We start from the raw sequence: 72,089 nt of genomic DNA, 5'->3' as shown, positions 1-72,089 counted from the left end.
CAAAAATAAATAAGATAGTTTTAATTCGATCCGAAATGTTATCTAATGTATTAGGAACATTACTTAAAGGAATTATACATGATTATGATTGATGGAAAAATTCCGATGACTACTGGTCTCGAATCTGCATCCTTCCCATTCAAAGACTCTGATCTAGATCTAGATCTGACCAGATATAAACGGTGGTCGGCCAGATGTAATGAGATCTGATCATATCTCAATATTAGATCTGTTTAGATATAAATAGATCTGTCAAGATATAATTTCATCTGATCAGAAATAATTATATCTGGTCAGATCTAAATCATTTTCCCCGGAAAACAAAATATCAATTAAAAGACTTGAAGACTCAGTTAAAAAATATAAAAAATTTATCAAATGAGTAGTTTCGTAATTTAAAAATAATATCTCATGATTCGTTAAGAATAATGACAAAGTTACTAATAAACGGTTACCAAATACAAGACAGAGTTATCAATTTTCTAATTACCCCAGTGTCATTAATTTAATGATGCAATTCAATACTATCAATACTATCATTTTTCAATGTTACTTTTTTTACTTCTCACAGAAAAAAATGAAAATTTTCAATAATTCGGAAAAATATTGTTTTCTTCCCGATCTTCGAAAATTGAGTTTTCGTCAAATGCCAACCTCTAAAATTTAAAACCGTAAGATGAACGGAAAAGTGATAGAGTTCACCTATCATAGGAAATTGCCTGCCGGGTTAGGATTTGGCAATCTTCTATGGTGTTTTTCCATATTATATAGCCTTCGAAATTATATAGTAACTGTTGTCTTATTCTATGCTAAATAAAGATTAGATTTCAATAATAAAAATATTAATTTTAGAGGTCCTAGAAAGCTATTTTGACTACTTTTAGAATGATGCCTGTGTGTGTGTCTGTGTATGTAAACTCGCCATAACTTTTTAACTAATTAACTGATTGGAATGTTCTTACGACTCTAGAAAGTGGCTACTGGCTGTTAACTATTCTAAAAATTTAGGATTGATCGATAAATTAGACTCTAAGATATGGAAGAAATACGAAAAGAAAGAATTTTTTTTTTTAGTTTTTTTTTTAATTTCTCAGAAATTACTTAATTGATTAATTGTAAGACCTAATAAGCTCCAAAACTCGAAACAATGAATCGATAGCCGTATCATCAATCTCAATTGGTTAATTCGTTCCAGAAATATCGTGGAGAAAGAAATGATAAAATTTTATTTTTTTTATTTTTTTCAAATATCTTCGAAAGGAACAGATCAATTTTCAATTTTCATCGGCTCTAGGATTCAACAAAACCTGTCGACTACCACCTCAACCATCTTAATTGACTTATACGTTCACGAGATCTCTGATACCCCGTCGGGCGTTTCTGAGCCCACAACGACCAAAGCCTCTTCATTTCCTGAGATAGTAGTAGTGTTTGGCCCAGGAGAGGTACGGACTCCTGGTGGCTGTGGTTAGATTTTCCTTTACACCTCCGGTTAGTGTTCATTTTAGACGTCACTCGATTATATTTTTCGGCTAAGAGTGTGGTCAGGGTCGGAAGATCGGGATGACCTCGTAACGCGTGTATGCCCAAAAGGTTTAGGCAATGGCCTTCCGTAAAATGGAAGTGGACTTCAGTCCCGTCACCTAAATTAAATCAACGTTCAAGAAACGCTATTCTTTAATTATTTTTGAAGTGACTTATCTGATCAATTCCTAAATCTAGTTGGCTTTAGAATACAAGAAAACGCTTCGATTGCTTCATTAAACCTCAAACCCGGTTGATTAGTTCAAAAGATATCAGCGTCGAAAAGTTAGAATAAATAAAACATTTTATGATATTAGGCGATAGATATCTGGATAACAACCAACTCAGAGTTCACCCCCTAGAATAATTTTCCTATTGGTCGGACGCCTTCTTATCCGGACATGCTTCAGTTTAGACGCCTCAATTTTAATTGTTTGACATTTATTTTTAACACCATAATATATGTTGATTTGAAACTTTTTCATCATAAACTGAAAAAGCACGAGGTGACAACTCTAGGATCTCATATTCTTTACCATTGTGAAGGGGTTTTTCATTTCGTCAACAAAAAAGATAGGCATTCAATTATTATTCAAGTAGCAAATGAATTTATTTGATAAAAAGATCTTTGTAATTCAGTTTACAAGTCATCATATCAGTGATAAATCAACATGATTTTAATTATTGATTTTTCGAATTGAAAAGAAAACTGTCAAAGTTTTATTGCTGATAGAAATCGTCAGTGGTTGGGTTTTATCTAATTCAAATCGTGATGGCAAATTAAAATCTTGATTATGTTGAGAATACATATAATAATCCAACGATTTCGTAATTGCAAAAGGATAACTAGTCATTTCATATACTCCATCATTGTAAGTTACAGAAACTGGTTTTTTTAAATCTGGCTCATAGTTTCGTGGAACTGTAATATTGATATTTAAATCCGAGATAACGTTACTGTCAATCTTGCCATCGTATCCGACGGGTTCAAAGCTCACTAATATCAGACGATTATCATTCAACTCTATATAGTTTCTTCCTTCAAAATGAACCACTCTTGATTGTTCAAGTCTTGATATCCCAACGTCCTCATAATCAAGAACTTCCTTTTTCCAATAAGTAGGAAAATGGGGGAGATCCATACGTTTTAAAGTAGAAAGTGGACTTTCTACTATTATATGCGAGCTACACTCCAGAATAGAGCTTAATGCTGCCTAATGATATAAAAAATGCTTCAATAAAAATCATAAAGAAATGAAATTAGTAACTTACCAAAAACGAAATTATTTTTCCTTGCATAGCGCTGATGAAATATAAAAACTAAAACTAAAATAGAAGAACAAAGTATTAAGTTAAGGATTTAATTGCTCAAATTAAAAAAAAAAAAAAATTATGAGAAATTTATCAAATCGGGAATGAAATATTCTAAAAATAATGTTGACGTTCATCGCAATACAATAACAAAGTCATTAAAAAGTAATTACGAAATCTAATGCAACATTATCAATTTATTCCGAACCGCAATATTGTTAAACAAATGACACAATTTGAAAATATTTTTTTTTAATTAATATATATGCATAATTATAAATTTTAAATCGTTTAGTTCGTTTACTTTGTTTATGAAACTATGAATAACAAATTCATGTCAGAATTAATCAATGCAACGGGCCCAGAACACACTTCCTTCTAAAGGGCTGTTTTTTCGCTTATATCAGGAATCCCTACTCTCCGTCAAGATGATAGACGTAGTCTAAAAATATAATCAAAGACAAATTGAGCCCGATAATGCTTTAAGAAATACATCCTATTACATCCTTCTACATCAGGAGAAGAAGATCTAGCGAAGTAGACTTGAAAAGGTTCTAGTTCTCTGTCCTGAAAAACAGGTTACTTTCAGAAAAATAGTATGATGTGACTTTGCCTTGACGGTCCATAAAGAGATCTTTTTTTTGACAAAGGATTAAATAATAAGTTAGCAATTAATTACCTTATCATGACATCAGCATAGAAACTTCAAGTTTCAGTGTCTCTACAGCCAGTTAAACTCATTTCAAGCTGATGCAAACAACTACTAGTGAATCCGTAATTTATAAATACGTGCATACGGCAGGCCGAAACCTGCGTGTTTCTTTCCTCAGGAAGAAACATAATTGTTTCTGCTCAGTGTTAGTTATATTTAATGTTCATTTGCCGTCTTCTTACTCTCATTTGTTTGTTCGTCACTTCAGTTTACTCATTTTATTTTTTTGATGACAGTTTCTATTAACTAAATAAAATTACCAAAAAGATCGCTTAGGTCTTGGGCCTAATGTAGGCTTAATACGGTACTAATTCTCTGTCCTGAGGAACAGGTCACTTCTAGAAAAATACTAAAATGCGTCTTCACCTGGTGACCCCATAAATGACTCTCATTATTGATAATGAGTTAGATAATGAGCTTGCAATTAATTATCTTTTCTATTCTGGCAACTTTTTCATTGATCTCGTCATAGAAAAGATAGGAATTTGTATAAAAAGCAGACTTTAGTTTCACTTATGTATGAATTTATTTCTTTTTTTTATTACAGTTTTTAGTCTTCTTACTGCTACACACAAGATCAACCAAGTCGAACAAACCAAAGAGCGTTTGAACCACGATAAGCATGATTAACGCTTGTCACTTGACGGACGGTAAACAAATATCTAAATGTTCTATTTGAAACATAACCTGTCACTGGTGCCATTCTATCCAGTTCCAAAATTATTGGATCGTGGGAACCTTCACCAGCAATATTAGAATACTTCATGTTTATGTATCCACCAGACTTGTCACTGAGTGAGAATGTAAACATAGTAACACTATTTTCCATAAAATACGATACTGATGATAAATCAACGTCCCAATTATATGGAACTCTGACGTCAACATCTAAGCACGCGTTAGGATTGAAATCAGCTGCTGAAACTGGTGCTACTTTCCACGTACATGGCGTATCTATAGTTTTAACCAAATCCCTGTAATCAGTTTGCGATGTCAAGTTGTAGCTATCAGTAGTTTCCACTTTCCAAACTTTTGGAAAACTTTTGGTTTTATCATCATTCGAATCTTGATTGTTTTTTATAGAAGGTCCTAGAGTCTCAGGAGTTTCAGTGTTAAATAAGTTATCTCTCGGCACAATCTCATATAAATTGCTGCATGCAACCAATGCAACTACGAGCTAATAAAAAAAAAATATTGTTTACTCAAAAAATGATCAACTAAATGTTGAATACTTACAACGGATAAAATTAATTTTGAAGCCATTGCTGGAGTCGCGTTTACTTCTGACTCGATTACATCAAAATTCATGACGACATCTCAGGTCAATTCAAAAAATCCTGAGATGTAATTCGTCAGCGACTCATTAAATTAATTATTAAGTCTAATTGAAGTCCATTAATTGCTCAGAACTTGATAATAGATTATAGATAAAGTATGTTATTAGTTATGAATCTAGGGGGTCTTCCAAGAAAGATAGGAAATACCACCTACTCTCACGATGAAGCAATATTTCAGTCAATGAATAGATTTAGTACTAAGAGACAACCCATTAAACCAGCTTAATAAAACCCAAGTGCTAAAGTAAAAGATTCGGTTACACCGGCTCATGATCATGCAGATATTGGAAGAACGCCAAAAAATACATTAAGTTCATTAGTTCGCTACTTTGAGTATACTGTTGATTATATTATGTCAGAAAAGAATGCTGCTTCTGCCGATTTATGGTAGCAATAGTAGGAGGACAGGATCTGAAGATAATTGTGTGATACCATACCAGGTCTCCTCGCAAAGGTTTCACTGGCATGTGACGTTCTTTATTTCGATGTTCCTGAATCTTATTCCGTAGGAGCAGGCAGAAAGTTAGTCTAAGATGTAAGAGATTTCAGATACCATAGAAACAAATTTTTAAACAACTGTGGACGTCCCTTACCCTACCTACTTTGTAGCTGGTTGAGCGTGAAAATCAGCTCTCTCTCTCTCTCTCTCTCTCTCTTTGCTGAATAGAGTGCGACTCATCTTTACGATCTTGGAAGGTTGACAAGCAAAAATTCAAAACAGACCAGCTTAGTAAATTTCATTTAATTATCATATCATTATAGTTTAGTAGACAAATTATTTCGAACATACATTAGTATACATTTTTTTAATAAAAAAATGTTACGAATTGAAAAAAAACTGCTAGGATTTTCGTAGCGACAAAACATTTGATTTGTTTCGTTGGATCACCTTCCCAAAAGAGTGGCAAATTTGTTTTTTTATTGGGAGAATAAATAAAATATCTAAATGGACCCTGCACTTTCTAATGTTTCATAATCACTAGGAACAAAAAATTGATTGGATATATCTGGTTCAAAACCTAGTGGGATTTTAATTGTGATATTTAAATTCTGGTCAACGTTATCTTTAGTCTCGCCATCGTATCCAACAGATATCACAATTATTAAAACTCGACGTTTGTCATATATCTATATTGTTATCTTTACATAAGTTGGTCAAAGTAAATACTCCGTTATTTTTTATTCTGAATAATTTATTCAAACACTTTATACAATATGAAAATCGATAGACAAAATTATTCATTAAAGTTATTAGGATGAATATGAGCAAACGAATGTTATTGATATCAATTATCCTATAGAACTTCATAAGCTCGAAACAAAAATCCTACTTTTCCATCCTGAACATAAGCTATGACCGGTAAGGTCGTATCTGCTGCCAAATAGGTTCGGGCTCTCGGAATTGGATGTGAGCCATCAGTAGAAAATTTATAAGAATATCCTTGGCTGGTCGGATGAATTGAAAACACGACTGAAAAGTCGTTATTTTGTTTCTGATGTAGCACTGGTTTCGATCTATCAACCTGCCCAATTGCTGGAATACGAATCTCGACATTCAAAATCACCTGACGGAAATCATACAAAAAAGGCATCATTACGAGAGGTTCAACAATCTAAGCATTTTGGTGTCGTAAGCTATTTTGTATTTCTGCATTGTCATGTACCACGCTTAGATCAACATTATCAACTGACCGCATTCTCCATAAAAGTAGATAGTACGAGCCAGAAAATTGAAAAAAATACCCATGTCCAGTATATAATACCTGAAGTCCGTAATTAGGATCGACGATTCCAATTGACGGTCTTTCATTTTGATCAGATTCAGAGCCAGTCGAGGAATCTTGAAAGCTGTTTATTGAATTTTTTAATCCAGCTATCAATCTTAGATCAAATGTAAAGCCAGGAAGAGAACTTTCATAGTTGTTGTTATCATTCTCAGATCTCGTTAATGGGCCTTTGATAATTTCATTGCTAGTATTTGAATTTTCAGATCCATTGTCATTTCTGAGCTATAATCCTTGTGGATTTAGGTTCTGGTTATTGACTTGATTAGTTTCAAATCTTGAACTAATGGCCAAAGCCGCTACAAGCTAGCAAATAAAATTTTGTTTACATATTTTCCATGCTTATAAAGTTGAAATAAAAATGAATTACTCCACTGTTATCGAATAATAAATGACTTTTAAATTCTAATTTCTGCGATACCGATTGCATATAATCATCGATGGGTTTGACGAAAAAAAATAACACTTACCAGAAGCAAAAGCTTTAACGTCATCTTGATGCGTTACAATCAACACTTAGACTGACGGCAAGAGCTATCATCAGCCCTTTTTATAACAATTATATAATAAAAATAAGAAAAAAAATACAAAGGAACCAATAAACGGAAAGTTTCCACCAATAAAAAAGATAATGAAACTTATCGGTCGTTCAACTAACGACTCGTTTGTCTCAATTTTGTCCTTGGCTCTTATTAAATTTCCAGCCGTCCAATATGTTGTTATTATGTTATTTTTAAGGTAGTTCTCATTACTTAGACAGTTATTGTATAAATAATTATTGTCATTTCATATTTTTCACCATAACAACCATTTAACAATAAATATTTATAAAATGTCGCCCAACTTTAAACAATTAATTTTCTTGAATTTCGTAATGAAAAAGAATATTTTTCAACTTAATTTGAAGACTTATTATTATTACCAATTTGGCTGGACACAAGACCAGGGAAACAGGAGCTTATGAATATCAATACATGTGAATGAGTAAAATAAATTGTTTCATAATTATTACGCAGCTAATGACTATTATTATCTTTGTCCTTGAGTCTTTAGAGCCACTAACAGTCGTTTCGAAAAGTTTATATCGTAATACTACTGATTACTAAATATAGAGGAATTGAAATCGAAGATACTAAGATACTTAACTGATACTGACATAAGAACCCGGATGACTCACCGAGTAATGAAATACTATCACACAGTAAGTGAGTAACTAAGACAGACCATCGAAAGTTCACTATTTGAAAACTGATAAGGATTTGTATCAATTGCTTCATATTTTGCATCAAACTTCCATGCGTCAATTATCACTATGTGCAAAGTGCATTGGATGAAAAAAAATGACTTGTAGATTGTCGGATCGAGTAGAGAACAAAATATCCAAACCTATGAGGAAAATCTCGTGACTTATCAACGATCTTGAAAATGAAAATTTCGTAGATATTGATAACACTTCGACTCCTGATGTAAGCGTGATTAGTATCAATAAACTGAAGATGGAATGGACAGGGTAGTGACTTCAAGAACTAATATTTGCATATTGATCAACAAATTAAATAGTACATTTAACAACCTAGCATTGAATTAAAAACTTTGATTCCAAACTCAACTGATACTGGGTCATAAAACATTGTTTGGATATGGACAATCAGATCATTAGAGATATAAATTTCAAGTGGTTTTTTCCCTAATAGCATTGTCTTGAGCACGTTTCATATGGAAGATTTAAACAAGAAGAAAATGTATAACATAGGTATACTTACTAAAGATTTCATCAAATCTTGCTTAAGATTCTTCTCAAAGACTTACGAAAATCCGTAGAAACAGTAGGCAGCAATTCTTGAGCAGTATACGTAGTCAATAACGTCAGGTCGATATTGCTGCAGAATTGCTTAAGATATCGGTTTTCTTTGTTTCCAATTTACTCCAAGCTCAAACGCTGTATCTATAGGAAAGCCAGTGGTCCCTATTTGAATATCAAATGCTCAAAATCGATAATATGACTCCATGAAATTATATCGAAAATTAAGTAAGTGTCACTGAATTGACTATACCGATGTTGAATAGACGGCCCTCGAAGTAACAAAAAAGATTTCCATGTCCGGTGATATAGAGTAATTCTTCAGCAAGTTTGAGCTATTGTCTTAAGAAAATATTACGATAAATTTACATAACGTATCTTACGGAAGTATTTTGCCTCAGACTCATCCAAGACAAATGATGCAGACTCGCAAAAGACTAAATATACAGACTTACGTAGAACTACCTTTAGAATGCTACTAGGAAAGCTCTTAACAGTTCACCTCTTAGTATTGCAGAATGTAATCAACTGGAACAAGTCCTGTTTCTTTGACACAAAGAAATCCAAATCTGTTGCTCAAACATCTAATTCTCTCTCTACATTATCCAGGAAATCTTTTCCGGAACTAATGGTTAATCCTGAATGGAATCCATTATTAGAAAAATTTACTCAAGAGCCGTGATTCAGATGTCTTGACACAGACCCTCATTCCAATTGAAAGTCAAATTTATAGCAAGGAAAGGAATTTTAAGAACAGTAGTTAGGATTTCAAGGTTGATTTTCTATTTATTTTTGTAAGTTTTATTCAACGCATTATTAGTTACGTACCAGTCTCATTTCAAATGAAATACATAATTTTATTTGACAATAACTAAAATAGATCCTTTCGACTCACAGAATAGTAAGTAGTATAATTTTAAAAAACAGCAGGGCGGACGTGAAATTTTAATCAAGCCGATTTTTTAAGAGGTTTCTTAAAACATGTTCAACAAACAAATTTTAATATAAGACTCCTTGAACCACTTCGATTTATGGATTATGGTACCTTATCTTAGAGAAATCATACTCTGCTGCTCGAATATAGAATTATCATGCTATGTTGTCAAGCAAATAGTATTTGAACTGTTCGCTAGTGCTGCAATTGAATCATCATTGGAAGACGGAAAACTTTAAGAATTATAATTTAGAAGTCCAAATGCAAATCCCAGCTTGAATTAAGTACCAAGTATGAAGTGAGAACAGGAATCACAAGAGCAATAATTAGAATTTCAAGGTAAATTTTTATTTCCATTTTATTTAATGAATTTTATACGTGATTTATTTTCAGGTCAGTTACAATTTTAATTTAATACATAACATTATTGAGAAAGAATGAAATAGATGTCTTCGACCGAAAAAGTATTGAAGACCATGATTTTAAGAATAAACACGACGGACGGAAAATCTTATTATCAGTTTTCCATTGTGAATATAACTAGTCACTCTCTTACGTGGGTCCGGTTTAATATATATTGGAGCATCCCGAGTATTGGAATTGTAAGTTAGTACTGTATCATCAATTGTCGGACGAGCCAACTCATAAAATGAGTACATGACCGCATTTTCGCCATTTACTGTGGGATGTAATATTGATTTACTGTTATCTACAGCAGCTCCTGCGAACACCAGATGAACGTTTTGTGGGCGAAAGTCATCATTAGAATCAAAACCGGTTTCAAGTGGTCGTAATTTCCAACGATTTCTACCACGATAACGATCGAATAATTCTGCATTTTTTTCTACCGCATTCGGGTCATAGTCTTCTAATGTTTCAACTTCCCAAAATATCGGAAAATTTTGGGTAGAACTCACATCAGAGCCGAAATGTGCCGAAGAGAAGTCAACGCCGTCAGATGTGGTCCAGGGGTTTGTCGATGAATACCATCCATATCTAGTGTTAGGAAGAGAACTTCTGGAGCCATGACGACCACTGCCCCATGTATTTGATCCTCTCCACGAAGTAGGTCTTGAATTAGAGGAACTACCTTGAGAGCCATCATAAGGATTTGGAGGACGAGCAACTGGTCCCTGATTTGAACCGAAACCATCATTAGAATTTCCGGGTTGGAGTGTTGGTTCAGAATCATAACTAGGTTTTGAAGCAGGAAAAGAACTTTGAGAGCCGTAGCCTGAATTCTCTGGTTCAGTCAGTTGTCCCCCATTGAATCCAGAACCAGGAGATGGAGCTTGAAAGTTGTTAGGCGGATTTCTGGATCTAGTAGGACCGGTGGGATAATTTGGTCCAAAAGTAGGAACATTATCTTGAGAGCCATGATGAGAATTCTGTCCGCTTATCGGTTCCTGATTAGAACTAAACCCCGGAGAAGACCCTCGAGAGCCATAATTAGATTTCTCAGGGCTACCTGGTAGTCCGTGATTCAATCCGAAACCAGGAGCAGCTTGAGAGCCATCCTGAGGATATCTAGGTTCAGGTGTTGATTCCTCAGGATAATTAGCTCTAGAGGTGGGAGCATTATCTTGAAAGCCGGAATGAGGATTCTGTCCGTTTATCGGTCCTTGGTTGTATCGATAGCCCGGAATGGAACCTTGAGAGCCATAATTAGATTTCTCAGGGCTACCTGGTAATCCCTGATTCAATCCGAAACCAGAAGCAGCTTGAGAGCCATCCTGAGGATGTCGAAGCCCACGGCTCGATTCTCCGGGGAAATTAGATTCAGAGGTGGGAGTATAATCTTGAAAGCCGGAATGAGGATTCTGTCCGTTTATCGGTCCTTGGTTGTATCGATAGCCCGGAATGGAACCTTGAGAGCCATAATTAGATTTCTCAGGGCGAGTTGGTAATCCCTGATTCAATCCGAAACCAGAAGCGGCTTGGGAGCCATCCTGAGGATATCTAGGTTCAGGTATTGATTCTGCAGGATAATTAGCTCCAGAGGTGGGAGCATTATCTATAGAGCCCAAATTAGGAATCTGTCCGTTGATTGGTCCTTGATTATATCGATTCCCCGAAACAGAACCTTGAGAGCCATAATTATGATATCCTGGTTGAGCTACTGGTCCCAAGCTTGGGTCAGAACCTCGGGAGCCGTAACCTGAATTACTTGGTTCCAATGTTGGTCCTTGATTAGATCGATAATTTGGAATGGAATTTCGGGATCCATGATTAGAATTGAATGGTCCATGATCGTTCGTAGGGGTTATCTCTTGATGTTGGAATGTTGAGGAAATTCCTTCTGAATTTGGGTAGTAATTACCAAAATTATTAGCAGATCCATCTTGTGGAAAATTTTGTGAATTATAATTTTGTTGTTGAATCCGCAATGGTTCAGATTTTGAACTTGTCGCCAATGTTCCTAGGAACTACAAATAGAAAGAGACTTTAAAATATAATAGAGAAGGTTGCCTTGAAGCTTGCAATTTTTTTATAGAAAATAAATTTAAGTTGTTTATTTTAAATAATTAATAACAATAATCCTCTAGAATGAAAACATTATTTTCATAATCTCAATCATAGGTAATAATTTAATATTTGGTATTTTGTACTCACCAGCAACAGCAACTTTAATTTCATCTTGACGCTCCACAGTCAATATTCTAACTAATTATGGACGCTATCATAGGCTTTTTATACTAGTTTATACTGAATAACACAAAGGAATCGATAGAGTGGGAATTTCCAACTATTGAAAAAATTGATAAAACTTATTATTTCGTTATTTCAATTAATGACTTGTTTGTCACAAATTTGTCCTTGATTTTTACAAAATCTAATGCAACGTAAAAGATATTTCTCCATTATTTTTCAATTGCTTTGAAATATCAACACAGACATTTCGTAATTCTTTGCTAGTATCGATAAATTCACAACAAAAGAAATTCAACACAAATTTTTTCTGCTATCTAAATTAGTTTCTGACTTGATATTATTTCTGCTAGATCAACAGTTGATGACTGTAAAACCCTAAATACTTATATGATGTCACTAACTTGAGATACTAATAATTCTGTTTGAAAAATTAAAATAATAAAATGTGTATCAATAAAAATAAATATCAAATTATAAAAAAGTTTTTGTGTTGTTCGTAGTATTATGTGAATTTGTACATTATAAATGCAGTATTAACTTTTCCACTGCGCTATTGGTAAAAAATTATTCATCTTTTTTCAGACATGAAAACTCTCACTACCAATGCAGATAATATGAAATTATAGTGCATCGCTCGAGTAAAAGACGAATTCAGACAAAGGTTAATTCGACTGCTCTCGTCACGTTTAATTACTTTCCACACACTATATCATTCTATTATACCTGTGTCAAAAACTCCAGTTTCTGCTGTAATTCGCGGGAAAAAAATCGTACATTGCTACTACAAACAATATACGTAAATCCTGGATAAGGACCTTGAGAGCCATAGTTAGAATTTTCAGGTGTAATCGGTAGTGCCTGATTAAATCCTAGTCTAGGAGAAGAAGCTTGAGAGCCATCATGAGAATTTCGAGAACCAGAAAGTGATTCTCCGGGACATGTATATCTAACGATTGGAGCATTGCCTTGTGAACTATGATAAGGACTTTGTCTGCTCATCGGTCCGTGATTAGACGTTAAACCTCAAACGGAACCTTGAGCGCCATAAGAATTCCCAGGTCTAGTCGGTGGTCCCTGGTTAAATGCAAATCCAGGAGACGGAGCTTGAGAGCCATCATGAGAACTTTAAGACTCAGGCAACGATTCTCTGGGATAATTAGATCTAAAGGTGGGAGCATTGCCTTGAGAGTCGAAATAAGGATTCTGTACGTTTATTGTTCCTTGGTTAGGTCGATAGCCTGGAAAGGAACCTTGAGAGCCATAGTTATGATTCCCTGGCTGATGTACTGGTCCAAAGCTTGGCACTGAACCTTGGGAGCTGTAATCTAAATATCTGAGATCTGATGTTGGTCCTTGATCAGATCGATAATTGGGAAAGTTTTTGAATCCATAATCAGAACTAACTGGTCTGCTACTGCTTGTAGGAATTATATCGTGATCATTGAATTTTGAAGAAATTCCATCTGAAGTTGGGTAATAATTACCTAAACTATTAGCAGAACCATCTTACCAAGGATTTCGTGAATCGAAATTTGGTTTTTCAATCCACCATGGTTCAGATTCTGACCTTATCACTAAGGCTCCTACAAGCTATGAGGAGAAAACGACTTTAAATTATAGTATATAGGACGCGTAGTAATTTAAAGGTTTTTTTAGAAGTGAAATTGCCTTATTGATTAAAAATAATTGATAACTACACTAACGAAAAAATTAAAAATACAGAAAAATTTTAGAATTGTTTCAGTGGTTTTGGCAGGGCTGTAATTATGTGAAAAAAAAAATCATATCGAGATTAAAAAAAAAAAAATTATATAGCATGATATCTCTAGTTTCGGTGCATTCTCATCAAAATTATTATAGAGCTATGGCTATTGCGTCAACTTGAGAAATACGGTGAGACGAAAAATTTCCGAATGACTTTTTTTTTCCAACGAGCAAATTTATTTAGCTTGAATTCGGGTTTTTTTTTTAATCTCGTAGGATGATTTTTCACAAAGATGGTAGCCTACAATCGAAAAAGATTCCTTCTGGGTTCGATCATCGATGTCTCAGCTACTATTTATCGCACAGTAAATTGGAGGGTGACGTTATAAACTAAAATAAATCCCCTACAAGATCCTTTCATCAATTTTTGGATTTTTTGTTTTTTGTAATTTTCAACATCCATCAGGAGTGAGCACAAAAGATTGGCTCTTGTTTGTTTTTTAGTAAATAAACCGCTACTTTGTAAATATCGATGAAAGGTTTAATGTTGCCAGATATGTTTTAGTTTAATGTACCCCCAAGAATCCTGTAAATTTTTAAATTGATCTACTGAACCGTTTTTTGGGGGTGATCTATCAAAGTTTTGTTAAACAATTGAAGAAACAAATATTGATTCTTTAATTGTGTAAGCATCATCAAAATTAAAATTTTTTTTAAGTTTCCGCTAAGAAAATTTAAAATTTCCACTATTTCGGAAAGTTATTGATTTCCGTCCGATTTTTGAGAATCGAATTTCTAACAGATTTTGACGTTTTAAGGTTCTAGCTAACTATCCTGACTAATTTCAAGATGGTGTCCGAGTGTATGTATGTATAAATGTATGTACGTACGTATGTACATATTCTGTAACTTTTTGAACGGATAAACCGATTTTGATCGTCAAGGTGGCATTCAACATGGCTTGTTAATATCTAAAAGCTGTGGAAAGTTGTGCTTGATCAATAGGGTGCGTTCAGAGATATTTTAAAAATTTTTGAAAACCAGTTTTTTTTTTATAACTTGTAATGCGATTGATAAATTGATTTCAAAATCTAATCAGCTCTAAAGCTTTATAAGCCGCATCAAATGTCACGTAAACCATCAAAGTCAGTTTATTCGTTCGAGAGAAACCGTTGTCGAAAGATGAAAAAAAAAAAATTCTTTTTAGCCCGGGCAAAAATAACGATGAATAAACACAAAGGAATCGATCAACTGGGAATTTCCAACTACAAAAAATCTGATAAAACTTATCATTCATCAAATTAACGACTTGTTTGTCACATAATTGTCCTTGATTCTTATGAAGTTTAAAGCCTACCAATATAGTTGTTATCAGTTTCTTGATTACTCCAAACTATCGATACAGCTATTTCGTCATTTTTTGCTAGCACAAAATAGATCCACAAGAGTAAAATTTTTACATGAAAAAATAATTATTCATTAATTGTCTGTCGTAACTAGGAAAATATTTTCGTATGCATGACTGATAACAACGATAGAAATGTCGTGATACTAAAGTCTTCAAAATCACGGAATTAGGAATAAAAATGCAGACTAAGTATGTTCAAAATAAAAATGAATTGATTCCTCCTCCTATCACCGGCAATGAAAATATTCGGTAACATCGAAATTAAAGTCCACGCCAGGGTGTGGAGAACGGTTTTAAATTTTGGGTACTGTCAGCCCTCATTTTCGGTCTAGGCAATCAAGTCTGCCTTCGTCTAAAAGGAAATCGTGAATTTCTTATAGCAATGAACGAATCAGACAAATTTACGCAGGCGTCGTGCTTGTGACCCGTGGATAGCAATTTTTTAAGTTTTAGGTGCAGATATTGTGAGAAATAGAATATACAGCTCACAGGATGGTAGGACACTCTTATCCCTGTGTTCGGAATCCATACCCGGGAAAAAATGTTTTTATAAAATTTTATAAAATAATATAAAATTTTATACAATTTTATAAAATTTTGTAAGATTTTATAAGATTTTACAGCAAAATTTTATAAAAATTCATACAATTTTATAAAATTTTATAATATTTTATACAATTTTATAAAATCTTCAAAAATTTTATAAAATCTTCTAAAATTTTATAAAGTAAGATCTGAGTAAGGAACGTAATAAATAAATGTAATTTTATAAAATTGTATGACATTTTATAAAATTGTATAAAATATAACAAAATTTTATAAAGTTTTACACAATTGTATAAAATTATATAAAATTTTATATAATTTTATAAGACTGTACAGCGAAATTTTATACAATTTCATATAATTTTATATAATTTTATCAAATTTCATAGAATTTTATAAAATTTTATAAAATTTTATATGGTAAGATCTTAAAAGGGAAGTCATAATTAGATAAAATTTTATATAATTGTACGAAATTTTATAAGATTTTATGAAATTGTATAAACTTTTATACGATTTCATAAAATTATATAAATTTTTATACAATCTTATAAAATTTTATAAAGTAAGATCTTAGTGAGGGAAATAATAATTAAATGGAATTTGATATAATTGTATGAAATTTTATAAAGTTTTATACGATTTCATAAAATTATATAAAATTTTATACAATCTTATACAATTTTATATAGTTTTATAAAGTAAGTCCTTAGAAGAGAAGTAATATTTAGATGAAATTTTATAAAATATGATAAAGTTGTATACGATTTCATAAAATTATATAAAATTTTATACAATCTTATCCAATTTTATATAATTTTATGAAGTAAGTCCTTAGAAGAGAAGTAATATTTAGATGAAATTTTATAAAATTTTATAAAGTTGTATACGATTTCATAAAATTATATGCGATCTTATAAAATCTTATACAAATTTATACAATTTTATAAAGTAAGATCTCAAAAGGGGAGTAATAATTAGATAAAATTTTATATAATTGTATGAAATTTTATAAAATTATATAATATTTCATAAAACTTTAGAGAACTTGATGCCACTATCGCATCTAGTGTAGGGTAGCATTTTGTATAATTTGATAAAATGGCACACAATTTTATAACGTTTATTACAAATTATTATAAAAATTGTTAGAAATTCAAAGTAAATAAATAAAATTTTCAATGGCCATAAAAAAAAAAAAATTCCATTTTTGCGGGCAAAATATGGTGATAAACAAATATGAAAATTATATTATAAAAAATATAATTGATTACCTAAATATATGCAGGGTACCCCTAGAAAAATGTAAAAAAAAAAAAAATTCTGAATATTGAATAAGTTTGATTTTATTAAAATTTTTTGTAAGTTATTTACATTAAGAAAAATTATATTTTACACAATTATTGGATGCAAAGGAAGATAAAAAAGTTTTTAATAGTTTTTATCATAATACAAAAGTCTTTAACATTTTTCGACCGGCACTAGATTCTTGAAAAAGTTTAACGAAAAAAATTCGAAATAATGCTCAATTATATTTACAAAAGTAATTTTGGGATGGTTATAATAGATTTAAAAAAAAAAAATTTTTTTTTATAAAATTTTAGGAGTACCTCGTTTCGCCTACCCCCGCCACCCCTTTCTCTTACATATTTATATATATATTACATAATGTGATAATTTTGAATTTAATGTTTTTAAACTTTTATTTTGTCAACTAGCAATTCAAATTAAATCGTCGTTACTCAAGAAAAAGTTCAAAGGTTTCGTCATTAATTCACAAATAAAAATCATGAAAAATCAATAAATTTAATTAATTTTAAAATTTTATGTCCATTAAACAGTCGATAGTTGAATTATTCAAATCTTTTTTTTATATATAATTATAAATTAAACTATGAAATATGGCTGATAAGTATTCATGAGTAATCATAAATACAGCCATGAATATTTCTTAGCTACAAGTGACCAATAGACGAGCGGAGCAGACTACGATTCTTCAATAACAAAAGTTAAGCAGCATCGAGGTTGGCCATTAATTGGATGGGTGACCCGTCCCGGAAAAAAAAATCATTTTATAAAACTTTATAAAATTTTATAAAATTTTACAAAATTTTATAAAACTTTATACTGGAAATGGCCTGGTAAAATTTTATGAAATTTTACAAAGTTTTATAAAATTTTATAAATTTTTATAAAACTTCATAAAATTTGATAAAACTTTATAAAATTTGATAAAATTTTACCAGGCCATTTTCAGTATAAAATTTTATAAAATTTTATAAAATGTTAGTACTAAAATTTTGTAAAATTTTATAAAATTTTACAAAATTTTATAAAAACATTTTTTCCCGGGTACCTTTAGTTTCGGTAAGCAATCCCACCCGAGTTGAATATCTACTTTCCTATCTGACATTAACATGCCATAAACTACGTCATCAACCAAATTAAAGAGAAACTAAAACTGATGAAGGTAACCCTACGAAAAATAAATTTTCTGTATAAAATTACTCCAAGTACAGGATTAAGACTCTTTACAAGGAAAAAAAATTCTTCGGTCCAAAAAAAAAAATCGGTCTATCGGTTGTCCCTGCGGGGCAGCCTTCTAACTTTCCGCCGTTGTCGAGCTCTTTAAGGTTAAAAAAATTGTTATGAATACATTTCGGAGCTCTTTAAGCTCGAAAATATTTTTGGATGCCGTTGTTCTCGAAAAAAAACCGTTTTTTACCAGCTTTTCTTTAACAATATCTCTCAAACAAATTGACTGATTGAGACAGCTGCGGTGGCAATCGACGCGTTTTATTGAGTTCTAGAACTGATTAGATTTTGAAATTGATTTATCTAGTCGTTTTTGAGAAATTTCAAAAAAAATGATAAAAAATTTTTTTTTTTTAATTGTTTCGTTAACGGTTTCTCTTGAACGAAAGAACCGCATTCGACGCGACTTATAAAGTTTTAGAGCCGATTTGATTTTGGAATCAATCAACTGATCACATTAAAATTTACCCAAATAAACATTTTCGAAAAAATTTTATTTTTAGAATATCTCCAAACGCACCCTACCGATCAAGTTCAATGATTGGCAGCTTCTAGATGTTAACAAGCTGCGTTGAATGACACCTCGGCGATCAAAATCGGTTTATCCGTTAAAAAGATACAGGTATTTACACACGTACGTACATACATACATTCATACACTCGGACATCATCTATAAATTAGTCAGAATAGTTTCCTAGAACCCCAAAACGTCAAGATTTGATAGAAATTCGATTTTCGAAAATTGGACCGAAATCGATAACTTCCCTAATTTTTCAAGATTTCAATGTTCTTATCGTGAAGTTAAAAATTAGAAAAACACCGTTTTTAACATTTTTCTTGGATACTATATATATCAACGCTCGGGGTTGCGTCAAAATTTATATAAATACTCATTTTGATCACTTACATCGATTTCTACTTGGATACAGTGATTTCATTGAACATAATCGTGAATAAAAATTTCAAAAACGCTTGATTATTAATTATTTTCGAATCTTGAACGTTTACTACGCTTTTTGTCTTTTCTTAATGTATGTATGCGGCTATTTCTATCTCTTTCTGCAACTTATATAGCACGAATGTGGATAATAAAATTATGAAATTTGAAAAATACTTACATTTAGCGCATTAGACGTTGTGATGGGGTGTAACATTTATAATACTGGACCAAATGATCTAATTAAAGTTGCAATCGAAAGTGATCCATTTACTTATATGATGTATTTAAGGTCAATTTATTTCGAAGCTCAATAGATTTTTTCTAATTCTCGCGCTTTTACATCGTTCAGTGCATACGTGGCGCGAAATACGACTGCAACCCTCGATAAAAAACCAGTTCTCTGTTTTCAACTCGAAGAAATTAGAATTTGCCGCTCAAATATCAACTCATCTTTATACATTGTGCGGCAAATAGTTTTTTGAACTAGTAGCTAGCCTTGAAATCGATTTGTACTTGGAAAAAATAACTTCAAGAATTGTAACATAAATGTCTCGATGCAGATCCTAGTTCCGTTTAATGGTTAGACTCAGAAAGAGGTAAGGAATCTTAAGATTAATGATATTGTGATTTAGAGGAAAATTTTTATTTGTTAAATTTTATTTATGTTTTTGTATTATGGTATACAGAAATAATGGTAAGAAATCTGTAATTTGTTTTGCAATGATTGTTTTAAAATCCGGATACATTTTAAATCGAATAGATAGTGTGATCTCACAATAAATATAATGGATCGCTTCAGCATAAAAAATTACTGACTCGTGAAATTTAAAAATACACAGGAACCGCGTTGAATATCATTCTCATTCTTCCATTATGAAAATCTTTCGCAATCGGCCAATTTGTATCTACTTTAATATATACCATAGGTTCTGAACTATGGGAATTAAAAGTCATCCAAACATTATCAATTGATGGAGGTGACCTCTCGAGGAATGATTTAATTTCCACAGTGGAGTCATTTGTCGTAAATGTTTTAGCTACTTTTGAGTTATCATCCAGAAGCGTTGGTTTTAATAAAACAACTTTTGGTAAATTACGCAGATCGAGAGAACTTACGTTTTTACCAAAAGGTTGTAATCTATAATGACTTGTATCACTCAAATATTCACTTAACTTTTCATCAATGTTATTTGTCAATGCTTCTATTTCTTTGACTGTCATAATTGTTTCTATTTGCCATACCTTTGGAAGAAATCCAACACGAGTCATTAAGGGATCATAATTTGGAGCTCTTGGATCAATGATTGAATCTGGATTACAATCACAAATTGGCGTAGTGCTTGTTGGAGTTTTTGTTGTGTTATTTCCTGAAATTCTCCACGAATGAACCTCATCCGTTAATAAAATGACGAACTAAGGAATCGTTTAGATTTAATTAACAAAAGACATGATGATAATACAATAATCACCAAAATTGATGGATATTAAATAAAGTGTAAATTTTTAAGTGATTTTCGGAAATAAATGGTCATACAGTATAATAAAAAAAATTAAACTGTAGCTTTAATCAAATTGATCATCTTACCTTTAAGTTTTTTTAAGTACTCTAATGCCATTTATCTACTTCCCTCAAGGACGTTCTTGCTTGACTCATGAGTCAAATGAGGGTTAACTGTCTCTAATTTAATTCCGAGGCTATCAAATTCTTGAAAACATCTCAATAATTTTTAAATGATTTATCAATTTTGTTGACCTATCAAAAATATTTATATAACAGTTATTGCAAAAAATGTAAATTTCTTAATTAGACGTCCACGGTACATTACTTTGACTCAGATTATTTTTTGTAATAATAAATCCGGCAATATCGTAATTTTCAAATCTCAAAATATATGTGTATGTACACGGATTTTTTACCAACGGGGACCTACCGAAAGTGAAGTCCAAGAACACTTGCAATTGGCAACGTGTAGCGACAAAATTTTTAGTTAGACGCCAAGATAATTCAACGAGGAACCACCTCGACGATTGATAACCTTGATTAGACTGGCAGCTCTGCATTCAGTAGAGGGGCGGTGGGTTAACTGACGATACTCACCTGACAACAAAACTTACACAAAAACACGGCAAATGATAAAATGAAATAAATGCCGCATTGAAAAAAAAAAATAACAATGAATTAAATTCATTCAGAACATATCAAATCGTACTTGACAATGATAACAACATAACATTTCGTTGAGCGACAAAATAACATTAACAATTGGTTGCAGTTTAATCTCACGATTGATTGCTATAAAAAAACTAACACTTGATCGTAATATAGAAAAATAAAACGATTGATCGACATAATAGTATTGATCATTGATCGGATTGATACAATTTTTGAATGATGAAATTTACGAGACTCTACATGCTCTGGATTCATGGTCGACGAGAAAAACGCTTACTAATTTAATCGTGCCGCATATTTGCCTCCATTATCGTCCCGAACCAGAATTGTTTAACGTTGATTAGATCTTAACAATTATTGGACGTCTTCAGTATACAATAAAACAGTGTACAATTGTAAGTGTAACAAACACGTGATTCGAGGCTTTCTAATTTACTTCCCAAGATGTATATACTATTTTTTTTTCGTAATTTTTAATTATCTTTGAGTCTATTCGATTAAATGACCTGAAATATTTGATAAAGTTGACAGCCAACAAACTCTTTCGATTGCCACAAAAACGATTTAAATCGGTTAATTAGGATTACTTCGAAACCCTCCATGATAAATTTTTCAAGTCTACATTTAAAAACTAGACACTTGAAGCTTCAACTCGCTGTGTATTGTTTGTACTGTACGATTATTTTTCTCCGATTTATAGCATGTTGAAAATCACTTAAAAATTCCGAATGTTTTTGATATTCTTTAGCTTGTAGGACTAGTTTGATTTTAGTTATAAGTACTTACAGAAATAACGACTAAGAACGACTGCATTGTGATAATCACTTATTGAAACTAATCAATAAGAACTCACAAACGACTTAATCAATACTATAACCACCGATGAAATCATCAGCTTTTTATACTAGTTAACAGTAGACAAACACAAATGAAGTAATAAACTGAGAAATTTCAAACGATTAAAGACTTCGATAAGATTTATGATTCGTTACATTACAACTTTTTATCACACTGTTGTCCTTGAATTATATAATTTCTAAAGTCAACCTGACATTTGTTGCTCAACCACATTTGAATTGATTTTAAATATTCATAAAATCAATTTATGTCCCAGCAATTGTCGCTTTTAGTCATTGAATATGGTATGTTAGCGACTCAGTCGTCTTATGTGCAAAAAGATCCGCACGACCGACGCGCCCACTGGCGTATTTGGTCGTATATACAACAGCTGACAAAAGTGTTGTTTATGATCTGAATCTGAGAGATCTTCTGTTGACATTTTATTTATTAAGCTAATAAAATGACTCCAAATAAAACAATCAATGATAAGTGTTGCATTTGCTCAAAAATAGTAAAGAAAGTTCCGGGAACTCCTAAAACTTTATTAACAGAACAAGACATTGATGAGTTTTCTGCAGTATTTGATGGTGAATTTTTTACTGGTGATTTTTTTTGTGGTAAATGTCGTGTAGAGATGTATAAAAAAAGAAAAGTTGAACCGGTGGTTTTTGATGCTGAAGATGGATCTGAATCTATCGTTAGTGGAATGTTAGAACGAATGGAGTCTAGTCTGTCACACATGACATTGTCTCAGTCAAGTTCAGATGATCCTTCTTTTAGAGTCAACATTACTCCTACCGATTGTACAGAGTACGTTGAGATTCGTATGAAAAGAACTATTTCAACTCATCGATACTGTTGTCTTTGCGGTAATACAAGTGATTTAATTATTATTCCTCAAAAAGCCCGAATGCAGTCATTCATTAAGCGACGAGTCTTCATACCAGATGGAAATCGATGCTGTCAAAATCATTTAATAAACAAACGATTCTATGATGAATCTCTAAGTTTGATCAGAGTTTATTCTAACTGGACTTTAATTTCATCTGTAGAATTAAGTAATATGATGGAAAATTTTTCTGTTGAATGCGATTCAACATTACTGAATAAAATGGAGGATTATCGTTTATCAGATGAGAAGCTTCTTGTTTTGACTGGTTTAAAATGGGAAAATGTGATTGAGTTGCAGAATTGGTTAGTTTCAATGAGAAATACTGATGCTCGAAGTGTAACTCAAGCAATAATAGTGTTTTTGATTAAGCTTCGCACAGGTGATTCAAATAAGTTAATATCTACAATCTTGGATATTAACGAAGAGCAGTTAGTGTCAAAGTATTGTGAGCAAGTCATCCAATCTTTCGAAAAAGACATTTTACCTTTGCGTTTTGGTTTAAATGCAGTATCTAGGGCTGATCTTATTGAGAATCATACATCTTCAGTTGCTAAGAAACTTCACAATGATTTGAATGATAAACTCATTTTAATTTGTGATGGGACTTAGGCTCGTCATGAGAAAAGTTCTAATAATGAGTACCAAAGAAAGTCATATTCTGGTCAAAAGAAAGTACCACTATGTAAGCCATTCACGATTTGCACAACTGATGGATACATAGTTGATATGTTGGGACCGTATTATGCTAACCAAAATGATGCTACTATAATGCGGGATATCATAGATAATCCTGATGGTATATGTCATTTATTAGAACCTGGCGATGCATTTGTGGTAGATCGAGGATTCCGTGATGTGAAAGGATACTTGGAAGAAAAAAATTATAAAGTATTAATGCCAGCACTCAAAGGAAAACAAAATCAGTTAACAACAGCTGAGTCTAACGCTTCAAGAAATGTAACAAAAATTCGTTGGGCTGTAGAAGCAGTTCATGGGATGTTAAAACAAAAATATCATTTACTCGATCAAAGAATTGACAACAAAATGCTTCCTAGGGTTGGAAGTTTTTTTAAGATTGCCTTATTTTTGCATAATACGTATAGTAAGCGTCTTACTTCCGACTCAGAGTTTTTGGATAAAGTCATCGAAACAATGCAATCGCAAAATAATGTAGTAAATACGATAGCTGAAGACGTTCAAAAAAATGGCTGGCAGCGAAAAAAATTGCCGTTTCAAACAATTTCATCTGAAACTCTTGAAGACTTTCCAGAAATGACAGAAAATGATCTGCGTATTTTTTTCACTGGTCCCTATCAATTGAAACAGGCTGTTTCCTATTTAGCAGAAATGCTTGATGAAACAGGTAATCTCACTATTCAATATGTGAAACAACAGTCAAATATAATCAAAATTCAAGTTCAATCCAGACACATTAATAGAAAGGTTTACAGATGTTTTATTGAGTATAAAAAAAATGCTATTGGTCAAAAAAGCATATTGAGGCATAGTTGTGAGTGTGCAAATGGTTTGAGAACAATTGGATGTTGCTCTCATGTTGCTGCTGTTGTTTACTATTTATCACACGGGAGATATTTAACAAAGATTTTAAGGCTTGCTGCAATACTTAGCAAATTATTTGATAGAGACAGTATTTCACCTGTGATTGAAGAGGATAGTGATGAAGACTGATAAAATATGATTATACATTTTTTTCCTCAAGTATATCTTTCATTTGTTGTTATGTATTTATAATTTACAAACTAAAATCTATTTCCTGTTTTATATGTGTATAATGTTTATAATATGTTAGTTGATATTATATGACAGGACAAAATTTAACTGCTGATGCAGAGATTATTCTTGCAAATAACATTCAAGAACATACACAAACTAGAAAAATAATGATTCACACTTTAAACATGTAAATAAAGTAAATATTTGCTTAAAAAGTGGTTTTTATTTTTTTTTTTCTATATAGCGTACCTTTTTTGAAAATTTTAAAAGCACTTAAGTCTATAGGAAATTGGATGAGGAATCCAAAAAAAATTATTTCATAATTGTACCAGAACCGTAACATCGTGAAAAGTCGAAATTAAAACTAAAAAGTCATTTTTTTCGAGGTTGTTGTCGACCGATCAAGCTCCCAATTTTTTTCCGAGGAGCTACTATCGACCCCCAAAACATATCCCGAGTATAAGTCAATCGATAAAATAGTCTCTGAGAATATTCATTTTATCTGATTTTTACATATTTGGCTTTTTCTCGAAGACCGATTGGTTTCAAAAGCTGAAACTCTCAGGATCTTAATATCTCATTAGTACCTAAAAATCCCCGCAGTATCAAGCCGATACCTTTCGGGGGCAAATTCACCATGCTAATAACCGTAGGGCCTTTCCGAATGACTTTTTTTTCCAACGAGCAAATTTATTTAGCTTGAATTCGAGTTTTTTTTTAATCTCGTAGGATGATTTTTCACAAAGATGGTAGCCTACAAACGAAAAAGATTCCTTCTGGGTTCGATCATCGATGTCTCAGCTAGTATTTATCGCACAGTAAATTGGAGGGTGACGTTATAAACTAAAATAAATCCCCTACAAGATCCTTTCATCAATTTTTGGAATTTTTTTCTTTGTAATTTTCAACATCCGTCAGGAGTGAGCACAAAAGATTGGCTCTTGTTGGTTTTTTAGTAAATAAACCGCTACTTTGTAAATATCGATGGAAGGTTTAATGTTGCCAGATATGTTTTAGTTTAATGTACCCCCAAAAATCCTGTAAATTTGTTAATTGATCTACTAAACCGTTTTTTAGGGGTGATCTATCAAAGTTTTGTTAAACAATTGAAGAAACAAATATTGATTCTTTAATTGTGTAATCATCATCAAAATGAAAATTTTTTTTAAGTTTCCGGTAAGAAAATTGAAAATTTCCACTATTTCGGGAAGTTATAGGTTTCCGTCCGATTTTTTAGAATCGAATTTCTAACAGATCTTGACGTTTTAAAGTTCTAGCTAACTATCCTGACTAATTTCAAGATGGTGTTCGAGTGTATGTATGTATGAACGTATGTACGTATGTACATATTCTGTAACTTGTTGAACGGATAAACCGATTTTGATCGTCAAGGTGGCATTTAACATGGCTTGTTAATATCTAAAAGCTGTGAAAAGTTGTGCTTGATCAATAGGGTGCGTTCAGAGGTATTTTGAAAATTTTTTTAAAATGTTTTTTTTTTGGGATAACTCGTAATGCGATCGATGAATTGATTTCAAAATCTAATCAGCTTTAAAGCTTTATAAGCCGCATCAAATGGCACGTCAACCATCAAAGTCGGTTTATTCGTTCAAGAGAAACCGTTGTCGAAAGATTAAAAGAACAAATTTTTTGTAGCCCGGGCAAAAATAACGATGAATCGTAAAAAACACAAAGGAATCGATCAACTAGGAATTTCCAACTACAAATAATCTGATAAAACTTATCATTCATTAAATTAACGACTTGTTTGTCACATAATTGTCCTTGATTCTTATAAAGTCTAAAGCCTACCAATATAGTTGTTATCAGTTTCTTGATTACTCCAAACTATCGATACAGCTATTTCGTCATTTTTTGCTAGCATAAAATAGATCCACAAGAGTAAAATTTTTACATGGAAAAATAATCATTCATTAATTGTCTGTCGTAACTAGGAAAATATTTTCGTATGCATGATTGATAACAACGATAGAAATGTCGTGATACTAAAGTCTTCAAAATTACGGAATTAGAAATAAATATGCAGACTAAGTATGTACAAAATAAAAATGAATTGATTCCTCCTCCTATCACCGGCAATGAAAATATTCGGTAACATCGAAATTAAAGTTCACGCCAGGGTGTGGAGAACGGTTTTAAATTTTGGGTACTGTCAGCCCTTATTTTCGGTCTAGGCAATCAAGTCTGCCTTCGTCTAAAAGGAAATCGTGAATTTCTTATAGCAATGAACGAATCAGACAAATTTACGCAGGCGTCATGCTTGTGACCAGTGGATAGCAATTTTTTAAGTTTTAGGTGCAAATATTGTGAGAAATAGAATATACAGCTCAGAGGACGGTAGGACACTCTTATCCCTGTGTTCGGAATCCATAGCTTTAGTTCCGGTAAGCAATCCCACCCGAGTTGAATGTCTACTTTTCTATCTGACATTAACATGCCATAAACTACGTCATCAACCAAATTAAAGAGTAACTAAAACTGATAAAGGTAACCCTACGAAAAATAAAATCTCTGTATAAAATTACTGCAAGTACAGGATTAAGACTCATTACAAGGAAAAAAAATTCTTTGTTCCAAAAAAAAAAAAAAATCGGTCTATCGGTTGTCCCTGCGGGGCAGTCTCATAACTTTCCGCTGTTGTCGAGCTCTTCAAGGTTAAAAAAATTGTTATGAATACATTTCGGAGCTCTTTAAGCTCGAAAATATTTTTGGATGCCATTGTTCTCGAAAAAAAACCGTTTTTTACCAGCTTTTCTTCAACAATATCTCTCAAACAAATTGACTGATTGAGACAGCTGCGGTGGCAATCGACGCGTTTTATTGAGTTCTAGAACTGATTAGATTTTGAAATTGATTTATCTAGTCGTTTTTGAGAAATTTAAAAAAAAATGAAAAAAATTTTTTTTTTATTAATTGTTTCGTTAACGGTTTCTCTTGAACGAAAGAACCGCATTCGACGCGGCTTATGAAGTTTTAGAGCCGATTTGATTTTGGAATCAATCAACCGATCACATTAAAATTTACCCAAATGAACATTTTCGAAAAAATTTTATTTTTAGAATATCTCCAAACGCACCCTACCGATCAAGTTCAATGATTGGCAGCTTCTAGATGTTAACAAGCTGCATTGAATGACACCTCGACGATCAAAATCGGTTTATCCGTTAAAAAGATACAGGTATTTACACACGTACGTACATACATACATTCATACACTCGAACATCATCTTGAAATTAGTCAGAATAGCTTCCTAGAACAACAAAACGTCAAGATTTGATAGAAATTCGATATTCGAAAATTGGACCGAAATCGATAACTTCCCTAATTTTTCAAGATTTCAATGTTCTTAGCGTAAAGTTAAAAATTAGAAAAACACCGTTTTTAACATTTTTCTTGGATACTATATATATCAACGCTCGGGGTTGCGTCAAAATTTATATAAATACTCATTTTGATCACTTACATTGATTTCTACTTAGATGCATTGATTTCATTGAACATGATCGTGAATGAAAATTTCAAAAACGCTTGATCATTGATTATTTTCGAATCTTAAACGTTTACTACGCTTTTTGTCTCTTATTAATGTATGTATGCGGTTATTTCTATCTCTTTCTGCAATTTATATAGCACAAATGTGGATAATAAAATTATGAAATTCGAAAAATACTTACATTTAGCGCATTAGACGTTGTGATGGGGTGTAACATATATAATACTGGACCAAATGATCTAATTTAAATTTCAATCGAAAGTGATCCATTTACTTATATGATGTATTTAAGGTCAATTTAATTCGAAACAATAGATTTTTTATAATTCTCCTGTTCTTACATCGTTCAGTGCATACGTGGCGCGAAATTTGACTGCATCCCTCGATAAAAAACCAGTTCTCTGTTTTTAACTCGAAGAAATTAGAATTTGCCGCTCAAATATCAACTTATCTTTATACATTGTGCGGCAAATAGTTTTTTGAACTAGTAGCTAGCCTTGAAATCGATTTGTACTTCGAAAAAATAACTTCAAGAATTGTAACATAAATGTCTCGATGCAGATCCTAGTTCCGTTTAATGGTTAGACTCAGAAAGAGGTAAGGAATCTTAAGATTAATGATATTGTGATTTAGAGGAAAATTTTTATTTGTTAAATTTTATTTATGTTTTTGTATTATGGTATACAGAAATAATGGTAAGAAATCTGTAATTTGTTTTGCAATGATTGTTTTAAAATCCGGATACATTTCAAATCGAATAGATAGTGTGATCTTACAATAAATATAATGGATCGCTTCAGCATAAAAAAATACCGACTCGTGAAATTTTAAAAATACACAGGAACAACGTTGAGTATCATTCTTCTTCTTCCATTATGAAAATCTTGCGCAATCGGCCAATTTGTATCTACTTTAATATATACCACAGGTTCTGAACTATGGGAATTAAAAGTTAGATAAACATTATCAATTGATGGAGGAGACCTCTCGAGGTATGAAAAAATTTCCACAGTGGAGTAATTTGTCCCAAATGTTTTTAAGTTAACGCGCAGAAGGCTTGGTTTTAATAAAACAACTTTTGGTAAATTACGCAGATCGAGAGAACTAATGTTTTTACCAAAAGGTTGTAATATCCAATGACTTGAATCACTCAAATATTCAGTTATCTTTTCATCAATTTTATTTGTCAATGCGTCTATTTCTTTGATTGTCATAATTGTTTCTATTTGCCATACTTTTGGAAGAAATCCAACACGAGTCATTGAGGGATCATAATTTGGAGCTCTTGGATCAATGATTGAATCTGGATTACAATCACAAATTGGCGTAGTGCTTGTTGGAGTTTCTTTTGTGTTATTTCCTGAAATTCTCCACGAATGAACTTCATCCGTTAATAAAATGACGAACTAAGGAATCGTTTAGATTTAATTAACAAAAGACATGATAATAATACAATAATCACCAAAATTGATGGATATTAAATAAAGTGTAAATTTTTAAGTGATTTTCGGAAATAAATGGTCATACAGTATAATAAAAAAAATTAAACTGTAGCTTTAATCAAATTGATCATCTTACCTTTAAGTTTTTTTAAGTACTCTAATGCCATTTATCTACTTCCCTCAAGGACGTTCTTGCTTGACTCATGAGTCAAATGAGGGTTAACTGTCTCTAATTTAATTCCGAGGCTATCAAATTCTTGAAAATATCTCAATAATTTTTAAATGATTTATCAATTTTGTTGACCTATCAAAAATATTTATATAACAGTTATTGCAAAAAATGTAAATTTCTTAATTAGACGTCCACGGTACATTACTTTGACTCAGATTATTTTTTGTAATAATAAATCCGGCAATATCGTAATTTTCAAATCTCAAAATATATGTGTATGTACACGGATTTTTTACCAACGGGGACCTACCGAAAGTGAAGTCCAAGAACACTTGCAATTGGCAACGTGTAGCGACAAAATTTTTAGTTAGACGCCAAGATAATTCAACGAGGAACCACCTCGACGATTGATAACCTTGATTAGACTGGCAGCTCTGCATTCAGTAGAGGGGCGGTGGGTTAACTGACGATACTCACCTGACAACAAAACTTACACAAAAACACGGCAAATGATAAAATGAAATAAATGCCGCATTGAAAAAAAAAAATAACAATGAATTAAATTCATTCAGAACATATCAAATCGTACTTGACAATGATAACAACATAACATTTCGTTGAGCGACAAAATAACATTAACAATTGGTTGCAGTTTAATCTCACGATTGATTGCTATAAAAAAACTAACACTTGATCGTAATATAGAAAAATAAAATGATTGATCGACATAATAGTATTGATCATTGATCGGATTGATACAATTTTTGAATGATGAAATTTACGAGACTCTACATGCTCTGGATTCATGGTCGACGAGAAAAACGCTTACTAATTTAATCGTGCCGCATATTTGCCTCCATTATCGTCCCGAACCAGAATTGTTTAACGTTGATTAGATCTTAACAATTATTGGACGTCTTCAGTATACAATAAAACAGTGTACAATTGTAAGTGTAACAAACACGTGATTCGAGGCTTTCTAATTTACTTCCCAAGATGTATATACTATTTTTTTTTCGTAATTTTTAATTATCTTTGAGTTTATTCGATTAAATGACCTGAAATATTTGATAAAGTTGACAGCCAACAAACTCTTTCGATTGCCACAAAAACGATTTAAATCGGTTAATTAGGATTACTTCGAAACCCTCCATGATAAATTTTTCAAGTCTACATTTAAAAACTAGGAACTTGAAGCTTCAACTCGCTGTGTATTGTTTGTACTGTACGATTATTTTTCTCCGATTTATAGCATGTTGAAAATCACTTAAAAATTCCGAATGTTTTTAATATTCCTTCGCTTGTAGGACTAGTTTGATTTTAGTTATAAGTACTTACAGAAATAACGACTAAGAACGACTGCATTGTGATAATCACTTATTGAAACTAATCAATAAGAACTCACAAACGACTTAATCAATACTATAACCACCGATGAAATCATCAGCTTTTTATACTAGTTAACAGTAGACAAACACAAATGAAGTAATAAACTGAGAAATTTCAAACGATTAAAGACTTCGATAAGATTTATGATTCGTTACATTACAACTTTTTATCACACTGTTGTCCTTGAATTATATAATTTCTAAAGTCAACCTGACATTTGTTGCTCAACCACATTTGAATTGATTTTAAATATTCATAAAATCAATTTATGTCCCAGCAATTGTCGCTTTTAGTCATTGAATATGGTATGTTAGCGACTCAGTCGTCTTATGTGCAAAAAGATCCGCACGACCGACGCGCCCACTGGCGTATTTGGTCGTATATACAACAGCTGACAAAAGTGTTGTTTATGATCTGAATCTGAGAGATCTTCTGTTGACATTTTATTTATTAAGCTAATAAAATGACTCCAAATAAAACAATCAATGATAAGTGTTGCATTTGCTCAAAAATAGTAAAGAAAGTTCCGGGAACTCCTAAAACTTTATTAACAGAACAAGACATTGATGAGTTTTCTGCAGTATTTGATGGTGAATTTTTTACTGGTGATTTTTTTTGTGGTAAATGTCGTGTAGAGATGTATAAAAAAAGAAAAGTTGAACCGGTGGTTTTTGATGCTGAAGATGGATCTGAATCTATCGTTAGTGGAATGTTAGAACGAATGGAGTCTAGTCTGTCACACATGACATTGTCTCAGTCAAGTTCAGATGATCCTTCTTTTAGAGTCAACATTACTCCTACCGATTGTACAGAGTACGTTGAGATTCGTATGAAAAGAACTATTTCAACTCATCGATACTGTTGTCTTTGCGGTAATACAAGTGATTTAATTATTATTCCTCAAAAAGCCCGAATGCAGTCATTCATTAAGCGACGAGTCTTCATACCAGATGGAAATCGATGCTGTCAAAATCATTTAATAAACAAACGATTCTATGATGAATCTCTAAGTTTGATCAGAGTTTATTCTAACTGGACTTTAATTTCATCTGTAGAATTAAGTAATATGATGGAAAATTTTTCTGTTGAATGCGATTCAACATTACTGAATAAAATGGAGGATTATCGTTTATCAGATGAGAAGCTTCTTGTTTTGACTGGTTTAAAATGGGAAAATGTGATTGAGTTGCAGAATTGGTTAGTTTCAATGAGAAATACTGATGCTCGAAGTGTAACTCAAGCAATAATAGTGTTTTTGATTAAGCTTCGCACAGGTGATTCAAATAAGTTAATATCTACAATCTTGGATATTAACGAAGAGCAGTTAGTGTCAAAGTATTGTGAGCAAGTCATCCAATCTTTCGAAAAAGACATTTTACCTTTGCGTTTTGGTTTAAATGCAGTATCTAGGGCTGATCTTATTGAGAATCATACATCTTCAGTTGCTAAGAAACTTCACAATGATTTGAATGATAAACTCATTTTAATTTGTGATGGGACTTATGCTCGTCATGAGAAAAGTTCTAATAATGAGTACCAAAGAAAGTCATATTCTGGTCAAAAGAAAGTACCACTATGTAAGCCATTCACGATTTGCACAACTGATGGATACATAGTTGATATGTTAGGACCGTATTATGCTAACCAAAATGATGCTACTATAATGCGGGATATCATAGATAATCCTGATGGTATATGTCATTTATTAGAACCTGGCGATGCATTTGTGGTAGATCGAGGATTCCGTGATGTGAAAGGATACTTGGAAGAAAAAAATTATAAAGTATTAATGCCAGCACTCAAAGGAAAACAAAATCAGTTAACAACAGCTGAGTCTAACGCTTCAAGAAATGTAACAAAAATTCGTTGGGCTGTAGAAGCAGTTCATGGGATGTTAAAACAAAAATATCATTTACTCGATCAAAGAATTGACAACAAAATGCTTCCTAGGGTTGGAAGTTTTTTTAAGATTGCCTTATTTTTGCATAATACGTATAGTAAGCGTCTTACTTCCGACTCAGAGTTTTTGGATAAAGTCATCGAAACAATGCAATCGCAAAATAATGTAGTAAATACGATAGCTGAAGACGTTCAAAAAAATGGCTGGCAGCGAAAAAAATTGCCGTTTCAAACAATTTCATCTGAAACTCTTGAAGACTTTCCAGAAATGACAGAAAATGATCTGCGTATTTTTTTCACTGGTCCCTATCAATTGAAACAGGCTGTTTCCTATTTAGCAGAAATGCTTGATGAAACAGGTAATCTCACTATTCAATATGTAACGGGTATAATTGGGTTTTAATTATAAAATAGTCGAAGAGTAATTAATTAATTAGTATCACAGAAAGACGTCAAATCAGTTTTGTATGTCACCAGAAAGTCAGAAGTTAGACGAAACAGAAAATATATATTGAAAGAAAATTAGTGAGTAAAAATATGAACGATTTAATCAATCAAAAGAAGTAATGGTTAATCTCTTAAATTAGACTGTATAAATTATCCAACTACCCCTTTTTGCTTGGTTTAGCTCGCCGGAGTCCAGGGTTCAAAAGGGGTTTTTAATTTATAGACAGTGCTAATTAATCAAGTCAACAAAACTTTACTTTAACTAAACAAAAGAAACTCTTTTTTTTAAAAGAAAGAAAACACAGATTTAGAAAAGAAATAAGAAACTAGGATTTATTATTTAATAATTACAATGGCTTCCAGCCCTTTTCTACTACCTCTTACAATAATTAATATTAATAATTAAACGCGGTTTCAATATTATAAAATTACGGCTTGTTGTTTATTCAACAATTTACACGGTTTATTGCTAATTAAACAATCTATACACGGTTTACACGGTTACACGGTCACACACATACTCAAAAGATTTGCGGTCTACCACGCGGTACTACCCCTCCCCGGGTGCTTCAGGGGAGTCTGGTCGACTACCCCGTCGGCCCTACACGAAGTCCCGTCCCAGAGGGTAAGTGGATGGCCTCCAACAAACCCCCACCTACGCGGATAGTTTCACCTACCACCCCTTGGCAGAAGGCCTTGGAGTGGGGTCCCTTAAAACCTCCTCGAGAGAAATAGATTTCGCTTACCTGGTCCGGTCGGACTCCTGGTAAGTGACTTCCTTCTTGGTTGACTGGAATGGCCTTCCTTGACAACCTCTCGGGAGACTAAGTTGCCTCTACGGGCTTAAATGCGCGGTTTTATCTCTATATCTACCCGTTGTAGAGGTGAACGGGAATAAATTCCCTCGCCCTCTGTTGTTGACATCGAGAGTCTACTGTTGTAAAATATTTTCTAAGTCCCGAGTTAAAAAGTCAAAGGAAATCGAGAGAAATTAATTTTATCGTATGTAAAATTGAATTTAAAAGAAAAGAATTCGTTTAAGATGTTAAGTAAATACTAAGTCCCGAGAACTTAGCCGTGTGAGCGACGATAATCCGGGCGGACGGATAGAAAATGAAAGAATGAACGATTGAAATACTAGAGTTTATTTTAATTTCACCAATATTTCTCGTATTTCTGTTCATTTTATAATTCTTTCAATCTCTTAAAACTTTTAAACGTTTTATTCGAAACCTATATAAGCGTTTTTATTTTATTTCCTTTGATTTTGGTGCTCAGGACTTAGAATAATTTTCGCTCGGTCGCGCATTCACATACTTATACCGTACATCCATATAATTTTATATCTCGGTATATTCATTCGACTTAGATTTTAAAAGCACAGCCTTATAAGTGTAAATAATAATAATAACTCATTGTTAAGGAAAAATAATAATGTTTATATTAATGAAAGAAAAGAAAAAAAAGAAAGTATTATATACAAAAGTATAAGTCATATTAAATAGAAACATAAGTAATAGTTTTTAAGTAAATAGATAATAGAGTAGTATAAGTACAGTAGTAATTAATTTGTTTAAACAAAGGAACATAATATTTAGAATTTTAGTCCTATTTTTTAAGCCTACTAGTTTTAAGTGTAACCGATAGTCCAGTAGATATGAAAATAATAATTAGTGAATAAGTAGTATTAAGTCATAGGTATAAGAAAATAGTAATAATAATAGTTTATAAATAATAATCACAGGTGTCCTCTGTTCTGGGTTCACTGGGTCACTCCACCATCACACCCCTCCTACCTCAACAAAGAAAAGGGGATAGCCTGCTATCCTCTTTTCTTCCTGTCTTTTTATTCCTCTCGTTCCCTGAGTCTGGCCAGCATGTCCCAGACAGTCTTCCCCGTCGGCTCTATCTTCGGCGTTGGACCTTTTACATACCGAGTCACCTTGTATACCCTCAATGTTTCATCGTAGGCGGTAAAACTTGCCTTCTTGGCCACAGTCTTTGGCCTTACTTCGGCTAGAGGGGTCAATGCTGCCAGTAGCCGCTGCAACGGTGTCTGGACCTTTTTCGGTGGCGGAAACAGATCCTCCGGGCTGGACTCAACGTACTCCGGATAGTCGGCTAATAGAGGTGCGTCATCGTAGTCAATCCAGCCAGCGTTGATGGTTGTTGCCAGCTGGAGACTGTCCCTTGAGGATGGGCCCGGGTTGGTAGCAAGTCCTTTCTTTGTTTTCCCAGGTTCGATTGTTGCTAGCTGGGGACCGTTCCTTCGGAATGGGCCCGGGTTGGTGACAATTACTTTAATAGGTCTCGTCGTGGTTGTCGCCTCGTTCCTGATCACTGGATTTACCTTTTTGATCAATTTGCCCAACTGGGGACTGCTCTTTACGAGTGGGCCCGGGTTGGTCGCAGTCGATTCCCTTCTCTGTCCCCCTATCCTCCGTTTCTTCTTAGGGAAACTCGCTGTGGCTCGAGCGGGAAAGGCATCGTCGTTGTCGAGCTGCTCCTTACTGCTGACGTGGCCAGTATCGAGGTTGGTGCTCGTGGGATCGTTGTGTTTCCCACGGGGGCTCTCCCCAACCAGTTCGGCCGTTGACTGGGGACCGCTGATTACCAGTGGGCCCGGGTTGGTGGTCGCCTTTACTGGTTTGGCAAGTTTTATTATTTCGGCGCTGGCTGGCCGAATTACGGGCCTTTTGGTTGGCCTTTTGAAACCGGGCTTGGTCGGGTCGTATGGCTTGACCTTTTTGACCAGGTGGTACTTCACTTTTTGGACCTTCCTTAGCTGTATGTCGGGCCTTTTCCGGGTATTGGTGGCTGTACTTGACGAGGTAGTTGCTGAGGTAGTTGGGAGTGTGGTGATCTCGGTGCTTGTCTCGGTGGTTGGCTCGGCGATTGGCTCCAAAATCAGGTACGGCTGTTGTTGGACCATTCGCTCTAACAGCTCCATCTCCTCTTCCATCGTGAACTCTTGGATAGTTGAAGCTTGCATCTATATACAATAGTTTTCAAAAGGGTTTACAATAGTGATAATCATACTGTTTCATTCATTCATTCATTCCTAAAACGTAACTGAGAGTTTACACGGTTCTCTTTTTTTTTTATACGAGGTAGTAGAATAAAAGAGAAAAAAAAACATTTAAAGTGAATAACATATGATTTATATATATAAAAATGATATATATATAATTTATCTTTACATGTGTTTATCATAAAAAAAAAATATAAACTCCTCAAAGACAGAATAACTGATCCTAATTTTACCCCCTTTTTACGGGGTGGCCCAATTTCAACCCGGGTCTCCGGTGATAGGGGGAGAATTAGCCTTTCTCGCCATAGCCCGAGTTATACGACGCGGTTGCAAAGTTTCGTCTAATTCTGGTTCCGTTTGTTCGTGGTCGTGGTCAAGTTGTTCGTGGTCAAGTAGGTCGCGGTCAGGTTTCAGGGGATTTCCCTCGTGAAAGGGTTTTAGGTCTTTAAGGTGCGCGGTGAAGGTTTTACCTTCCTTGGTCACTTCGTATACCGAAGGTCCTACGACTTTCGTCACGGTAAAGCCCGTAGCGAACTTCTCTGCGAGTTTAGCCGAAAAATTATCAATCGCGGATGACAAGTGATGTTCTCTCTTGCTGACCAGATCCCCAGGAACTGGTTGCCAAGAACCTCGCTTTCGATTATAATACTTGGCTTGTCTCTCATAAGCCTGTGCCAAGTTTACTTTGACTAACTCCATTGTGTCCTCCAGAGTCTTCGCTGCCCGATGAGGGTCGTACACCTCGCTTTCCCCTTGTCCGGCGCGAGATCGTACCGATGACGGAGGCTGTATTTCGCGACCGTAGTTCAGGTATGCCGGGGAAAATTCCGTGGCATCGTGTTTCGCAGTATTATACGCGAAGGCAAATTCCGGAACTTGCTTATCCCAGTTTCTCTGGTTTGTTCCGGCAAACTGCGCGATCATTGTACCAATTACCCGGTTCGTACGTTCAACGGGATTACACTGCGGCGAATATGGGGGTGTTCGGACGTGTCTTATCCCGAATTGCTGGAGCAAAGAAGTGAACTCTTTGCTGACAAAAGGGGTACCATTGTCGGTAATAACTGTCTCTACCCTTCCAAAACGTAGCAGAACCCGTTCCTTAAACGCGTTGGTGATCGCGGAGGCTGTCTGTTGCCGTAACGGTTGGACTTCTATCCATTTTGTGAATTTGTCTTGAAAGACTACCAAATAACACATTCCCCGTGAGGATCGCGGTTTTGGTCCAATTACGTCAGCAGCCACCACTGACCATGGCCTCAGGGCCGGAATTGTCCCCATTGGGGCCGATGGTGGTTGTTGTGAGGCTTTATATGCTTGACATTTCACACATTGCCGCACATACTCAGTAATTTCGGCTCTCATACGCGGCCAGTAATATTGACTGGACACCCGAGCAATCGTTTTAGCGATTCCGCAGTGACCAGCCGAAGGCACATCATGGTTCTCGCGGATGATCTGTCTCACTCCCGCTGCTGGAATACACAGTTTCCAGACATTGCCTCGGTCTGCATAGTCTAGGCTATGATATCGATGCCGATATAATAAGTCTTGTTTCAGACAATACTCGGGGTATCTTTGAGGGTCATTCTTGACCCCTTTGACCGTTCGTTCATACCAAGAATCGCCAAGGTCAACTGCTTCGAGAATTAAATCGGTTTCCGGTTCGTGAGGGTCACTTTCGTCGGAATTGGTAATAGTGCTTCGCGATAACGCGTCTGCTACTTTGTTCCATTTCCCTTTCCGATAAACGACGTCAAACTCGTACTGTTGAAGGTACAGATTCCATCTGGCTACCCGACCACTCGGACTCTCGATTGATCGGAGCCATTTCAGTGACTGGTGATCTGTAATGACCGTGAACTCATACCCTTCGAGGTATGGTCTCATTTTCTGAATCGCCCAGACCACTGCAAGACATTCTTTCTCGGTTACACTGTAATTCCGCTCGGCTTTGTTTAACGATCGACTCGCGTATGCGACGACTTTTTCTGCACCGTCGTGTTCCTGTGTCAGGACAGCGCCTATTCCAACGTCACTCGCATCCGTTTGTAAGACGAAACGTTTAGAAAAGTCCGGGGGAACCAATAGGGGGTCCGATTTCAGATGGTTTTTCAGGGTTTCAAACGCCGTTTGTTCAGCAGTTTCCCATTTCCATCGTTTTCTTTTCTGCAGAAGACAAGTCAATGGTTTGGTCAGGTCTGCGCAGTTGGGAATAAACCGTCGATACCAGGATATCATTCCCAAGAACTGGCGCAGTTCTTTAGTTGTACGCGGGGAAGCAATCTCGGTAATTGCTTTAACTTTTTCCGGATCCGTTCGGATTCCTTGTTCGTCGATGACATGACCCAAATACACGGTACTTTGTTTCAAAAAGTGGGATTTCTCGGGGTTTAATTTCAAGTTCGCGGTGCGGAGTCGTGTCATCACCTTTCTCAGGATTTCCATGTGCTCGGCAAGGGTTTCACTGACGATTATTATATCGTCCAAATATACTACCACGTGAGCTTCGAGATCAGCGCCCAGGACTTCGTACATTACTCGCTGGAACGTTGCAGGAGCAGAATGTAGTCCAAAAGGCATTACACGGAATTGAAACAGACCACGTCCGGGTATCGTGAAAGCAGTAATTGGTTTGCTTTCGTTTTCCAGTGGTATCTGCCAATATCCGCTTTTCAAGTCGATAGTACTGATAAATTTTGCCTTTCTTAATTTATCAAGAGATGCATTCACGTGGGGTATTGGGAATGCGTCTTTTTCGGATACGTCGTTTACTTTGCGGAAGTCAACGCAAAAACGGTATTTCCGGTCCTTTTTACGCACTAATACGACCGGGGAATTCCACGGGCTGTTTGATGGTTCGATGATTCCATCTTTCAGCATCTTGTCAACTTCTTCATTCATGATCTGTTGCATTTTGGGGTTCTTCGGAAAGTAGCGCGTTTTTACCGGTTCGGTTCCAGGTTTAATTTTAATTTTATGGGTCGCACACCGGGTTGGGCCAGTTATTGATTCATCCAATTTGAGCCAAGTCTTGATTTCTTTACGGGCTGTTTCTATATCATGCTTTATATCGAGGGTATGACAGTCAAATGTCCCAGGTTGGCGTATCAATTGATAGCCCATTGCTGACAAATTGTCAATACCCAGAAGCATGTCACTCGTGTACGCAGTGATGACATGAAACGGCAAAGTATATTCTCGGTTCTCATGTCTTATGGTAACCCACGCGGTACCAGTTGATCGTACAATATGGTTGCCCATGGTTGATCCTTGTACTGGCGTTGAGTCATAGCGCGTGTATAGTTTGTTTGCATGGATGAAATGCCACGTGTGTTCAGAAATAATTGACGCGGTCGCTCCGGTATCCATTAATGCATGGATTTTCGCGTTTCCGAGTCTGATCTCGGCAAAAGGACGTTTATCGCTGGTTTTTACGGCTGTTGGCTGGAATTGCCTGCCTTCGGCTCGGGGCTTCTCGGCGCGTTGCTCGTTTGATTTTGTGCTCCCGGGGGAATCACGGACCGGGTTTGGGAGCGTGTACCGGTCCTCTCGGCGTTTCCCTGTCTTGGGCAGGGACAATCTCGGGAAAACGTTCCCATTTTACCACACCGCATGCAAAATTTCACCCACTGATTCGTACATTCAGGCTTAGTATGTCCCCGTTGTCGACATCTCCAACAACACTCTCGCCAGTTATACTCGAAAATTTCGAGTGGTGCTTGTGTCGCGGTCTTTACCGGTTTCCGGGGTGGTTGCTTGGTTTCTTTGGCCGGAGGGGCTCTTTCCTGCGCGACGAGTTGTTCATATTCACCCGCGAGTCGTAAAAGTTCCGGAACAGTGGTAAATTCCGTACGTTTAATGTATCGGCGATACTCAGGTCTCAAATTATGATACAAACGAGTAAGACGGGCTGTGGTTGACATTTGACCGTGTCTTCTCATTAGTGTTTGCAATTTGGTTGCATATTCTGCCGCGGTTTCGGTCGATCTTTGTACGCGGTTCCGGATTTGTTCTTCCAGCTCTAGTTCGAGTCCTGGAGGCAGGTAAAAAGCTTTTAGATCCGATACGAAGTCTTCCCAAGAAACCCAATCCCTCTTGTTATTTCTGTACCAGAGGAGAGCTTTTTCCCGGAGCAAAATCGGGATGCATGGCACTAAGTGGTCCATCTCATACCCATAGCTTTCTGCCAATTCTTCCAGCCGTTCCAGGAATTCCTGGACGTCGCGTTCCCCATTGAATACGACGCCCCATTTCCGTACCAAGTCCCTCTTTCGAAGCTCGACGGAGTCATCTACCAATAGTGACTGTCGAGCGCGACTTGGTAACGGGGTTCCTTGTCTTGAGGAACCAGCTCTGGGTTCAGCTACTTCCATGGACTCGTGACCTGTCCGCCGGTTTCGGTTTTCGCGTTCGCGTCGCTCGTTTTCTTCGCGTAATATTTGCTCACGAATTTCTTCCCGCAACCGAGCACGTAATTCCTGTTCTTCTCTCTCTCGCTGTTCATTCTCACGTCTCACTCTCGCTTCTCTCTCTTCCCGACCCGCGTCACGCGCCCGTTGTTCTTCGCGTTCACGTAAGAGTTGTGCCCGGATTTCTTGTCGCAAACGCTCACGTATTTCTTGGTCGTCTCGCTCTGCTGCTTCCCGCGCTGCTCTCTCGGCTCGTTCTCTTTCAGCCTGTTCTCTCTCTGCTTGCTCCCTTGCTTCCCGTGCTCGACGATCTCGTTCCTCTTGTTGCCTTCTCTCGTTCTCCATTCGTTCCCTTTCTTCTGCCTCGATTCTTTCTCGTTCTTCTCTTTCAAACCTCTCACGTTCTTCCCGTTCAATTTCAACCCGGATTTGTTCTTCTCGGGTTTGTCGGTTTCGGGCATTTCTTGCCTCCGGTGATTGGTCCACGCTGCCCCGGTCTTCGTCTGACGGGTGTTCGTCGTCGTTCTCAGGGTCTTCAATCGTCGCGCCGTCGTCTGAGTTGTCGAGGTTGTCCAATTCGGCTTCGGAACGATCGAGATCGACTAATAATTTATCGTACCGACCCGCACGACCTGCGTTCGCGGCTTTCGCTTTATTTAATTCCGTTCGCAAAAGAAATCTTAATTCTGATAACGTTGCCTGCGGTTCGATGTTCACTGGGTATTTCTCGAGTTCTTTTAAAAGGGCGTCCTTACGAAGCGACCATACCCACGTTTGGGATCCGGTTACCGGTTGCTTTTTCATAATTATAGCGGAAATAAATGACACAAATGAAAAGGGAAAGAAAAAAAAAGTGTTAATAAAACTTTCGCGGTACCCGTTAACTCTGGATTTATTCGCGGTCAGGTCCCTGTTCGAGCGCCAAAATTTGTAACGGGTATAATTGGGTTTTAATTATAAAATAGTCGAAGAGTAATTAATTAATTAGTATCACAGAAAGACGTCAAATCAGTTTTGTATGTCACCAGAAAGTCAGAAGTTAGACGAAACAGAAAATATATATTGAAAGAAAATTAGTGAGTAAAAATATGAACGATTTAATCAATCAAAAGAAGTAATGGTTAATCTCTTAAATTAGACTGTATAAATTATCCAACTACCCCTTTTTGCTTGGTTTAGCTCGCCGGAGTCCAGGGTTCAAAAGGGGTTTTTAATTTATAGACAGTGCTAATTAATCAAGTCAACAAAACTTTACTTTAACTAAACAAAAGAAACTCTTTTTTTTAAAAGAAAGAAAACACAGATTTAGAAAAGAAATAAGAAACTAGGATTTATTATTTAATAATTACAATGGCTTCCAGCCCTTTTCTACTACCTCTTACAATAATTAATATTAATAATTAAACGCGGTTTCAATATTATAAAATTACGGCTTGTTGTTTATTCAACAATTTACACGGTTTATTGCTAATTAAACAATCTATACACGGTTTACACGGTTACACGGTCACACACATACTCAAAAGATTTGCGGTCTACCACGCGGTACTACCCCTCCCCGGGTGCTTCAGGGGAGTCTGGTCGACTACCCCGTCGGCCCTACACGAAGTCCCGTCCCAGAGGGTAAGTGGATGGCCTCCAACAAACCCCCACCTACGCGGATAGTTTCACCTACCACCCCTTGGCAGAAGGCCTTGGAGTGGGGTCCCTTAAAACCTCCTCGAGAGAAATAGATTTCGCTTACCTGGTCCGGTCGGACTCCTGGTAAGTGACTTCCTTCTTGGTTGACTGGAATGGCCTTCCTTGACAACCTCTCGGGAGACTAAGTTGCCTCTACGGGCTTAAATGCGCGGTTTTATCTCTATATCTACCCGTTGTAGAGGTGAACGGGAATAAATTCCCTCGCCCTCTGTTGTTGACATCGAGAGTCTACTGTTGTAAAATATTTTCTAAGTCCCGAGTTAAAAAGTCAAAGGAAATCGAGAGAAATTAATTTTATCGTATGTAAAATTGAATTTAAAAGAAAAGAATTCGTTTAAGATGTTAAGTAAATACTAAGTCCCGAGAACTTAGCCGTGTGAGCGACGATAATCCGGGCGGACGGATAGAAAATGAAAGAATGAACGATTGAAATACTAGAGTTTATTTTAATTTCACCAATATTTCTCGTATTTCTGTTCATTTTATAATTCTTTCAATCTCTTAAAACTTTTAAACGTTTTATTCGAAACCTATATAAGCGTTTTTATTTTATTTCCTTTGATTTTGGTGCTCAGGACTTAGAATAATTTTCGCTCGGTCGCGCATTCACGTACTTATACCGTACATCCATATAATTTTATATCTCGGTATATTCATTCGACTTAGATTTTAAAAGCACAGCCTTATAAGTGTAAATAATAATAATAACTCATTGTTAAGGAAAAATAATAATGTTTATATTAATGAAAGAAAAGAAAAAAAAGAAAGTATTATATACAAAAGTATAAGTCATATTAAATAGAAACATAAGTAATAGTTTTTAAGTAAATAGATAATAGAGTAGTATAAGTACAGTAGTAATTAATTTGTTTAAACAAAGGAACATAATATTTAGAATTTTAGTCCTATTTTTTAAGCCTACTAGTTTTAAGTGTAACCGATAGTCCAGTAGATATGAAAATAATAATTAGTGAATAAGTAGTATTAAGTCATAGGTATAAGAAAATAGTAATAATAATAGTTTATAAATAATAATCACAGGTGTCCTCTGTTCTGGGTTCACTGGGTCACTCCACCATCACAAATATGTGAAACAACAGTCAAATATAATCAAAATTCAAGTTCAATCCAGACACATTAATAGAAAGGTTTATAGATGTTTTATTGAGTATAAAAAAAATGCTATTGGTCAAAAAAGCATATTGAGGCATAGTTGTGAGTGTGCAAATGGTTTGAGAACAATTGGATGTTGCTCTCATGTTGCTGCTGTTGTTTACTATTTATCACACGGGAGATATTTAACAAAGATTTTAAGGCTTGCTGCAATACTTAGCAAATTATTTGATAGAGACAGTATTTCACCTGTGATTGAAGAGGATAGTGATGAAGACTGATAAAATATGATTATACATTTTTTTCCTCAAGTATATCTTTCATTTGTTGTTATGTATTTATAATTTACAAACTAAAATCTATTTCCTGTTTTATATGTGTATAATGTTTATAATATGTTAGTTGATATTATATGATAGGACAAAATTTAACTGCTGATGCAGAGATTATTCTTGCAAATAACATTCAAGAACATACACAAACTAGAAAAATAATGATTCACACTTTAAACATGTAAATAAAGTAAATATTTGCTTAAAAAGTGGTTTTTATTTTTTTTTTCTATATAGCGTACCTTTTTTGAAAATTTTAAAAGCACTTAAGTCTATAGGAAATTGGATGAGGAATCCAAAAAAAATTATTTCATAATTGTACCAGAACCGAAACATCGTGAAAAGTCGAAATTAAAACTAAAAAGTCATTTTTTTCGAGGTTGTTGTCGACCGATCAAGCTCCCAATTTTTTTCCGAGGAGCTACTATCGACCCCCAAAACATATCCCGAGTATAAGTCAATCGATAAAATAGTCTCTGAGAATATTCATTTTATCTGATTTTTACATATTTGGCTTTTTCTCGAAGACCGATTGGTTTCAAAAGCTGAAACTCTCAGGATCTTAATATCTCATTAGTACCTAAAAATCCCCGCAGTATCAAGCCGATACCTTTCGGGGGCAAATTCACCATGCTAATAACCGTAGGGCCTTTCCGAATGACTTTTTTTTCCAACGAGCAAATTTATTTAGCTTGAATTCGAGTTTTTTTTTAATCTCGTAGGATGATTTTTCACAAAGATGGTAGCCTACAAACGAAAAAGATTCCTTCTGGGTTCGATCATCGATGTCTCAGCTAGTATTTATCGCACAGTAAATTGGAGGGTGACGTTATAAACTAAAATAAATCCCCTACAAGATCCTTTCATCAATTTTTGGATTTTTTTTCTTTGTAATTTTCAACATCCGTCAGGAGTGAGCACAAAAGATTGGCTCTTGTTGGTTTTTTAGTAAATAAACCGCTACTTTGTAAATATCGATGGAAGGTTTAATGTTGCCAGATATGTTTTAGTTTAATGTACCCCCAAAAATCCTGTAAATTTTTTAATTGATCTACTAAACCGTTTTTTAGGGGTGATCTATCAAAGTTTTGTTAAACAATTGAAGAAACAAATATTGATTCTTTAATTGTGTAATCATCATCAAAATGAAAATTTTTTTTAAGTTTCCGGTAAGAAAATTGAAAATTTCCACTATTTCGGGAAGTTATAGGTTTCCGTCCGATTTTTTAGAATCGAATTTCTAACAGATCTTGACGTTTTAAAGTTCTAGCTAACTATCCTGACTAATTTCAAGATGGTGTTCGAGTGTATGTATGTATGAACGTATGTACGTATGTACATATTCTGTAACTTGTTGAACGGATAAACCGATTTTGATCGTCAAGGTGGCATTTAACATGGCTTGTTAATATCTAAAAGCTGTGAAAAGTTGTGCTTGATCAATAGGGTGCGTTCAGAGGTATTTTGAAAATTTTTTTAAAATGTTTTTTTTTTTGGGATAACTCGTAATGCGATCGATGAATTGATTTCAAAATCTAATCAGCTTTAAAGCTTTATAAGCCGCATCAAATGGCACGTCAACCATCAAAGTCGGTTTATTCGTTCAAGAGAAACCGTTGTCGAAAGATTAAAAGAACAAATTTTTTGTAGCCCGGGCAAAAATAACGATGAATCGTAAAAAACACAAAGGAATCGATCAACTAGGAATTTCCAACTACAAAAAATCTGATAAAACTCATCATTCATTAAATTAACGACTTGTTTGTCACATAATTGTCCTTGATTCTTATAAAGTCTAAAGCCTACCAATATAGTTGTTATCAGTTTCTTGATTACTCCAAACTATCGATACAGCTATTTCGTCATTTTTTGCTAGCATAAAATAGATCCACAAGAGTAAAATTTTTACATGGAAAAATAATCATTCATTAATTGTCTGTCGTAACTAGGAAAATATTTTCGTATGCATGATTGATAACAACGATAGAAATGTCGTGATACTAAAGTCTTCAAAATTACGGAATTAGAAATAAATATGCAGACTAAGTATGTACAAAATAAAAATGAATTGATTCCTCCTCCTATCACCGGCAATGAAAATATTCGGTAACATCGAAATTAAAGTTCACGCCAGGGTGTGGAGAACGGTTTTAAATTTTGGGTACTGTCAGCCCTTATTTTCGGTCTAGGCAATCAAGTCTGCCTTCGTCTAAAAGGAAATCGTGAATTTCTTATAGCAATGAACGAATCAGACAAATTTACGCAGGCGTCATGCTTGTGACCAGTGGATAGCAATTTTTTAAGTTTTAGGTGCAAATATTGTGAGAAATAGAATATACAGCTCAGAGGACGGTAGGACACTCTTATCCCTGTGTTCGGAATCCATAGCTTTAGTTCCGGTAAGCAATCCCACCCGAGTTGAATGTCTACTTTTCTATCTGACATTAACATGCCATAAACTACGTCATCAACCAAATTAAAGAGTAACTAAAACTGATAAAGGTAACCCTACAAAAAATAAAATCTCTGTATAAAATTACTGCAAGTACAGGATTAAGACTCATTACAAGGAAAAAAAATTCTTTGTTCCAAAAAAAAAAAAAAATCGGTCTATCGGTTGTCCCTGCGGGGCAGTCTCATAACTTTCCGCTGTTGTCGAGCTCTTCAAGGTTAAAAAAATTGTTATGAATACATTTCGGAGCTCTTTAAGCTCGAAAATATTTTTGGATGCCATTGTTCTCGAAAAAAAACCGTTTTTTACCAGCTTTTCTTCAACAATATCTCTCAAACAAATTGACTGATTGAGACAGCTGCGGTGGCAATCGACGCGTTTTATTGAGTTCTAGAACTGATTCGATTTTGAAATTGATTTATCTAGTCGTTTTTGAGAAATTTCAAAAAAAATGAAAAAAATTTTTTTTTTATTAATTGTTTCGTTAACGGTTTCTCTTGAACGAAAGAACCGCATTCGACGCGGCTTATGAAGTTTTAGAGCCGATTTGATTTTGGAATCAATCAACCGATCACATTAAAAGTTACCCAAATAAACATTTTCGAAAAAATTTTATTTTTAGAATATCTCCAAACGCACTCTACCGATCAAGTTCAATTATTGGCAGCTTCTAGATGTTAACAAGCTGCATTGAATGACACCTCGACGATCAAAATCGGTATATCCGTTAAAAAAAAACAGGTGTTTACACACGTACGTACATGCATACATTCATTCACTCGGACATCATCTACAAATTAGTCAGAATAGTTTCCTAGAACCTCAAAACGTCAAAATTCGATAGAAATTCGATTTTCGAAAATTGGACCGAAATCGATAACTTCCCGAATTTTTCAAGATTTCAATGTTTTTAGCGTGAAGTTAAAAATTAGAAAAACACCGTTTTTAACATTTTTCTTGGATACTATATATATCAATGCTCGGGGTTGCGTCAAAATTTATATAAATACTCATTTTGATCACTTACATTGATTTCTACTTGGACACATTGATTTCATTGAACATGATCGTGAATAAAAATTTCAATCACGCTTGATTATTAATTATTTTCGAATCTTGAACGTTTACTACGCTTTTTGTCTTTTCTTAATGTATGTATGCGGCTATTTCTATCTCTTTCTGCAACTTATATAGCACGAATGTGGATAATAAAATTATGAAATTTGAAAAATACTTACATTTAGCGCATTAGACGTTGTGATGGGGTGTAACATATATAATACTGGACCAAATGATCTAATTCAAATTGCAATCGAAAGTGATCCATTTACTTATATGATGTATTTAAGGTCAATTTAATTCGAAACAATAGATTTTTTTTAATTCTCCCGTTCTTACATCGTTCAGTGCATACGTGGCGCGAGATTTGGCTGCATCCCTCGATAAAAAACCAGTTCTCTGTTTTTAACTCGAAGAAATTAGAATTTGCCGCTCAAATATCAACTTATCTTTATACATTGTGCGGCAAATAGTTTTTTGAACTAGTAGCTAGCCTTGAAATCGATTTGTACTTCGAAAAAATAACTTCAAGAATTGTAACATAAATGTCTCGATGCAGATCCTAGTTCCGTTTAATGGTTAGACTCAGAGAGAGGTAAGAAATCTTAAGATTAATGATATTATGATTTAGAGGAAAATTTTTATTAGTTAAATTTTATTTATATCTTTGTATTATGGTATACAGAAATAATGGTAAGAAATTTGTAATTTGTTGTGCAATGATTGTTTTAAGATCCGGATACATTTCAAATCGAATAGATAGTGTGATCTTACAATAAATATAATGGATCGCTTCAGCATAAAAAATTACTGACTCGTGAAATTTAAAAATACACAGGAACAACGTTGAGTATCATTCTTCTTCTTCCATTATGAAAATCTTGCGCAATCGGCCAATTTGTATCTACTTTAATATATACCACAGGTTCTGAACTATGGGAATTAAAAGTTAGATAAACATTATCAATTGATGGAGGAGACCTCTCGAGGTATGAAAAAATTTCCACAGTGGAGTAATTTGTCCCAAATGTTTTTAAGTTAACGCGCAGAAGGCTTGGTTTTAATAAAACAACTTTTGGTAAATTACGCAGATCGAGAGAACTAATGTTTTTACCAAAAGGTTGTAATATCCAATGACTTGAATCACTCAAATATTCAGTTATCTTTTCATCAATTTTATTTGTCAATGCGTCTATTTCTTTGATTGTCATAATTGTTTCTATTTGCCATACTTTTGGAAGAAATCCAACACGAGTCATTGAGGGATCATAATTTGGAGCTCTTGGATCAATGATTGAATCTTGATTACAATTACAAATTGGCGTAGTGCTTGTTGGAGTTTCTTTTGTGTTATTTCCTGAAATTCTCCACGAATGAACCTCATCCGTTAATAAAATGACGAACTAAAGAATCGTTCAGATTTAATTAACAAAAGACATGATAATAATACAATAATCACCAAAATTGATGGATATTAAATAAAGTGTAAATTTTTAAGTGATTTTCGGAAATAAATGGTCATACAGTATAATAAAAAAAATTAAACTGTAGCTTTAATCAAATCGATCATCTTACCTTTAAGTTTTTTTAGGTTCTCTAATGCCACTTAATCTGCTATCCTCAAGGACGTTCTTGCTCGACTCATGAGTCAAATGAGGGTTAACTGTCGCTAATTTAATTTCGAGGCTATTAAATTCTTAGAAATATCTCAATAATATTTATATGGTTTATCACTTTTGTTGACCTATCAAAAATATTTATATAACAGTTATTGTAAAAAATGTAAATTTCTTAACTAGACGTCCCAGGTATCTGAGGCTTTTTAATTTACTTCCCAAGGTGTATATACTATTTTTTCCCCGTAATTTTTAATTATCTTCGAGTCTACTTGATCAAATGATTTGAAATTTTCAGGAAAGTTGACAACCAACAAATTCTTTCGATTGCCACAAAAATGATTTAAATCGGTTAATTAGGATTACTTCGAAACTTTCCATGATAAAAATTTGCAAGTCTACATTTAAAAACTAGACACTTGAAGCTTCAATTCGCTGTGTATTGTTTTTACTGTACGATCATTTTTCTCCGAGTTATAGCATGTTGAAAATCACTTAAAAATTCAGAATGTTTTCAATATTCCTTAGCTTCTGGAATTAGTTTAAATTCAGTTACAAGTACTTACAGAAATAAAGACTAAGAACGACTGCATTGTGATAATCACTTATTGAAACTAATCAATAAGAACTCACAAACGACTTAATCAATACTATAACTACCGTTGAAATCATCAGCTTTTTATACTCATTAACAGTAGACAAACACAAAGGAAGTAATAAACTGGGAAATTTCAAACGATTAAAGACTTCGATAAGATTTATGATTCGTTACATTACAACTTTTTATCACACTGATGTCCTTGAATTATATAATTTCTAAAGTCAACCTGACATTTGTTGCTCAACCACATTTGAATTGATTTTAAATATTCATAGAATCAATTTATGTCCCAGCATCATTTTTTTCAATAAGTCACTTGATGAATGTCTGTCAGCAAATTTTTGACGGAAAATTCGAACAGGACTTGAAAAAGATGTATTTCATAAGTATCCGTGCTAAATATTTCATCAATTCTTGCTTAAGATTCTTCTTGATGACTTATGGAAATTAAGAGAAACAGTCTGTAGCAATTCTTAAGCAATATACGTAATATAGAACAATGTTAGATCAGAATTGCTCAGCATGTCGGTGTCACTATCTTCGAGTTATTCTTAGCTCAAACGTACTATCCGCAGCAAACTCAGTGGCCCTCGTTACATTTTAAAGTGCGATAAATTAATACTATTACCACCTGATAAAATTATATCGAGCATTGAATGAGCAGCACTGAGTTCACTATAGTAACGCTAAATCGGCGGCTCACGTGAAAAGGTGCTTCCGTGATCCTATCAACGAGTGGTCTAAGCCTCACTTTGAATTTTTTTCAAAATCATGGTGTCAAAAAGCTCGAAGATTAGATAATCATTTAATAATAGATGAGGGCAAATTTGTGGCAATCGCAAGTCCGAAATCTAAATGATTATAAATGGACGTGACCTTTTTTTAGGATTTTGAGGAGAAGTTGCATCTTAGCATTTTAATTTGGAGCAACCTGTTGACCAGATCAGGGAAACCCTCTTTGGTCAGAGTCTCTTTATTTCCTGAGATGTCCGCAGTGTTTGGCCCACAAAGATATGGGCTCATAGTGAGTGTTGGTCCTGCACTCACACGCAAAAAGGATCTTATATCTGATCATCTATTCTAGAGTAATACCAGTAATAAGCTTGTGCTCAATATTTTGTTATAATTATGTTATAGTAGAAAAGACGTTATATTAATTGATTAAAGTTGCAATACGAAGGTCTAAAAATATATATTAAATCCATTTTATGACCATACAGCCATTATAATCTCAAATGTCTAGGAAATGTTTAAAAAAAAAAAAATGATAAAATGATGCTCAATAATTAGCTCTGGTTCCTTAATTTTCCACAATATTTTTCGAAGTAATTTGTAGATCAACTGGTTGTATAACGAGCAATTGCTCAAATATCTGGATAATCGCATACGTAATACAGGCAAATTATTTTAGATACCATTTTTCTACGAAAATACCATTAGTTTGGAAGTTGTTGGCATCACAATAATTTTTCTTCTACCTCAAAATTTTATTCAACATAACATTGTATTATAGTATACAAAGATAACTATAGATACTATCTAAGATAACAAGTGCCACCAAGAATGATACTCGATGTCTCTAGTAGTTTCCGATATTTAATGAAATGAACGCCTAAAATTAAAACACCGTAAGATTCCTGAAATCGGCGTCATGCAATCGCTATAATTCCAATAATTTGTTCTTATGATAAATCACTTTGATGTGCTTTGCTGAATGAAGATCAATGCGATGAATGTCGGTAAAAACGTTAACTACTTGGATAAGAACTACTTAGCCATGCATCAGACTCAAGCAGAATCACTGTCATTAGGCGTGGATTAAAGGCCTAGTGATCGCTGAAATGTAAAATTTCGACGACCATTGAGACTTTGCCTATCGCTGACTGCACTGGCGTGAGTTTTCTCTGTTGATTATCCATGTCACTGTGCTCGGTCAGCTACCATTATGAGAGGTACACAGCACGATGCAGCGCAAAAGCACAAGTCAGCCCACAGCCACACGGTAGGAAAAAACAAATTGAGTGAATAATCTGGTTCCAGGTCAATCGGGTGGAGCAGAGAATATCAGAGAAAAAAAATAATTCAGTGTTTTTTTTACTTACTGATGAAAAAAAATTAATTAACTGTTCATTTATTTAATTAGTACCAATTAAATCAAATATTTCTTTATTTAATCGAAATTGAAATCATATGAACAAATTATTGTTTGATCAATTAACGAATATAAGCGGTTACCTAGTAAAAAGTCTGACACATATTATATAATGTTGTACACAAAGAATATATTAGATCTATTCGATCGAGGAAATACTCATTAGTAAAATTTCAAAAATAAACACGACAAACGTGAAATACTGATTTTACTTTTCCATTATTGAGATCAAACGTTACTGGCATACTTGGATCCATTTTAATATATATGGGAGCCTCCAAACTATGGGGATTATAAATATGCATTACATTATTAATTGATGGAGTACTCAGCTCACGGAATGAACTCTTAACATGGAGATTGCCATTTTGCATAGTTCTATTTATTGGTTACGAGTCATCGATCTCAAGTTCTATTCGCAATAAAACTACTTTCGGCAAACAATGATGATTATTAAAATTAGTGTCATCAGCAGGTTGCAATCTCCAAATATTTCTATCAGATGCCTGATTGAAAATTTCAGAATTGTTTTTCATTTGATTCACGTCAACGGTGTCTACTGTTTTCATTTACCATACTAAAGGGAAATTTTTGTCGGAACTTATATCGGAGCCAGAATTTGGACTCCTTGAATCATTATTTGGAACTGGATTATAATCATAAGTTGGCGTAGTGCTTCTTGAAGCTTCCGTTTGGTTTTTTCTTACAATTCTCCACGAATGACCCTCATCCGTCAGAAAAATGATGAACTGAAGAATAGTTTAACATGATTCAACAAAACATATATGATGATAATTATTTTAGTTACAATTAGTTACAGATAAAAAGACTAGGCAAACCTGCATTGTGACAGAGTTTAATTGGAACAGATTGATGAAAACTCATAAATAACTGAGTCAACACTATAACGACTGATGAAGTTATCATCAGCCTTTCATACTAATTAACAGTAGATAAACACAAAGGAATTGGTCGGCTGGGAATTCCCAACCATAAAAGATTTTGATAAGGCTCATCAGTCGTTACATTAACGACTTTTTTGTCAAACTATTGTCCTTGACTTATTTTAATTCTAAGGCTTACCCGACATTGGTTGCTTAAGCATATTTGAATTGATTCTGAATAATTATACAGTTATTTTATTTTTCAGTAGCATTTTTTAAAGCAGGTCACTTGACGAATGTTAGTTAGCAAGTTTCTTACGGAAGCTTTAAGCAAAACTTGAAGAACATGTATCTCATAAGTAAACTTGCCAAAGATTTCATCGAGTCTTACTTAAGATTCTCCTCGAAGATTTACAGAAATCTAAAAAAACAGCCTACAGCTATTCTTGAGCAATATATGTTCATTATTATAATGTAAGACCGAATTTGCTACAGAATTGCTCAAGATATCAAGTTTCAGTATCTCCGAGTCACTCTAAGCTCAAACGCAGTTTCTACAGCAAACCCAGTGGCCCTTATTTAAATTTATTGAGCTATACATTAAAACTATTAGCACTCGATAAAATTATGTCAAACATCAAGTAGGTGCCAGTGAGTTCTTTATAGTAATGTTGCTTGGACGGCTCACATAGTAACGAAGAGGGTGGCCATGTCCTGGTATCTTTAGCAATTCTGCAGCAAGTCTCGACCAATGCATCTCAAGCATGTCTATTCGAACTGTATCAACTCAGACAGTTAGTCTACGGAGGAGCAGAAATTCTTTGGAATTTCAGGGTTAACTAATGATGCAGATTTGCTGGAAAATGGAGGTATAGATTTACGTAAGACTTCCTTAGGAATGCTATTAGGGTAATTATCTCGCGCCAAAAATAGGTGTTTGTTATTTTTTGTAAGCTTTTTTTTTGTAGAAAGTGTTGAACAGAAGATTTTAGGATTTTTTTATACAAATAATCGGTTGTTAGTAAGATTATAATATACAAAAATGACAGTTAAAAATCGGTAAGTTTGTATGGCATGAGATTTATTAACTATTTTGGTTACACTTCGAATCGTGGTTAATTTCATCCGACAACCAATGAAATCAATCACTTCGACCGAAAGAATACTAATTAATTATTAGAATACTTTTAAACATTAACACGAATGACGTGAAATATTAGTCTTAATTTTCCATTGTTCACGTCAGTAGTCAATGGCTTGCTTGCATCTGCTTTAACATAAATTGGAGTCTTCAGACTATTAGGATTATATACTTGCATTACATTGTCAGGTGATGGAGGACGTATCGTTTGGTCTGGCAACATATAGACACCATTGCTTCTTAAGGCATATCGTTCCCTTGGTATTGAAGGATCCCACCAACGTTCTGTAGACAAGAAAACAACTTTCGGTAACAGATTCTTATACAAATCCATATTATCGTTAGCCGGTTTTATTTTCCAGAAACTTTTCTCAGCCATCTTTGCCATTGCATCCATATTATTATTTAGATAATTTATGTCAACATCATTTACTGATTCCATTTGCCATAATAACGGAAAATTTTCATCCGAAACCACATCGGAGCTGGAACTTGATGAAGATCCCCCAGAGCCATAATTTGGAGCAGCTGTTGTAGAATTTCTTACGATTTTCCACGCATAGCTCTGAGCCGTCAATAAAGTGACGAACTAAAGTACAATTTAGTATTATTCAACAAAAAATATATGGTGATAATGGTTTGAGTTCCAAGTACTTACGGATAGGAAGGCTAAAAATGACTTCATTGAGACACGTTTCTATTAAAACAAGTATATGAGAACCCAAACACAACTCGATTAGAACTATTATTGCCGATAAAGCCATCATCAGCTTTTTATGCTCATTAACAAAGAATTAACACAAAGGAATCTATCAACTGGGAATGTCTAACTATTAAAAAATTTGATAAAGCTTATCATTCTTTCAATTAACAACTTGATTGTCACGAAGTTGTCCTTGATTTATACGAATTCCAAAACCTACCTGTCACCCCATGTATTTTAAACATAAATACTAAAAATACATTTAGAGTATCAAACAATTTATATAAACATCTGGACTACGTTTTTGAATGTATGATTTTCCATTTATTGAACAATATTTTTTCTTCATATATCTATAGATTTATGGGTAAATGTATTAATATAAAGGGAAAGGGAAGGCGGGGGAATCGAGTAATTAAGGAAATTCTAAGTTTTCATGGACTCAATACGTTAAATCTCTTTAATTTTCCGCAACGAAAATTGGATATTTTAAAAAAAAAAGGAAGTTATTGGTTTAGGCCGAATTATCGTAAAACGAGTTCTGAACTGATTTCGGAGTTTTAAGGTCCTAGGAAGCTATCCTGAAAATTTGTAAGAGGATGTTCAAGTATATGCATGTATGTATGTCCGTACGTACGTATGTATTTATACTATTACTTTTGAACGGATTCACCGATTCAGATCTTTGAGGTGGCATTCAAATCGACTTAACTATACCTAGGCACTGAGAAAAATTGAGCTTGATTGGCTGAGTATGTTTTAAGTTGTTCAAGAAATAAAATTTTTTGAGAAATGTTTTTTTTTATAACTTTTAGTATACTAATCGATTAATTAAAAAATTTATTGAGCTCTGAAGCACTATTAGCGTTGAATGCCACCTCAATAATCAAAATCAAATTAATTGTTCGAGAAATATCGTGATCAACAGAATTTCTAGAACGTGTTTTTTTTTCCAATAAGCTCAAAAATTACAAAACTGATTGATTCTAATAATGTATGACTGTTTAAATATACATGATTAATACATAATTTATAATGCATGAATTAATGTAAACTAAATATATGAGTTCATACAAGTGACAAAATTGATTTATATATATTTAAAGTGTCAAAAATACCAATATAGATAAACATAAGGTATTATATATGTTTATTTATTTTCAGAATTGAAAAATATATTAAACTATATATTTATGTAAGAAGCGACCATATTGCCCCGGACACGTAGGCTGCTGGGCAGCCTGGCTGTGACGTCAAACCCACCCCCATCACGTGATGTCTCAGTTACCCCCACAGGTCAAAGGACCCGAGGGCCTCAGAAGGCAGAGGCAGAGGGATTACAATTGTACTGTACGGTTGAGCGGTCACATCGTTGAATATATATAGATATACCTACTTACTTTCGTTGAACATTGTCGGGTTTAAGCTTGTATAATAAATACTTCTTTGGTTTAAACCTTGCGTTAGTTATTTCTCACAGTTCAGAAGTGGGATAAAGTATTCGCGTGCTAGTGAAGTGAAAGTGAAGTGTTATATAATAGTTAATTATCGAGTGAGTGAACGCATAATTAACAATGAATCAAGAAGCTATCGACCGCGAATCGAGAGCTCGTCTACGTCGATCGGCATCGCGTCCCAAGCTCCCACAAGCTATGGGGAGTGGCGCACAACTGCTACGAGCAGGATCAGTGCACCCAAGAGGAGATCGATCGTCGTCTCGGGATACAATGTATATGAGACGATCGAGATCTCAGAGCTCAACGCGACGGTCGATTTACAGCGGTAGATGCCGTTCACCTTCGTACAACCCAGAGTGGCAGGAGATGCTAAAACAACTCACTACAGCGGTAACGATGCTGGCGTCGACACAGTCTCAGAATTTGTCACCTAGACCATTCTCCGTAGAAGGATCTCCTAATGCTCCAGGTCACCCTCGAGGTTTACAGGGGAAGAAACTGATTCCTCTTTTCGACCCCAAAGTAAAGATTCAGTCCATCGAATCGCGGATCCACAAGGTTGAGGAACTCCAGGAAATCTATGGGTGGTCAGATACGACGACATCGTGTTACGCCTTAGATAATCTAAGGGGTATAGCGGGTGAATGGTACCGCGGATTACCAACAATTGCGATCACGTGGAACCAGTGGAAGATCAAACTTCGAGACGCATTCACGGATCATACCAAGTATTCAGACCGCCTGATAGCAATGATGCAGCGTAAGAAGATGCGCGATGAGTCCATGATGGAGTTCTTCTTCGCCAAAGCCGTGTTAGTCGATGCGTGCGAGATAACCGGCCATAGAGCAGCTGACTGCATCGCTCAAGGGGTTGAAGACAACGCTCTGAGAATAGCAATCAGCCGATTTGAACTTTAAACACTGGAAGATTTTCGCATTTACCTGAGCAGAGTCGAAGATTACGGAGAACGACCGACGGAGAGACCTCCTCTTAGGAAGTGGGTCGAGAAGCCTCGCCGGCCGTTTCCAAGCACTCTTGCTGCGCACGCACCCTCTCAAGCTCCAGGACGTGGAGAAGAGCCGAGAAATCAGGAAGCTGGTCGAGGTAGAGCTCGGGGGTCAGCAAGGACTCCTAGTGAGCCCACTCGACCAGGTACGTCGAATTCAAATCGACCAAAGGGCATCCAGGAATGGTTCTTATTTAAGAAATGGATATTACCTGCTTGAGTACGCCCGATCTAAAGAGCAAGGAAAAGAAAGAGATAGAAAGAGACAGACATTAACATAAACACTTGCATGTACACAACCACTCACACGTCATTACGACGACCCAAAATAGACTTGGGTGATGGTCATCGGGCATGATGAGAATAGTAATTTGCAAAGCTAATGAGTCTAATTAGCTTGAAGCTTGACTGTAGGGATGCATTAGTTGGGTTATTGTGTGATTGCATGCTACCTAATATTATCACCTTACTAATACTTGATTGATTTATGATATTTTAGGACAACCCGGTGTGCTGACGAGAAGCAGGGCTATCAAGAGTGATAGCAGTCGACCCCTTCAACCGCGAGGACGCGGAAGACCATCAGGAAGGCCGACTGTAAGAAGCGACCATATTGCCCCGGACACGTAGGCTGCTGGACAGCCTAGCTGTGACGTCAAACCCACCCCCATCACGTGATGTCTCAGTTGGCCCCACAGGTCAAGGGACCCGAGGGTCTCAGAAGGCAGAGGCAGAGGGATTACAATTGTACTGGACGGTTGAGCGGTCACATCGTCGAATATATATAGATATACCTACTTACTTTCGTTGAACATTGTCGGGTTTAAGCTTGTATAATAAATACTTCTTTGGTTTAAACCTTGCGTTACTTATTTCTTACATTTATTTCATATATTTTATTGCTTATACATTTCAATAATTTTTACTAGAATAAGTAATTCGTAATAGAAAATTCTTTAAATTACCGATTCAAAAGTATGTGTGCGAGTCAAGTTGTTATTAAAAACACATTAAGAACGAGACTTCGTTAATGACTAGTTCAATTACTGGTTTTTTGTGTTACAAAGTAGATCAAAAACTTCAAATGCGGAGAAATGATAATACACAATTATTAATATTGAAGAATAACAAAGTAATTAAAGAATCGTTGTTTTTTTGTATAGAAAACGTTGTCTGCAATTAAAATTTCCACAAAAACCTATGATAATGAAGGCCAATAGTTTTTTAAGGTCCTTAAGCATTTAACCCGTCAGCACTCACGTGAACTTTCCGGTAATCTTTCTCCCATGATGAGAGATTCGCTCACGCTCTATGCACATGCGTCTATCATCTCGCGCGCTTTAGCGCACTCGTAACCGAGGATAAGTTTAAAAGAAACGAAGTATATCGAGTGCGGCCGAACAGCTATTCACTTACGAAGGAACACGAACTGGCCCGAACGTTACCGAAAGTAAATTTTTTTTTGTTACATCTATAATCCTGTGATGAGAAGAATGCTCACAATTTCCAACGCGCATGAGAAAAATATTTTATTATAAGTTATATATAATATTAAGGCACTTCAAAAGTTCATAATTTGAAAATAGATAAAATTACTCGAAGGTAAAAAAAATTTCATCTACCCTTTCCATTTGAAAAAACAAGTTATCATTGTTTTAAATCGAGCGTGAGCAAAATGCTCATAACGTGAGTGCTGACGGGTTAAAAAGGTCCTAAGATTGATCTTTTAAAACAATTTGTAGATTAACTAGCCATTAAACAATCAGTTTCTTAACACTGCCCTGATTATTTATCTGAATCCTCAGGCTGTGGAATCGTGAATAAAATAAAAAGTTAGAGATAAAAACAAAAAGCACCAAGTCTATCTAAATTTTTTTTTATCGAAAGCTTTTGCTCATTATTTTGTACTATTCGTAATAATTAAATTTTCTGGAAAGAATGGATTGTTTTAACACACCTGTAAATTTACATTATTTTTTTCATTTCCATGTCATTTTTGTCGATTCCCACGAGTAACTATGTAAGAATCTATATGGAATTCTAAGCTGGATTTCCAGATAGATTATTTGATAGAAAGAAAATCATTCATACAATGTTCTATTATTTTTTTAATCATCATCTTTATTGCAAATTACACGAAATTCACTAATAATTCCTAATATCTCTGAAGGTTTGATGCTCGTTCAACCATTCTATATGAGGCTGATCAATTGGTGTTGCTTGAGAACCAGAATGATAATAATCATTTGGGACTGGATGCAAGATATCAGTAGATGGGGGATTTTTTGAAGTTTCCTCAGTCCGATCTCTCGGGGAATCATGATTTGTTGGATTTATCGGATAATTATCATGGGTTGGCACGGGGTACGAGTTCTGAGTGGGCGTCGGGACCCCTGAAGCTTCCCCATTCGGACGTATTGGATTGTAATTTGAAACTGGATTATAATTATAAGTTGGCGTAGTGCTCGTTGGAGCTTCAATAGTATAATTTCTTACAATTTTCCACGAATGAACGTCATCCACCAATAAAATGACGACCTAAGGAATAGTTTAATGATACTTGGCAAAAAATATATGATGATAACGATTTTAGTTACAAGTACTTACGGATAAGAAGACTACAAATGACTGCATTGTGACACGTTTTAATTGAAACTGATAAATATGAACTCACAAACAACGAAATATTATGTCTTAATGACGTGGTAACGATGATTATTATGAATGCCCGAATCCATATCAGAACTTTAGAAGTCATTAAAGACATATAGATTAACCTATTTCTTAAGAAACCAATTAATGAACAAAGGAATTAATAAAGTATTTAATTATCGTATGCTTTTGTAATCTATAACTTCGATTTTTTATGCATCAATATTTTTTAAGAGCACATAATTACAAAGATAGATTTGTTTCTACTAGACAAAGCATTAAAAATAAAATTATGAAATGATGTCTATTACATTGAATGAGGTTTTTTTTTTTTATAGGCGTGTAATTATTGTATAGGCTAAAACAAGATTTTTCTACAGCCACAATTGTTGGTTTACTCAAATCAAGTGCAGTTAAAAGAGTATATTTTGTGACGAGGGATGAAAGAAACCAATTTCAGACCTGGTGAGGTTGGCTGCCCAAGCCGCAGGTGAGGGCTGACATCGCCTGCAGTCTGAAATCGTGTTTTATCCTGAGTCACATACTGTATTTTTCGTGATTACCTACATCGGAACTCCCAGATTCAGTGTCAGCAGCCAGTAAGAAACAAGTTTGATTTGTTGATATTGTTTCTTTTGAGAGATTTATGTTAATAATTTTTTCTTTAGAAACTCAATTAGAAAATTGAAAATCTGCAAAATGGCGCCCAAGCAATAAAACTGTAATTTCTAATTTTGATTACATTCTTACTTATTAACTAGTTTTTTTTGTTTACCAACTCGTGAGATTTAAATGATTTCGGCATTTAAAAGCAAGTTAAAACAAAAAATGGAAAATTGAAATAAAACAAATCACTTTACTTTTGTGCAAAATGATTTCATTTAAACATTAGTGCTACAGAGAAATGATAATCTAATTTGTATCCAAAGAAAATAAATAAAAAATACAGAAATTCTTCAAATGGCGCCCGATTGACTGTAAAAAAATTTTCGTCTGTAATTTTGTAATGTTGCAGCTTGATGCTTTAGATTGAAGGTCTCAACATCTATGAGGTTTTAATTCCATTTAATGTAGATTTAAAAATCATGCTATTGGTTAGAAGTGAACTGGTTGAATTTCTTCAAATGTTATCTTGTCTAAACACATATCGGTAACAAACAAAGGGAGTAACGCTTTGAAACTTATCAATATCTTGGTTATCATTCCCAGTATTATTATACGTATCGCTTGGATCATGATCCTGTTTAAAGATCAGTCCAGCTTCGGACGTCATACATCCAAAAACTAGTAAAGTCAGCTAAAAAAAAATTTCAATATTTTATATAAGAAAAACGATAGTGGCAATTTAGGCCAAACTACCAAACTAAGAACTTTTATTAATAATATTTACTCACAAAAAAAAATAAATTCCTGAACTTCATTCTGACTGTCACAATAATCAAAAGAACACTAAAGTAGCAGTTATAAATATTGTTCGTTTATACATAAAATAATTTTAAAAAATTCATTTGATTGTAGGACACAACAATGCGATGGAATTCCCTAATAACATTATGAGTCATAACATACTTAAATTATATTATCACAGTCACTGCAGTATGTAATTAAATAATTAATTTAATTGTCAGAAACGAAATTAATTTTTTGGGGTCAATCATATATATATCATAGTAATAATAGCTCTATAAAAAAAAATCTATATGGGAATCCAGCCTAGATTCCTATGTGGGCCCTCACATGGTGATTTTGGATGATTTTCTATAAGGATCCAGCGTAGATCCCGAAATAGATTTTCACTTGGGTTCCTATGGGAGTCTACACCATGCCAAATTCGTATGGGTATCAAGTATGGATTCTTGTGTGGAGTTTTACGATGATTTCTCATAGGAATTCGCACTATGTCAAAATTTGATATAAAGATCGTGTACGGATTAGAAATCAGGAGAATTAGCAAAAAGTGTCACGCTATTGACACAAATACCATCAAATGCATATGTGTTTTCGTAAGCTTTCCTGGAGTACAATACTTTTATACGATTCCCTTTTTAGTACTTTATGAAAATTATTTGTAATTTCTTTGATGATATAATACTAATTGAGTATATTAATGAATCAATAACTCATTATACATTATAAGATAAAAACCATCAAATAATCAAGTTTTTGTTCAAAAATATTCTGCTCTTAGATACCCAGATTCCTATATGAATTTCTCACAAAGAATTCCATATATCCAAGTTCCTACGTCAAGTTCCTCTATGGGATTCCACAGTTTCCCGTGGTTTCCTATACAAATTCCCCGGATGGGAATCTCGGTACACACGATTCAAAAATAAGTTAATATATCTACCTAAAGAAACTTCCTGATCAAATAACTAGCTTATGACTCTATTACTAAGAATGTAATTAAAGTGAGCAAATGAACAATCTCTGAGCTCTTGGTAGAATTTAGATGTCAAGAAATTTGTTTTTATACTTATAACTAGTTTCAAACTCTGCACTGCTCACAGGAAAAATCATTTAGACAATACATTTTTTTTACTTGTCATTACTTGTTAGTACAAGTTTTATTTCAAACAATTAAAAATTGCATAATTAATATGGTCTTTGGCCATATTGCCATATAATTCCAGAATCAGGAATCCAAATTGTAGAAATCTGAGAACCACCTAATGAAGGCTCGTTCAGATCAACACCTCCGCAATCGTCATTTACTGTTCCATCGAAATTTGTTGGTTCTTCTGTCGCCGAACCATTTTCTGGATTATTAATAATAATAATACCGTTGTTATCAGCATCATCATTACTATTATTATTATTAATATTAACATTTTTATGACTATTGTAAGTATTGGTGTCACTTGTTCCTCCCGTAGTTGGTCTTTTTTCGACTGTATACGACTCACATGTTGAGCTTATCAGCAGTAAAGCAGCCTGATGAGACAATTTGTAATTTAAAAATTAAAAAAATTTTTTTTATGTCAATTTTGAATATTTTTAAAATTTAGTACTTACGAAAACTAATATATTGACATGCATTGTGATCTATCTCAATTTCAAATTGAAACTGATAAAAAATATCCAACAATCAACTGACAAAAAATACTTCTGCGCACAAATGCCTCAAGCAATCGATTAATAGCATCATAGATAACATTTTTATACGATTTTCTGTTATTTTTTATCAATTAAAATGGTATTACTCAGCAATTGGACAAAAACAATTTTTGAAAAAATAAAAAAAAAAATCTGGGTGTCGGTTGACCCTGCGGGCCAGCCCCAAAACTTCCCGCTTCTTGAGCTCGAAAATACTCTTGTATGCCATTGTTTTTGAAAAAAAACGTTTGTTAGCATTTTTTTCTCCCACGATATCTCGCGTACGAATGAACCGATTTCGATGGTTGAGGCGGCAATCGACGTACTTTATTGATTTTTAGAGCTGAGTAGATTTTGAGATCGATCGCCTTCTTAACTATCCAAATCGGTTCCTTAGTTCAGAAGTTATAAAGAGTATACATACATACATACACACACACACACACACACACACACACACACACACACACACACACACACACACACACACACACACACACACACACACACACACACACACACACACACACACACACACACACACACACACACACACACATACACAGATACACACACACAGATACACACGCACACAGATACACACACAGATACATACAGACACTCGGACATCATTCTGAAAATAGTCAGAATAGCTTCCTAGGACCTCAAAACGTCGACATCTAATGAAATTTCGAGTTTCGCAAATCGGGGTGAAAACAGAACTTCCCAAATTTTTCGAAAATCATCGATTTTCCTAGCAGGAAGTGAAAAAATTGAAAATTTTTTACAAATATATGAATACGTCACTATTTAATTATCTAAACAATGATTTTGAACCAGCAGCATAGCTTCAGAAATAAAAGATAAGTTATCATAGCGCCCACAATTTGGCAGCAGAATGGAATTTTTCTCTATAACTTCTAAAATAATTTTCATATTTACTCGTTCAGTTCATTGTACTTTCTTACATCATAAAATTATCAAATTTCGGGGTGTCAATAAAATGAAGGCAACAGATTGTAAATAAAAATTATTTATTTAATTTTCAAATCAGACAAAAATTTTTTTTAGTCAAGGAGCAATAATAGGCTTCATAATATTGCCGTTGTATTGATTGTTATTATAAATAACACCATTGCTTCTATTCTCAACATTGTCACTTTCGTCTGGAGTGACAGGAACTGCTTGGAAATTATACTCCACTGTGTAAATGTAACTACCTAGTGTAGTAGATCGAAAAGCGTTATTATTTCCAGATGATTCATATCCAGAACTCATGAGAATTATTCCAAGCTGTAAGAAAATCTAATGTTCATTTCAATGCCCACTGCCTTAGTAGCATTGCCTTAAGCAAGTCAGTTATCGAACATCCTTCAGCAAGTTTCTTACGGAAGATTTGAACAAGACTTGACGAAGATGTATTTTACAAGTATACTAGCAAACGATTTCATCAAGTCTTGATCAAAATTTCTCTTAAAGACCTACGGAAATCCGTAGAATCAGTCTGCAGCAAATTCTTGAGCCACATACATTATAACAATGTAAGATCAGAATTGCTGAATAATTGCTTAAGATATCAGGTTTTTTTTTCCAAGTCATTCCAAGCTCAAACATATCACTTGGAGCAAACCCAATGGTTTTCATTCAAATCGAAAGTTCTACAAATTAATAATATCATCGATCACTCGATAAAAGTATATCGAATGGGCGCCACTAAATTTACTATACTAATGCCATATAGACCGCTCACGCAAGAGCAATGAAGGTGACCATGCCCTGGTATCTCAAGCAATTCTGCAGCAAGATTGAGCTTATGCACCTTAAGTAAGGATCTTATCTTGTGCAAAGATAATTACAAATTTACGTAACGTATTTTACGGTAGAATCGTGCTTTAACCTTTTAAGCCTGATGATGCAGACTTGCTGAAGACTGAATATACAGACTTACGTGAGACTTTCATAAGAATGCTACTAGGATAAGTTAGTTCAGTTTACTTACAAATATTAAAATCGACTGCATTTTGATAAGTTACAACGTATACTAACAATTTAATTTTTTTCTTTTTTAAACAACGCAACTATAGGTCATAAAGATCAATTTCATTCGTAAAAACCATCACATTAATGACTTGTGATAAAAATATTCGATAATTTTTTCACATTAAAAACAAATAAAATTACAATTTTTATTGTCTTTGATAAAAAAAATGGATTTACCGATAAATTTGTAGATTTAATTTTTTTTCGTTTTTATTTATTTCGATGACAACAAAGAAAAATTTTTTACTATATGTCATATTATATTATAAGTATCAAAAAATACTTAAAACACCCTAGAACACTTAAGTTCTGAAAAGGGTGCCCTGATATACGGGATTTTATTTTAGGAAACATTTATAATTTCGATGTTTTTTTTTTTTAATTCATCAAGTATTGTATTGGTATTCGCTTCACAAATATATTGTCATACTATCTTAGGTATCAAGGTAAGATTTTAGAAAGTTTCAAAACGTGATCGACAAAGATAATAAATTTTTCAGTTTTTCAAATTATTACATTTGAGACGGAAATTTTTTTTGGTTGTGACATAGCTCTTGTTGAAAAAGATAAAAGTCAGTAAGTATTCTGAATTTGCTGAGTACGGATATAGAATCTTCAATTATTGTTGGAAAAAACATAAATATTTTGTAAAATAGTTTAAGATTTTTGGGATAGTAAAAAATCAAGACATTTCTTTATTGGTGATCTAATTTATTATAAATGGCATCGGTTTAAGGCTTGCAATTGATTAAATAATTTAGCTTTATCTTGATGCGTCACAATCGACACTAAGGCTGATAACTAAAGCCAGAACTAGCTATTTATATTAATCAATGAACAAAAAACACAAAGGAATCAATCGGTCTGGGGTTTCCAACTACGAATCCGATAAAATTAATCATCCATTAAATTAATGACTTCTTTGTCTCAATTTCCTGCTCGATTTTTATCAAATTTATAGTCTACCCAAATAAAATTCTTTATTTCTGTAATGATTTCATCCAGTAATGATTATCTTACGAAAATTTATTATTTTCCTAATAACTTCACCGAAGTAACTTTTAAGAAGTAATTATTCATTGAATGGCGCCCGATTTCTATGGGTAAATAGTCTGTCATAAATTTGAAATATTTTTTGTAGTATTTTGCATTAGACTTTCAAGTCTGGTGATGCAGACTTCAAAATGATGGCGTGGTTCTTGATAGACAAAATAAATCGGTCTATCGATTGACCCTGTGGGCCAACCCTAAACCTTCCCGCTGTTTTTGAGCTCAAGGAACTCGAAAACATTATTGTGAATACATTTTCAAGTTCTTCGAGCTCGAAAATCCTTTGTATGCCGTTGTTATCGAAATAAACCGGTTTTTACCATTATTACTCCAACGATATCTCTCAAACGAATTGACCGATTGAGACGGTTAAAGTGGCAATTGACGGGTTTTATCAAGTTCTAGAACTGATTAGATTTCGAAATGGATTGATTCAATTATTTTGTAGGTATTCGAAAAAAAAAAATCGGTCTGTTAGTTGACCCTGCGGGCCAGCCCCAAAACTTCCCGCTGTTTTCGAGCTCGTTGAGCTTGAAAACATTATTGTGAATACATTTTCGAGCTCTTCGAGCAAATATTTTTGTATGCCATTGTTTTGTAAAAAACCATTTTTTAGCATTTCTTTCTCCCACGATATCTCGCGAACGAATTAACCGATTTTGATGGTTGAGGTGGCAATCGACGCGTTTTATCAAGTTCTGAAGCTGATCAAATTTTGAAATTGATTTATTTAGCCGTTTTTGAGAAATTTCAAAAAAACCAAGGAAAAATTTTTGTTTGAATTCTTTCGTCAACGGTTTCTCTTGAACGAATGAACCGATTTTGATGGTTGAGGTGGCATTCGACGCGGCTTATAGAGTTTTAGAGCTGATTAGATTTTGGAATCAATCCATCGAGCAAATTAAAAGTTATCCAAATAAAACATTTTCAAAAAAATTTTATTTTTGAAATATCTCTGAACGCACCCTACCGATTAAGTTCAAATTTTTACGGCTTCAAGATATTAACAAGCCGCGTCGAATGACACCTCAACGATCAAAATCGGTTCATCCGTTCAAGAGTTATGAATATTTACATACATACATACGTACGTACGTACGTACGTACACACATACATACACTCGGACATCATCGTGAAATTAGTCAGGATAGCTTCCTAGGACCTCGAAACGTCGACATCTGATGGAAATTCGATTTTCGTAAATCGGACCGAAACCAATAACTTCCCGAATTTTTGAAAATTTACAATTTTCTTAGCGGGAAGTTAAAAAACGTTTTTCACTATTTCTTTCATCAACGACATCTCTCAAACGAATAAACCGATTGAGAAGTTTGAGGTGGTATTCGACGTGTTTTATCAAGTTGTAAAGCAGATTACATTTTGAATTCGATTTATCAAGTTATTGTTAAGATATTTAAAAAAAAATAAAATTTATATATGTTCACAAAATAATAAAACATTTTTTATGAACATAATTAATATGCATTTTTATTTCTTATTCCGTAATTTTCAAGACTCTAGCATCACGACATATCTATCGATGTTATCAATCATGCATATGAAAATATTTTCTTAGTGACGGCAGACAATTAATGAATACTTATTTTTTCGTGTAGAAATTTTACTGTTGTGGATCTATTTTTTGCTAGCAAAAGATGACAAAATAACTGTATCGATAGTTTGGAGTAATCAAGAAACTGATAAAAACTATGTTTTAGGTAGGCTTTAGACTTTAGAAGAATCAAGGACAACTCTGTGACAAACAAGTCGTTAATTTAATGAACGATAAGTTTTATCAAATTTTTTTGTAGTTGGAAATTCCCAGTTGATCGATTCCTTTGTGTTTATTCACTGTTATTTTTTTTGCTCAGGGCTAAAAAAAAAATTTTATTTTTTAATTCTTTCGACAACGGTTTCTCTTGAACGAATGAACCGATTTTAGTGGTTAAGGAGGCATCCAACGCGGCTCATAAAGTTTTAGAGCCCAGTTGATTTTGGAATCTATCCATCGAGCACATTAGAAATTATAAAAAAAAAACATTTTTGAAAAAATTTTATTTTCAGAACATCTCTGAACGAGCCCTACCGATCAAGCTCAATTTTTCACAGCTTTAAGATATTGACAAGCCACGTCGAACTACACCTTCTCGATCAAAATTGGTTCATCCGTTCACAAGATACAGATATTTACATATGTATGTACACACACACATTCATACACTCGGACATCATCTTGAAATTAGTCAGAGTAGCTTCCTAGAAGCTCAAAACGTGAAGATCTCTTAGAAATTCGATTTTTGTAAGTCGGACCGAAACCAATAACTTCCCGAATTTTTGAAAATTTCGAATTTTCTTAGCGGGAAGTTAAAAATAGCGAAAAAAATCTCAGTATTGCTAAACGGAGACATAGAATACTGAATAATTCATGGGAACAATGGAGATATTATGTACAGTAGGTTACAATATTTGGAATTGAAATATATTAAGACATTGTTTTATTGACGAACTGGTTTATTGAAAATGATGTTGACAGAAAGCTTATCAATTCATTAAACGATTAACAAGTATACTCGATTCGCCAAATCTGACGTTTTTTATTTTGCCGTACAATGATTCTTTAATAGGGCTGTTTTGGAAAAAATGTTTGCAATGAGCGTTTAAATTTTGGAATCTGTAGATGTGATAAGATGAATTGGAATTATGTATAAATAACTTTGATTAGAGTTGGAAGATCAATGTTATGACTCTTTAGTGACGGTTGAGCCAAATGATAATTCGGCCACTTGGTAGTTTCGAGTTCGAGATAAATCATAATATGCATGACCAGTTCTATTTAGTAGGTGTCGGGGTTTTATGACTTCAAACCAACTGCTAGACAAACCGTTACCATTTCAGACGGCTTGATCCTGACGAAGATAAATTTTTTTAGGTGTTAGTACCATGACATTGGAATAGCCAGTTCTCGAACCAGTTAGCCTTAAATCCAGATTGTAGCTGGAACCAGAATATCAATTAAGAGATCCATCGTCAGGAGTTCTCGAACCAGGTGGTCTTAAAGAAAAATCGTTATAAAAACTGGGATATGAATTTCGGATTCTATCGTCAGGAAATCGTGAACCAGTTGGTCTTAACGTCAGATAATTGGGACTATTATTGGAAGCTAAATGTTGTGACCCAAAAACATCTGGATGATGAACGAAGTATTGAAGGCTCGCTTCAGTTCTATTAAAATACGTGTTCGGAGGAAGTTGTTTAGGAGATATACTATCCCTGACATCAAATACAGCATCGACAGAAGTGTCAACAATGAAAGCAACCTCTCCTTTTGAATTCTCAAAAACTGTATTTACTCCTGGGTTGGTATGAGATCCATAATCAAAATGAGAAGTTGGAGAACGATCGGTCGGATATTGAGCAATAGAAGGTCTAGTTTCTGGTCCTGAATTATAATTGAGATTTGCAAATGAGGCTTGAGATTCGTAATTAGGAATTATAGTTCCAGTTTTTGGTTCCATATTAGATTTAACGCCAGAATAAAAACCATGAGAGTCGTAATTAGGAGTCCTGGTTTCAGTAGTCGGTCCCATATTAGATTGAGAGCCAGAATAAAAATTATGAGCGTCGTAATTAGAAGTTCTGGTTTCAGTTGTCGGTCCCATATAACTTCTAGAGCTGGAAAAAGAACTATGAGAGTCATAATTTTGTTTGTTCGGTCCATATGGTGGTTCTGAGCGAGATCTGAAACTAGGACCGACTTCTTAAGGTTCGTTATTTAGAGCAGCACCATTTTGTGGCAGATTTTGTGGAGTATAGGGTTTAATTCTCAATGGCCCACATTGAGAACTCATCACTAGAGCCGCTACTAGCTGCAGAAAAAAATATCAGTTCTAACTTTCTTCGATAATAAAATTCAGTGACAAGGTTAATTAAGTAATTACTGTAACAGGACCGAAGTCCACCTCTGGTTTACCGGAGGCCACTTTCGCGCTTTTTTGGGCATACAAGTGCTGTGAGGCCAGCCCCGCCTCCCGACCCAGACGATACTTTTAGCCGAAAAATAGAATCAAGTTATGACTGAGGTGGACATTAACAGGAGGTATAATCGAAAATCCTCATTGCGCGTGGTATCTAATCACAGCTACCACGAGTCCTACTTTTTTCGGGCTAAACATTAGTATCATTCCAGAAAATAAAGAGACTCTAGTCACAGTAGGCTTAGAAAGTACCCCCCCCCCCCCGTGGTACCAGACTCCCAGAACTGATTAACATGGTTGCGTAGGATTAGTGGTGGGATGCAACTTTTCTCCATACCCTATGGGTGGGTCAAGGGGTATAAGATACCTTTCAGTAAAAGTGTCCCTCAACCAAACCCACCAAGGGCTCACAGTTGGTCTTCAAGAGATAGCAGTCAGATCTCGGGACAGTTCATTCCAAAAATTTTTCTCGTACCGAAATGAGATAGTTCGCATCACTTAATTCTTAACTTAAATGACTTAAATGAATTTATTATGACAGAGCATTTTAAATTAGAGGATATACATACAGTTTGAGAGCTAATATACAGAGATTGTTTCATGGCAACCTCAAATCTCAAAGACGCGTATTATTTAATTGAAATCGTGGAGAGTATAAAAAATATTTAAAACTTGAATTTAACAGTTAACTCAATTCACGTGCATTCTGTTTGATCTTAACACCACACCTTATGTATTTACAATAATACTGAAACCCGGTTTTTCTTGGCTCAGACAACGAAGATTCATATCAGTTGTCTATTTGGACGATGTATGGCTTGTTGGTGAGTCTAAGGTCGACAGTATGAATAATTTACTTGAAACTCGTAACTTATTAGAGAATTTAGTGTTTATAATCAACGAGACCAAAAGCCAGCTATCTCCCTCAAGAGAATGTCGTTTCCTAGGCTTTATTATTAGCTCAGCAGAAATGAGAATAAAGCTCCCGAAAGAAAAACGTTCCACTGTCATAAAACTAATTCATAAATTCGAAAATTCTAAAAATTATGAAATTCGAGAATTTTCATCATTGATCGGTACTATAGGATCTTGTTGTTCAGTAGTGAAATTTGGCTGGGTGTATTTGAAAAACCTTGAGCGCGAAAAATTCGAAGCTCTTCGTGCTAATAGAGATAATTATGAAGCCTGTATAACATTATCATCGAATGTAAACGAAGATTTTTCCTGGTGGAAAAATTATATTGGAATAGTTTATAATCCCATAAAGTCTCTAAACTTCTGCATGGAAGTATTGTCTGACGCGTCTTTGACGGGCTGAGGTACCACCGTCGGTAACAGAAGCACACTTGGATTTTGGAACAAAGACAAGAGAAAATTACCTATCAACGATCTTGAGCTACTTGCAGCTTTTTTGAGTTGAAGTGTTTTGCTGAGGATAGACGTAACTGTGACAGCTTACTGTCAACGGCTATTGCCTATATTAACCGTATGAAAGGTATACAGTTTGAAAAGTTAAGCAAAATCGCTAAATCAATTTGGAAATGGTGTGAAAATAGAAATCTTTGGATTTTCGCTTCATACATTCCATCGAAAGGAAACGAGACTCCAGATTTTGAATCGAGGAGACTAGAACCGGAAACATAATTCGAGTTAAACTAATCAGCTTTCGCAGAAATTTGTAAGACATTAGGAACTCCTGATATTGATTCATTCGCAAGTCGAGTAAACACAAAGTGTGAAAAATATTGCTCGTGGAAAAGAGATCCAAGAGCAATGTGGGTTGACGCTTTGACGGTAAATTGGGATTCCTGGTTCTTTTATGCGTTTCCTCCATTTCCTTAAATCCCAAAAATTTCAAAAAAGATCAATAATGAGGGATCTAGAGGTATTTTAGTGGTTCCAAATTAGCCCACCCAGACTTGG

The 72,089-nt window shown here is 34.4% G+C and overlaps 8 protein-coding genes across 12 annotated transcripts; 2 read left to right on the top strand and 6 right to left on the bottom strand.

Annotated features, from left to right (window-relative positions):
• Window positions 1-9,790: 9,790 nt before the first annotated feature.
• On the bottom strand, window positions 9,791-12,047 carry LOC130677386 (uncharacterized). Its single transcript, XM_057484129.1, has 2 exons — window positions 12,017-12,047; window positions 9,791-11,829 (listed from the first exon to the last, which is right to left on the bottom strand). The coding sequence occupies exons 1-2, from the start codon at window positions 12,038-12,040 to the stop codon at window positions 9,886-9,888; spliced, it is 1,968 nt and encodes a 655-aa protein (XP_057340112.1). The 5' UTR covers window positions 12,041-12,047; the 3' UTR covers window positions 9,791-9,885.
• A 7,781-nt stretch (window positions 12,048-19,828) lies between these two features.
• LOC130677376 (uncharacterized) lies at window positions 19,829-22,711 on the bottom strand. Of its 3 annotated transcripts, none has more exons than XR_008991589.1 (3): window positions 22,149-22,711; window positions 20,775-20,942; window positions 19,829-20,602 (listed from the first exon to the last, which is right to left on the bottom strand). XR_008991589.1 is itself a non-coding variant. In XM_057484115.1 (2 exons), exons 1-2 carry the CDS (start codon window positions 22,173-22,175, stop codon window positions 20,015-20,017), a joined length of 615 nt encoding a protein of 204 aa, XP_057340098.1. In that variant the 5' UTR covers window positions 22,176-22,654; the 3' UTR covers window positions 19,829-20,014. The 3 variants fall into 3 exon arrangements, 1 of the variants encoding a protein (XP_057340098.1); XR_008991588.1 differs by lacking the exon at window positions 22,149-22,711 and adding an exon at window positions 21,121-22,135; XM_057484115.1 differs by lacking the exon at window positions 20,775-20,942 and having other exon boundaries at window positions 22,149-22,654.
• A 6,265-nt stretch (window positions 22,712-28,976) lies between these two features.
• LOC130677363 (uncharacterized) lies at window positions 28,977-31,860 on the bottom strand. Of its 3 annotated transcripts, XR_008991583.1 has the most exons (4): window positions 31,296-31,860; window positions 30,268-30,446; window positions 29,922-30,089; window positions 28,977-29,749 (listed from the first exon to the last, which is right to left on the bottom strand). XR_008991583.1 is itself a non-coding variant. In XM_057484107.1 (2 exons), exons 1-2 carry the CDS (start codon window positions 31,320-31,322, stop codon window positions 29,171-29,173), a joined length of 606 nt encoding a protein of 201 aa, XP_057340090.1. In that variant the 5' UTR covers window positions 31,323-31,801; the 3' UTR covers window positions 28,977-29,170. The 3 variants fall into 3 exon arrangements, 1 of the variants encoding a protein (XP_057340090.1); XR_008991582.1 differs by having other exon boundaries at window positions 30,268-31,856; XM_057484107.1 differs by lacking the exons at window positions 29,922-30,089; window positions 30,268-30,446 and having other exon boundaries at window positions 31,296-31,801.
• Window positions 31,861-31,983: 123 nt separating this feature from the next.
• Window positions 31,984-33,648, top strand: LOC130677729 (uncharacterized). Its single transcript, XM_057484581.1, has one exon. It carries the CDS (start codon window positions 31,984-31,986, stop codon window positions 33,646-33,648), a length of 1,665 nt encoding a protein of 554 aa, XP_057340564.1.
• LOC130677677 (uncharacterized) lies at window positions 33,635-43,418 on the bottom strand. The gene is made up of 2 exons (XM_057484509.1): window positions 42,880-43,418; window positions 33,635-36,684 (listed from the first exon to the last, which is right to left on the bottom strand). The coding sequence occupies exon 2, from the start codon at window positions 36,682-36,684 to the stop codon at window positions 35,539-35,541; it is 1,146 nt and encodes a 381-aa protein (XP_057340492.1). The 5' UTR covers window positions 42,880-43,418; the 3' UTR covers window positions 33,635-35,538.
• On the bottom strand, window positions 40,158-41,939 carry LOC130677728 (trichohyalin-like). Its single transcript, XM_057484580.1, has one exon. It carries the CDS (start codon window positions 41,937-41,939, stop codon window positions 40,158-40,160), a length of 1,782 nt encoding a protein of 593 aa, XP_057340563.1.
• A 10,692-nt stretch (window positions 43,419-54,110) lies between the features above and the next one.
• LOC130677557 (uncharacterized) lies at window positions 54,111-55,697 on the bottom strand. Its single transcript, XM_057484351.1, has 2 exons — window positions 54,845-55,697; window positions 54,111-54,775 (listed from the first exon to the last, which is right to left on the bottom strand). Exons 1-2 carry the CDS (start codon window positions 54,869-54,871, stop codon window positions 54,233-54,235), a joined length of 570 nt encoding a protein of 189 aa, XP_057340334.1. The 5' UTR covers window positions 54,872-55,697; the 3' UTR covers window positions 54,111-54,232.
• A 689-nt stretch (window positions 55,698-56,386) lies between these two features.
• On the top strand, window positions 56,387-58,049 carry LOC130677592 (uncharacterized). The gene is made up of 2 exons (XM_057484427.1): window positions 56,387-57,499; window positions 57,853-58,049. Exon 1 carries the CDS (start codon window positions 56,464-56,466, stop codon window positions 57,262-57,264), a length of 801 nt encoding a protein of 266 aa, XP_057340410.1. The 5' UTR covers window positions 56,387-56,463; the 3' UTR covers window positions 57,265-57,499; window positions 57,853-58,049.
• The last annotated feature ends 14,040 nt before the right edge of the window (window positions 58,050-72,089 follow it).

Source organism: Microplitis mediator, chromosome 11, assembly GCF_029852145.1.
Source record: "Microplitis mediator isolate UGA2020A chromosome 11, iyMicMedi2.1, whole genome shotgun sequence".
Classification (NCBI taxonomy): domain Eukaryota; kingdom Metazoa; phylum Arthropoda; class Insecta; order Hymenoptera; family Braconidae; genus Microplitis; species Microplitis mediator.
Note: the sequence above shows the minus strand (reverse complement) of the source record. Positions and strands in the feature narration are given on the sequence as shown.

What these genes read in the sequence shown, in the direction of transcription:
- LOC130677376 (XM_057484115.1), bottom strand. Translation starts at nt 22,175, where the DNA reads ATGCAGTCGTTCTTAGTCGTTATTTCT. An exon ending in CGTTCTTAGTCGTTATTTCT is followed by an intron (nt 20,603 to 22,148) that starts GTAAGTACTTAT and finishes ACGATTCCTTAG; the next exon opens with TTCGTCATTTTATTAACGGA.
- LOC130677677 (XM_057484509.1), bottom strand. Translation starts at nt 36,684, where the DNA reads ATGCAAGCTTCAACTATCCAAGAGTTCACGATGGAAGAGGAGATGGAG.
- LOC130677728 (XM_057484580.1), bottom strand. Translation starts at nt 41,939, where the DNA reads ATGAAAAAGCAACCGGTAACCGGATCCCAAACGTGGGTATGGTCGCTT.
- LOC130677557 (XM_057484351.1), bottom strand. Translation starts at nt 54,871, where the DNA reads ATGAAGTCATTTTTAGCCTTCCTATCC. An exon ending in CATTTTTAGCCTTCCTATCC is followed by an intron (nt 54,776 to 54,844) that starts GTAAGTACTTGG and finishes ATTGTACTTTAG; the next exon opens with TTCGTCACTTTATTGACGGC.
- LOC130677729 (XM_057484581.1), top strand. Translation starts at nt 31,984, where the DNA reads ATGTATAAAAAAAGAAAAGTTGAACCGGTGGTTTTTGATGCTGAAGAT.
- LOC130677592 (XM_057484427.1), top strand. Translation starts at nt 56,464, where the DNA reads ATGAATCAAGAAGCTATCGACCGCGAATCGAGAGCTCGTCTACGTCGA.
- LOC130677386 (XM_057484129.1), bottom strand. Translation starts at nt 12,040, where the DNA reads ATGAAATTAAAGTTGCTGTTGCTG. An exon ending in AATTAAAGTTGCTGTTGCTG is followed by an intron (nt 11,830 to 12,016) that starts GTGAGTACAAAA and finishes TTCTATTTGTAG; the next exon opens with TTCCTAGGAACATTGGCGAC.
- LOC130677363 (XM_057484107.1), bottom strand. Translation starts at nt 31,322, where the DNA reads ATGCAGTCGTTCTTAGTCGTTATTTCT. An exon ending in CGTTCTTAGTCGTTATTTCT is followed by an intron (nt 29,750 to 31,295) that starts GTAAGTACTTAT and finishes ACGATTCCTTAG; the next exon opens with TTCGTCATTTTATTAACGGA.